Genomic DNA, 72,089 nt, shown 5'->3' with positions numbered 1-72,089 from the left:
GTAAGAATTTAAAGAGAAAAAAAAAACACAGGACATCAATCGATATGGCGATTCCTTGAATAAACTTCAATATCTACTTTGGGTCTCAGCATTATTGAAACTACTAAAATAACTGAAACTTTGACTAAAAACCCAAAATAAAGATTCATAGATTTCTTTAAAGCCTAGCACCAAAATGATAAGTATTAAACTCTAATTAAGGTAGGAAATTGAACTAATAGAGAAATTAAATCTAGCACTGCAATGTCCATGAATCACCCATTCAATCGATGAACTGTAAGTGTGAGAGGGAATTCTACTAATCGTTCTCGATCGAGGTTGAAAAAGAATCAATGAGGAGGTGCCAATAATAGGTAGTGAGACCCTGGTCAGCAAGCTTGAGAGGGAAATTACTGATAACTGCAATAGTATATATATATATATATATATATATATATATATATATATATAGAGAGAGAGAGAGAGAGAGAGAGAGAGAGAGAGAGAGAGAGAGAGAGAGAGAGAGTGTGAGAGATTGCAATAGATAAATTATGAGTAGTGAGAGGAAAGTGATGTCTATTGTTTTGGGGATTTAAATCTCACCAATGAAAGCTTTCTATTATTGACACTAATGAACAAGGCATCTATTATTGATTTCACTCGCAAATTACAGTTTAATAACGGACTTCATAATAGAAATATTTATGTTATTAAATCTGTAATAGAAATAAATATTCGTTAGTAATTCATACATTTAATAACGAAATCTATAATGGACATTCACTTTCATTAGTAAAGTAAATGTATTTCGCACTCCATTACAAATTTTGTTACTATCACTAATGGAATCAATTTCTTTAGTAATTTCCATTATTATTTTGGTAGTTTCTTGTAGTATAATACGAGAAGATATATGGGTGAGACTATACCTGTCATAATATTTCATTGTAGAACCTGCACCAAGGTATGGACGTATTGGAAAGTGACCAATCTGAATAGAAGATTTATGGATGTCAAAATTATAAGGTAAAGATTGTGAAATTTGATATTTGTTTTATTATATGCTCACTGAAGAAGTGTTGATATATTGATTTTTTTATATATATAATTATGTTACATAATAGTCATGATAAAGGTTGTGGATTCTTTACTTGGCTTGATTGTGAATCACCTAAATAGACCGAGGAATTAATAATTGAATTCTACAATGCGAAAAAATTATTGGAGAGTGAAAATTTGCAATTAAGAAAATTTCAAGTTCTTGGAGTGATATTGAAAGAACTGAACTCTTTGAAGAATGAGTTAGCGAAGATGAAAGGGAATAAAAAGAAAGAGGAGAACAAAGTTATATTCAAGATTTCAAGGAATGTATTATTATGTGGTAAAATAGTATTATTGTGGATCTTATTATGTATTGTATTTACTGGAGTTTGAGTGAGATTAAGGGAAATGATATACACAGGTTGGGTTATTTTATATTTTGTATTATCACCCGTGTATATTCATAGAATGATTAAGTTATATTGTATTCAAAAGATGGTTATGTAAAAATATTTTAAATGGTTATATAACATACTAGTTTATGTGAGAAAAAAATAGTGCATAGATATTTATATTGCATGTCTTTCCATTGCGATTAAATATGGATATGTAAAAGAATTATATGAAAAGTTTATCATTTCACATGTTGCAATTACATATGGATGTCTGTTGTATTTATAGCAGTAAATAAAAATGGCATAACAATTAAAATAAAGATTAAAGTCATTATCTATCATTATACTGTGATCATATTAGTAGAGATCATGTTCAAAAAATTACATTTTGTCTAAGTAAACAGTCACAATAACCAAAATTCTATATTACTGTAATCTTCAAAATATATACATGGCATACCATGTAATCCAATATCACTGGGCAAAATAGAGTTCCTATAGGAATTTGACCAAGGATTTCAACACATGTTCCAAACGAAACTTTAATGCTCACACAAAATGACCAAAAAATTATATCAAAACTCACAAAAGCACAAAAAGTACATATATTGTTCATTAAAAAAAAAATCTTCAATGCAACAGTAGTTTTATTCCATGTTTGTCTTCCCCTTTTTTCTTCAATTTTCCAATATGATACTTCCTTTATTCTTCAAGTTGTCTTTTTATAACACTTGGATTATCTCTCCAATTAAGTCCTGCTGCTTTGAAGTTTAAATCAACAGGAGAAAGTCTAATAGAAACTTTATTAAACAAGTTAATTTTTTTACCATATACAGATTGTCTGCCTTTAATATTATGGTCTATATTCCCGGTTTATATAATGATTTTTATAGAATCAAGTCTAGATTATGGAAAAAAAATGGCAACTTTAATACCATAATTTAAAATAAAAAATAATTGAATTGACAACTTTAAAAAACTTGCCTTGTATGACATAGAACCTAATGAAAACACCAATTCCTCTTGATACCATGTCCTTGGGTTTTCTAAAGGATTTTCCACCATAGTCTTGGGCAGTTTTTTTATTCACAGACTTCAATAAACACATATGAAATATTGAATTACTAATCATTTTTTCAAAATTTAATATCTACTAACAAATCTATAAAAAAAATAGATAACTAATGAATACCTTTGTAATACCCGGCTAGACTCCGGTATCGGAATTCCTACCGTCCAGTGGAATCTCGGATGTCGGAAGCCTCTAGTAGGGTAGACATATGTTTTCATAAAATGTTTTAATGTATTTCATGGTTTTAAGTAAAAAGGAAATGAGTTTTTGCATGAAAAAAACCTTGGAGGAAAACTCAGGTTCGGCCGCCGAACATGCATGTGCTTCGGGTGTGCCTTAGGCCCCCGAAAGCATAAGTGAGGGAAACCAGGTGCGGCCGCCGAACCTTATGTTCGGCCGCCGAACATGGCATGCATGCGGAGGCACTTTCGGCTCCCGAACGTGGCCTGGCCAGCCACCTATAAAGGGGTCCCTTAGCCGAAAACGGGCGAGCTTTTCTCTCCATTTTCGGCCAAGGTGAGCTTTCCGCCGTCCCTCACCGATCTTGAGTTCTTTCCTTCCAATCTTTCACGATTTTCATTAGTTTTATCTTTGTTTTGAAGATTTTAAGCTTTTGAGTAAGTTTTGGAGCTTGGAGGTTCAAGGAACTCTCACTCTCCCATTTTCCGAGCTAGGGTCGTTCTCCTCTCGATCTTCAAGAGGTAAGGGCCGATCTTGAGCTTATGGCATGTTTTAAGTAAGTTTTAAGTAGATCTATGGGGTATAATGCATGTTTAGCTCATTGTAATACCCGGCTAGACTCCGGTATCGGAATTCCTACCGTCCGGTGGAATCTCGGATGTCGGAAGCCTCTAGTAGGGTAGAATCATGTTTTCATAAAATGTTTTAAGGTATTTCATGGTTTTAAGTATGAAAATTTAATGAGTTTTTGCATTAAAAGTCTTTGGAGGAAAACCCAGGTTCGGCCGCCGAAAGTCAAGTTCGGGCGTCGAACATGCATGCGTTTTGGAGGCACGTTAGGCCCCCGAAAGCATGAGTGAGGGAAGTTCAGGTTCGGCCGCCGAACATGGCATGCATGCGGAAGCACTTTTGGCCCCCGAACGTGGCCTGGCAGCCACTATAAAAGGGTCACTTAGCCGAAATGGGCGAGCTTTCTCCCATTTTCGGCCATAGCTAGCTTCCGATCTCCCTCTCCCCAGATCTTGTGTTCTTTCTCCAAATCTCCTCCATTTTTCTTGAGTTTTCACCTCTCATTGCAAGTTTTGAGCATTTAAGTCAAGTTTTAGAGCTTTGGGAACTCAGGAGCTCTTTTGCTTGGATCTCCGAGTTTAGGTCGTCTCTCTCTCGATCTTCAAGAGGTAAGAGCCGATCTTAAGCTCAATATATGTTTTAAGTAAGTTTTAAGTTGTTTTATGGGGTAGAATGCATGTTTAGCTCATAGTTAGGTTTATGGGTTTTATATGTGTTTTTGAGCAATGTATGTTGGTTTGTGTTGTTGTTGTGTGTTGTAGTTGGGGTTTAAGTTAGTTTGAGACCCCTAGGAACCATTGTATGTATTTTTGCATGATTTGGTTGAGTTATATGCATGTTGGAAGAGTTAGGAGGCAAATGTGCATAAAGGAGCCAAGTTTCTGCCCTTTGGCAGAAACCAGGTTCGGCAGCCGAAGGAGCTTTCGGCCGCCGAACATGGCTGGGGAGGTAGGCCTTTCGGCTGCCGAAGGTGCCGCCGAACATGCATGAGTTTCGCCTCTGTCTGGGAGTTTCGGCCGCCGAAGGTGCCGCCGAACCTGCCTGACTTTCGGCTCTGGAGGGACTTTCGGCCGCCGAACCTGCCGCCGAAAGTGCCCTGTCCAGCCATTTCTTGCATGTTTTTATGTAGTTGTTTTATGATATTTTAGGGGGTTTTTGGGGAGTATATTAGAGTTATGTTTATGTATGTTTGGTCCCTCATTGGAGTCCACCTGTGTAGGTTTGGACCCGAGGAACCGAGGACCCCAGCAGTGAGCCAGCTGCTACAGAGTTTGTCAGAGCTAGCCAGAGGTGAGTGGAATAAACCTTAAGTTTTAAAATAAATGAAATATGAATTTTGAGCATGATCCATGCATCATGAATGCCATGAGATATAGTAGGTTGTTTGCATTAGTATTCACGAATATGTTGCATTGCATTTATGATGTTGATGTGGATTGGTTATTGGATGATCCTTTAGTCCTCATATGATATGATGATGTTATGGCATGAGATGGTATGGAAGTCCAGGTTGTACCCATTCTACGTCCCTGGCACATTGGTATGTTATGATATGTTATGTAAGAGAAAGACCGGTTGTACCCATTCTACGTCCCGGCACAGTTGGACTATGTAGAGGACTATTGGTGACAATACCATCCGAGATGTGATTTGTTGTGATGTGTTGCATTTCATGATAGCATGAAATTTTAATATATGATTTCATTATTCTGCTCACTGGGCTTTGTAGCTCACCCCTCTCCCCTAACCCCAGATGTGCAGGTACAGGGTAGACCAGGAGGTTAGCCAGAGTTTTGAAGTATGTTTATGTAATAATTAGATTGTGGACATGACAATTGTACTATGATGTAATGTAAGAGATTTCAGTATGTTATGTAATGAGGTATATTGAGGTTATAGATGTGCTTGACCCTATGAGTATTGTAATCCCTTGTTGATGCATGATCTTAGATATTTGATGATACAGATGTTAGCCAACTCATCTCATGTTGTATCGCCCGTTGGGGCATTGATGAGATCCCACAGAGGGATCATGTTTATGATTATGACTATGTTCAGGTTGAGTTGGATGTTTGAAAGAAAGTTTTTAAATTTTTATGTATTTTCTTGATCATGTATGGGATTAAACAGGTTTCCAGGATGTATGTTTGGCTTGCTACGGGTCCCGGCGGCCTTAAGTCGACCCGGATCCTAGCGCCGGTAGCGGTCCGATTTTCGGGTCGTTACACTCATGGTTAGGTTTATGGGTCTAATGTGTGTTCTTGAGCAATGTTGGTATGTTGATGTGTTGTAGATGGGGTTTAAGGTAGTTTGAAGCCCCTAGGAACTTGTATGTTTGAGTATGTATGTTGTAGATTAGGAGAAATGCATGTATGGATGGTTTTGGGAGGCAAAAATGCATGAGGAACCAAGTTTCTGCCCTTTGGCAGAAACCAGGTTCGGCAGCCGAAGGACTTTCGGCCGCCGAACCTGCCTGGGAGGCCAGCCTTTCGGCTGCCGAAGCCTGCCCCCGAAAGAGGACTTTCGTCTCTGTCTGGGAGTTTCGGCCGTCGAAAGTGCCGCCGAACATGCATGAGTTTCGTCTCTGTCTGGGAGTTTCGGCCGCCGAAGGTGCCGCCGAACCTGCCTGACTTTCGGCTCTGGAGGGACTTTCGGCCGCCGAACCTGCCGCCGAAAGTGCCTTGTTCAGCCTTCCTTTGAATGTTTTTCTATGGTTATTTCATGATGTTTTAGGGGGTTTTTGGGGAGTAGTTTAGAGTTATGTTCTTGTATGTTTGGTCCCTCATTTGAGTCCACTTGTGTAGGTTTGGACCCGAGGAACCAAGGACCCCAGCAGTGAGTCAGTTGCCCCAGTGTCTGGTCAGAGCTATCCAGAGGTGAGTGGAATAACTCTTATGCTTTAAAATAAATAAACCAGTCTTAGCATGATTCACGCATCATGAATGCCATGAGATATATTAGGTTGTTGCATTAGAATTCACGAATATGTTGCATTGCATCCTCTACTGTTGTTGTTGTGGATGAATGTTGGATGATCCATAGCCCTCGATCTATGATGTGACGATGTGATATGTACGGTACGGAATGTAAGACCAGTGGGACCCATTCTACGTTCGCTGGCACTATGTAAGAGAAAGACCAGGACCCATTCTATGTTCTGGCACAGTTGGACTGTTATGTTATGACATGTAAGGGAAAGACCAGGACCCATTCTATGTTCTGGCACAGTTGGAACATGTAGAGGGCTATTGGTGACAACTTCATCCTTGATGTGATTAGCTGTGATGTGATGCATTCCATGTTATCATATGTTTTAAATGTTTTATTATTATGCTCACTGGGCTCTAGTAGCTCACCCCTCTCCCTAATCCCCCAGGTGTGCAGGTACAGGGTAGACCAGGAGGTCAGCAAGAGTATTGAAGTCGTGTCTATGTAATAGATAGTGTGGACATGATAAATTGTGAAATAAATGTAAAGTTACGAATAGTAATGTATGTAATGATACTGAGGATTAGAGATTGTGCTTGACCCAATGTGTAAGGTATCCCTTTTTATACATGATCTTAGATGTTTTATGATGTTTATGTAAACCAACTCAACATATGTTATATCACCCATTGGGGCATTGATGAGATCCCAAAGAGGGGTCAATGCTTATGATTATGTCTATGTTCAGTGCATGCACAGGTTGAGTTCGGTGTATGAGAAAATGTATGAAAGAAAAGTTTTAATTTTTATGTATATTCTTGATCATGTATGGGATTAAACAGGTTTACAGGTTATACGTCAAGCTTGCTACGGGTCCCGGCGGCCTTAAGCCCACCTGGATCCTAGCGCCGGTAGCGGTCCGATTTTCGGGTCGTTACAACCTTTTTTACAATTATTGTGTTTGGTTGTAGCATGCTAGTTTATCTTGTTGTAGTTGCTCTTTGGATTGTGATCTGGTGACAGGCTGAGAATAAGCTTGTTGTTTTCCTCCTTGTTGGTAACTTATCCGGTCTTGTTCCTGTGCAATTATTTTCATTTGGATGAACACTTTGATTTTCATCCATTGGTGGCGATTCATAACAGGAATTGTATTTTGCCTTCAACACTTTTTTGTGCAATACATCTCCTTTTTATATGTCCAATTTTCTTACAAATACTGCAAGTGACCACATGATCATTTCTACTTAGCTTTTCACTTTTTGGTAGCTTTTTTGGCTCATTCTTGTTCTTCACTCTCTTTCTCTTTGGCCTTCTTGACAGTCTCTTATGCTCAAGAGGTTTAATAGTTTGATATACATCTTGCTTCCAAAATTTTTTCCCCTAACTAGCTGAATTGAATGCTGGTAACTCTTCAAATAGGTGTCCTTATGGTACCAATTAGAAATATGACTTAAAGGATCTTGTTTGTCATGATAGAAAGTATAAATAGCATGAGGACATGGAATACTTGTTAAATCCCATATCATGCATGTACAAACCTGCTTGTCTAGAAACACAGTGTGCCTATCATCTCCTTGGCTAATTTCATATCCATAATCTCCATTAAACACCACAGTATATTGATTACTCTTCTTCAAGTGTTCTTGATACTTCTTCATGCTCTCTGGACTCTAACATTGATCCATTTCTTTACATCTTTTCTATTTTCAGCAATCCTATTCATCACTTATATCCTAATTTTCTCTAGCATAGAGATTATAAGCTTGTCTCTTGCATCTCTTATCCAAGGATTGAATGTCTCAAAGATATTATTATCCACCATATCACTTTTACACGTACTGTTGAAGTAGGCTATAACCCAACACTGTGGTGGATAATGTAACAAGTCTTCAACAACATGCTTCCCATGTTGAGACAATTTATTAAGATTGTCTTTGAACTCCTTTTCATAAGTTATTATCCACCAATATCCTTGCACAATATCTATACTCTGCTTGAGGGATAACCTCCTAAATAGCTGGAATAAGACCCTGAAATAAAGCCATTAGTTAATTTAATAAACATTTATAAACACTAATTTTAATAATAAATAACAATTAAAATATCACCTTTTGAATGTCAAATGCAATAGTAAGTCCACTCCTATCCTTTAGATCCAGTAGCAATACTAGCCATTGCAGAAACCACCTCCAAGTGACTTTGTCCTTAGATGGATAGACAGCCCAAGCTATTGGATACATATGATTGTTAGTATCCTTACTCACAATAAATAGAAATCAGCCTTTGCAAATTCCCTTTAAGAAGCAACCGTCCATGCCTATTATAGGCCTACATCTATTCAACCAACCTCTTTTATAAGTATCCAAATAAATAAACATTCTCTCAAATGCATGCTTCCCCTCCCTTAACTTATCTTGACTCAATTCTACTTTACACACAGAATCAGGATTAGACCTTTCAATTTCAGCAGTATAAGCAAGAATAGTAGCATACTCTGCTTTAAAACTCACATCCATTTCCTTTATCAATAGTTTTTTTAACTCTCTTACATTTAGACATTATAATATGAACCCTTAACTCTTCCTTGGCATAGTGTTTGAACTCTCTAATCTTGATGTCAGGCTTTTGATACATCCTCTTCTTGAAATAATTGGCTAAGAAAGCTGAACTAACCCTAGGATTCTTGAAAACTCTATAACTTCTATGAGCAGGTTTCAATGTCTTAATGACAATGGATGAGCTCCTGTTCTCCTACTAGCAAAAACTTTAAATGGACACTTATCTTGGCATCTAGTTCTAACCCTATTGGGTTTATTTTTTACAAACTTAATTCACTCCCCTTACTATGGGATATTTAATTATAGCCTCCCTAAACTCGATAGCATCTCTAAATTCCATTCAAAGACTAAAATTTGGGGTCTCAGCATCTATATTAAACCTTACTCTTCTACTTTTCCTCCTCACAACCCCTTGTTTCTCATCCCCACTTGAGTCATTAAATGACTCATATGAGCCAAGGTCATCACTTGATAAATACTCACTAATATTACTTTTGCTATCATCATTTGAATTACTCAAGTCATTATCAACCTCATCATCTACTATTTCTTCACCCAATGAAATATCACTATCATCATTCGTTGAATGTCTTCCCTCACTGCCTTGCCCAACTGGCCCACCCTCACTAGTTTTTGCATTTTCATATTCGTCATTGAATAATGACTCATTTTCTCCTAATCCACCAAAATCCAAATCAATACCTTCATTAACTATAGTATCATGGAATAAGAACTCATTAAAATCAACATTATGCACAAAACTACCTTAAGTACCTATCCTTTTATCATTTAAACCTTTATCAATTACATTATCAAACCCACTATTTCTATCCTTAGCAAATTCCTGCTTCTTGTTAGCATTGCTACTACTAGGTCTTAGGTCTAAGCAACTTACTATGTTTGGCAATGTAGGAAATGATTAAGTTATTATAGGGATGTCTACTTTATGCTCAACATAAACATATAGTTCTTTAATTTTACCATAATACGGATACAATATGCTTAAAGATCTATCATCATTCAATGAAAATAATCCATTTTTCAATAACTTAAATGGTTTCGCTACCCAATTTTTTTGTACATTTTGATATTTCAATATATTTTGAAATATATTTTTTATATCTCAGTAACTCAAAATGTCAAGATCAAAATTGTCATGTATGTATATATCACACCCTCATACTTGAGTTGTCCTTTACTTTCAATGAATTTTCCTTCGTAATGAATAACAACATCCACATGAGTTTCCATCTACAAGTGATTTTTGTATTAAAAATATAAAAACAAAAAACCCATAATTAGCTGCTACTAAATTAATAACAAAAGTACTTCATTCTGATGTGTAAGTGCATCAACAATTACTAAAACAATTTAGCATATTAGGAACCATAAAAGCATTAATTTTTTATATAAAAAAAAAGTTCCTCAATTTCCTAGGACAACCTAATATTGAACATGCAATAACTATATATATTTCTACCATCACATATCTATTTCATACAATAAACAATGCAAGTCAATAACATACATACCAACTAAACAAAATTAAGAAATCACATATCAATATCACTGTAGGCAATTTGATATCAGTCACTATTTGCTCTCGAAAGTCATTTCTCTCTTCAGATTAACAAAAAGAGATTCAAATGAAACTTTTTCGGATTTTATGTAATCATTGCTTTGGATAGTTATTAGAATATTAGAATGAAAGATTTGATTGATTTTTTAAGGATTAGTGGGTCACTAATATTGTAGTAGAGAGAAAATTTTCGCTTGTTTAATGAAAATGTAATCGCGTTAGTATGGATTTCAAAATACTGTTTTTAAATTTATAAAAATGTAAACAAATTAAAAAATTTGACGAAAAAATTAAATCAACAATGCATTAATTTTCGGTGGCTTTTTACCTTTATTTATATATTCATATCAATGTGTGACGATACCACAATTTAAAAATAAAAACTTAAAACATCAAAAAAAATATGTAAAATATTAATAATAATCTCTCTATTCACCTCTTTTAGATGTGTGAGAAGAAATATGTTATACATACTTTAGGAGAAATAATATTACGAATATTTTATGTGGCATTTCAATTTTTTGAATTTGTTATATAGCGTGAAATGCCACATAAAGTATTTACTATTTTTGGTTATATAAATTCTTTTTTTTTTTTTTGAAATGGGTTATATAAATTCTTTAACATTTAAAAATATATATATAAAAAATAGGAATATAACTTACATTCAATTCAAACCCAGCTAAGGCTTATTGAATTATGAGGTCAAACTTAAAGATTTAATTTTAAAAATTTTTAAAAAATTACCTTAGTCATATTGATTTGATGCAATCAAGATTTAAAAAAAAAAAATCTTATAGTATTTTTTTAATGAAATTCACAAATAATTATGTTTTTATTATTAACAGTATATTTATATATACTATTAAAGCCAAAACAAATATCTCATTATTGCAAATTTGAACGGTGAATAAATGGTGAGATACGGTACTTATAAAAAATTATAATAATTAGATATAAATTAATTATATTATTGATAATTTATAAAAGATAAAAATAATTTCACTTTATTATTGATTATACTCTTGTTTCTAAATTTTTATAAAATTATAAAATTAACGGATACTAATATAATTTAAATAAATATCTCATATTTTTTTATTTTATCGATTTTTTTATTATTATTTCATAATTATTATTCACTTTTTTATTATAATAATATATGGTTGACTATTATAATTCTATTTAATTTTACATTATTTTTAAATTAATTTATTTTTAATTATTATTTTTTTAAATAAATATTTAAAATATTTTTAATATTTAATAAAATTTAATATTTTTAAGAGAATATAATTGAAATAAATATAAAATAAATATATATTTAAAAAATAAATTTTTATAAAAGGTGAATAAACTGTTATAATTAAATTATGGTCATTTTTATTTTTTTTATTCATTTAAATATATTTTTAGTAATATTATTATCAGCATTTCTAAATTTACCTTTCAATATAAATTATTAATTAATTATTTATGATTTATTATTATAGACTCAACTTTTAATAATATTTATTATAGAAAAATTTCTTTTTATTATGATTATAACATACAGATTTATAAAAAAATTATGAAAATAATATAATATTTTAATACATAATTTAGTATCGAAATTTAATTTTTTTTTGAAAAAATATTTTAATCTATTAAAAATTATTTTTATATAATTTTAATTATATAAATAGATTAATAATTACGTGAGATAAATAAAAAGAATTTATCATTTAATAGTATAAATAATATATTATAATAAATAAATTGAAAATTTTAAGTGAAGTCTTGAACTTAAAATTTTAAAAATGTAAATTTTTAAATTGAAAAATTATATAAAAAATAAGAGATTAAATAGTAAAATTTTTTTTATAAATGGATTAAAGAATTTGAAATTATAAAATATAATGATGGTTTAATTAAATAATTTTGAAATAAAAATGTGTTGATAAATTTTTTAAATATGTAGAGATTTAATGATAATTTTTTTATATTTTAAAAAAAATTATTTATATACCTTTAAAAGATTTTAAAAATTTCATGAGCTCGTAGTACCTCTTAATCCATGAGTGGCTTCATCTCTGATTACATTTACTTAGTTTTATCAATATAAAAAAAATTAAAATATAATTAACATAATTTAAAATACAATCAATTAATTATTTTTAAAAAATTATTAATAATATTATTAATTTCTATTTAATTGTTTTATAATTTTTAGAAATCTAAATATTTAATAAAATATTATTTTAATTCAGATATTAAAATGGTTAATAAAATAGGCTGTGACCAAATCGACAGACCCCAGCAAATAGTACTTCAAATTTAATTCGTGAATTTTTATTTTAATATATGTGTGTATGTCAAAGGTGACATAGGCATGACGCAAGCCACAACTACCCTCACTCCGAACTATTTCCATCACTAATTTCGTTTGGATAAATTATTACTTCATTTATTTTTTTTATTAAAATTAATTTTAAAATTTAATCAAAATATTTTTTTATATTTTACAAAATAAAATTTCAGTCATATTTATGAGATATATTTTTACATAAAAATTTTTTTACATGCATTTATGTATATAAATTGATTTATAGATTAAATTAATAATTTTAAATTTATATATGGATTTTATTATATTTTTAACTTTAAATTATATACCAGAATTATGTTAAACGGATATATATATTAAAATAATGTTCTATAAAGATATAATTTTAATTATAGTTAAAAAGATTAAATATTTTTAAAATATAAATTTTAAAAATTAAGTAATATAAATAGTTAAAATTATATAAATTTATTAATTTTTAATAAAGATATTAAAAGTTTTAAATTTTAAAATATATAAAATTTAATTAAATGATTAATTTTACCGTAATAGAAGGAGGTAGTAATAATATACTCATTTGATTAAAAAAGTAGTAAAATTAGTTAAAATTTCATAAGCTAAAAATTTATTAGTTTCCTTAAATCGACATATAATGTAAATAAATAAATAATATTAATAGTCTTCTCAAATTAAATTGCGAAAGACAAGACATGATGCAAAATTTAGAATAAATTAATAAAAACACTTCAAAAATATTGTATAATATTATAACTTCCAAACATTTAATAAATATTAGTTTCCTTAAATCGACATATAATGTAAATATTCTCAAATTAAATTGCGAAAGACAAGACATGATGCAAAATTTAGAATAAATTAATAAAAACACTTCAAAAATATTGTATAATATTATAACTTCCAAACATTTAATAAATATTAGTTTCCTTAAATCGACATATAATGTAAATATTCTCAAATTAAATTGCGAAAGACAAGACATGATGCAAAATTTAGAATAAATTAATAAAAACACTTCAAAAATATTGTATAATATTATAACTTCCAAACATTTAATAAAAAAACCATAATATACAATCTAAAAAGTATAATAAAAATATTATAATTTCAGAACTAATAATTAAAATAATTTATGATAAAAAAGAAAAGTAATAAATAAGGAAAGTATTGAAAATGTCCCACCCACCCATCCACCAACCACGGCTTACACTGACATGTTATCATTCAGACACGCCCAAGACAGCTTTCTCTTTTATCTTCAAATCCTATTTATTATAGATTTAAAATACTTACTTTTTTTAATATTCGATCAATTAGTTTAAAATCGAAATAAATTAAATAAATTAAAAATTAAAATTTTAATATTTATAAAAATTAAATTAAATTAATTTTTAATTAAAAATTAAATTAAATCAAATTAATTTAATTGAATTTGATTAAATTAGTTTAAAATCGAAATAAATTAAATAAATTAAAAATTAAAATTTTAATATTTATAAAAATTAAATTAAATCAATTTTTAATTAAAAGTTAAATTAAATCAAATTAATTTAATTGAATTCGATTAAATTTCATCGCCTTAAAGTTTTAATAAATTTTTACTTTTTATATTTTATTTTTCATAATTTAAAATTAAATTAAAATATTTTAATTTTAATATAATATAATTTTTATATTATTATCAGATTTAATTTAATTTTTAAAATTTTTTTATTAAAATCAAATCAAATTAAAATAATTAAAATTTTTAAAATTAAAAATTAAATTAAATTTAAATAAATAAAAAATTAAATTAAAATTTTAAATTAATTTAATTCAATTAATTTATATATACGAAAATACTTATTTATATCATAAATTCAAAATGAAAAGGACAATTATTTTCCGGCTTGCCCCTTTTCTATATATACCCTTCCATAGTGCTTTCTAGTCGAGTCCCCTCAAAACTTTCCTTTGCATTTCTCTCTCCCAATTCCAACAGCAAAAATGGGTAGCCTTGAAAATGAGAGAACTGTGATAGGATGGGCAGCTAGATCCATAAGTCAGGCAAAGAGAGTGTAAGACCTGCAGGTGTGTGAGAAGGAAGTGTATGAAAAGACCCTAAGATTTTAGACATGAGCTTGTTTAGAAGAAATAGAGTTTCTAGGTCCCGAAACCAAAATGAACTCATGAATGATTTAAACATTAATATAAATAATAATACAATATTAGCTAGAGAAAGTACATGGGATAATCAACAATTAACCAATTGGAAACCACCAGAAACCCCTATAAATGAAATATATAAAAAAGGAATATTTGATTTTAAATCGTTAATGGCAATTAAAACTAAAGAAAAAGTTATACCTTTATACTCAGAAAATCAATCCATGAGTCTACTAAGTAAAAAGACAATTATGAAATATATTAAACATGGTTATAGATTTATGCATATAGGATTAGTACAAATAGCAATTAAATCATTAACAGTAGAAGGATTAGATACCAGTATGCATGTTGCATTAAGAGATGCTAGACATTTAAATTATAAAGATTCATTATTAGGATTATTTGAAACCAGTTTAACAAATGGACCAATTTATTCAAACTGTTTTCCAAATTTTACAATCTCATTAACAGATCCTAATATAATGAAGATTCTTACCCTAGATATTTTGACCCACAATTATAATATGTTGCAAGGATCTCACATATATGAAGTATTTTATAGACTAAATTATAAAATAATGAATACAGGATTATGTCCAAATGCTATTAACCATAATAAAATAACAGGAGAAACAGTATTTTGGGAAATAGATCAAAGTAAAGCGAATATAAGCATACCAAGAACATTACAATGGAAAGATGTTACGTTACCAGACAGTTGGAAATATCCAACAAAAACAATACCTAATAAACCTATTAAGGAAAATAAAGAAATAGATTATATCATACAAAATGAAGATGGATCATTAGAATTAAAATATAAAAGATCAAACTCTTTTAGACAAAATACGGCTAGTATTTACCAACCATCTAGACATTCAATAGGAACGTCACAAAGAAAACAAAATATAGAAATCACAGAAACTAGTATATCTGAAGACTCAACCATTCCTTCCTACCAAGGACCCTTTCAGGGACAAACATCTCATACTAAACCAGTAGAAGAAACTTTTGATCATACAACTAAACCTCAATATACCACAAAAGGTATAAAAATACAAGAAGGAATAATCAGAGAAGGACAATTCAGCCAACCTTATGAAGACAGTTATTATTCAATTAATACTCTAACATATAATTTTACCTTAGATAAATATCTAATTCAACACGATTATATGTCAGATCAAAACCGGGGGAAAAGAGACACATTTCTCGCCCAATATACACGCAAACAACAAAGTCAAATTAAACGACAATTTTTTACGTTCTGTGAACAAGTGAAAGAAACAATACCATTTTTTACATACTTAAAATACTATCACAAAAACAAATTAAATGTGTTAAAAATCAAATTACACAAATGGCATAAGGTACATGAAGATACAGGAGAAGTAGTAGTTGACCAATATAATGAATTAGAAAAACCCCCTTTAGAAAAAGCCTTTTTTAAAAAAGACCATGCTTATGAGGCAATACAACCTATAATTCATACACAAGATATACGTAATAGTGACATAAGAAATATCAATTTACAAAACAATTGGAATAATATAGCTATACATATTATAGGAAAACAATTAGATAGAATGGAAGAAAAGATAGACAGAAATTATGAGGCTATAACAAATATAGAACATATAGAAACACCTCAGACACCATCACCTACAATACCCAAACCAAATACAACTTATTTATCACAAAGATATAGGGATGCAAAACCATATAATATAGATCCTGCTAGAAAACAAACGAATAAACCTTTCACAAAAATAATACCACCATCCAAAAATCCAATCGAAATAATAAATATGACACCTAAAACAGAACTAAATAGTATATCAGAAACACTACAAAAAATAATTAATGAACAAAAATCCGTCAAAACTACTGCCTCAAGAGGAATTAAAATACAAGAACCCGTACAAACTTCAAAACAAGAAAGTACAAGTACTAGTAAAGATAAAGGGAAAATAACAATATTGACAGAATATAATGATACTTCTTCCTCAGAAGAAGATACAATAGACAATCCTTTAACAATATCAAATGATGAGTCAGAACAAGAAAGTATGATTCCATTAAATACTATAGGAAAACAATACCATCACCAACCAGATGACTTAATTACAATCGATAAAAAATAGAAACAATATAATGCTAAAAACATATACGAATGGAATATAGATGACAAATCTGAAACAGAAATCATTAAAATAACCAAAGAAATGGTAATAGTAGGCAATATATATCAACAAAGAGTAGGAATTACAGAAAAACAAGCTGCTGAAAACATCATTTTAGGCTTTACAGGAGAACTTAGAACATGGTGGGATAAACTTTTAAGTAATGAAATAAAAGACAATATTTTAAATGCCCGACGAATAGATAGTACCACAGGAGAACCAGCTACTGATCCAGCTACTGGACAACCATTACCTTTTATAATAGCATATCTTATTTATAATATAATAACTCATTTTATAGGAGATTTAGATTTATATACAGAAAGAAATAGTGAAATTTTACAAAATCTTAGATGCAGAAAATTAGAAAATTTTAGATGGTATAAAGATAATTTTTTAAAAAGAGTATATGCATTAGCAGATCCAAATGCTTATCATTGGAAAGAAAAATTTTTAACCGGATTACCAAGATTGTTTTCAACAAAGGTTAAAGAAACCATTGAACAAAAATATGGACATATTTCTTATGATGATTTGACTTATGGAGACCTAATCACGTGTGTAAATTTAACAGGAATAAGATTATGTAGGGATATCAAACTACAAAATAAATTAAAAATGGAAACTAGACAATCTAGAAAAGAATTAGGCAATTGGTGTGAACAATTTGGTTTTGGAACAATAAAGAAACATAAACATAAAAAATACAAACCCTTTAAAACAGAGAAAATTTATAAGAAATACAATTATAGAAAAAGGCAGTATAATAATAAACAAATATATAAAAAACCCTTTAAAAGAAAATATTTTAAGAAAAATAATTATAAGAAGAATAATTTTAAAAAACTAAACAAAAAAGATAACATAACATGCTATTTATGTAACCAAAGAGGACATTATGCTAGGGAATGCCTTGCTAGAAAAAAGATACATGAACTAGGTTTAGAATTAAAAATCGATAACATGGATCAATTATTAGAAAAAATAGATCAAATAAACCTATCCTCTTCAGACTTAGATGAGGATTACAATAGTGATAATTCTTCACAAACCATAAAAGATTCAGACAGTGATCATGATTGCAAAGGAGAAATCTGTAATTGTAATAATAAAATAAATATGTTAACTGACTATACTAAAATTTTAGAACAATTAGAACAAGTAGAAGACCCTAGTATAAAAAGAAAATTTTTTAAAAAACTAAATAAAATTATAAATGAAGAAATAAAAATAGGCACAACCATACCAACAACCTTTGAAGATATAGAACAAATGTTTACAAAGAAACCTATAAAAACAGTATCATCCATGGATTTACAATTTGAAATAAGACAATTAAAAGCAGAAGTAAAACAATTAAAAACCGAAGTAAGACAATTACACCATAAATGTGAACAAATTCAATACACAAAAAACAAAGAAAAAATAGAAGATATAGAAGAAACTGAAACTGAAACTGAAGAAGAACAACAATTAAAATTCAATGACATCACAAGGATAAAATTCCAAAAGTGGTATGTTAAAATTAATCTTACAATCAAAGATTTTAAATTGAAATCAATTGCAATGTTAGACTCAGGAGCTGACATGAACTGTATAGACATAGGTATTATACCAAGTAAATATTTTCACAAAACAAAACAAACATTATCAGCGGCAAATTCAACAAAAGTAAACATAGAGTATAAAATACCTAAGGCTCACATATGTAATAACAATATTTGTTTCAACACAAGTTTTATGTTAATAAAAAATCTTAATACCCAAGTTATCTTAGGAAATCCTTTTTTACAAATGCTTTACCCTTTCAAGGTAACTGAATTAGGCATAGAAACAAACATTTTAGGACAAAATATAATGTTTGAATTTATAACACCTATAAATTATCATGACATAAGTTCATTCCAAAAAGAAAATATTAGTAAAATTAATAATTTAGAAAAACAAATACAATATTTAAAGAAAGATTTACATTTAATAAAGATAGAAGAACAATTAGAAAAGCCCACAATACAAAAACAAATAAAAGAAATTCAAGAAAAATTTGAACAAGATTTATGTTCAGATCTACCATCAGCTTTTTGGGACAGAAAACAGCACATAGTCACATTACCATACGAACCAAGTTTTAAAGAACAAAACATCCCTACAAAAGCAAGACCAATTCAAATGAACCAAGAAATGTTAGAATTCTGTAAAAAAGAAATACAAGAACTATTAAACAAAAAATTAATTAGACCTAGTAAATCACCATGGTCTTGTGCGGCCTTTTATGTAATGAAAAATGCAGAACTGGAAAGAGGAGCACCAAGATTAGTTATTAATTATAAACCTTTAAATACAGCATTACAATGGATTAGATACCCTATACCAAATAAACAAGATTTATTAAATAGATTATATAATGCACAAATTTTTTCAAAGTTCGAAATGAAATCAGGATTTTGGCAAATACAAATAGCTGAACAAGATAAATATAAAACTGCTTTCACAGTACCATTTGGACAATATGAATGGAATATCATGCCATTTGGATTAAAAAATGCACCAAGTGAATTTCAAAAAATAATGAATGATATATTTAATCCATATGAATTTATAATCACATATATTGACGATGTTTTAGTCTTTAGTCAAAATATAGACCAACATGTTAAACATTTAAATATTTTTTACAAAGCTGTAAAACGAAATGGTTTAGTATTATCAAAACCAAAGATGAAATTATTTCAAATAAAAGTTAGATTTTTAGGTCATGAAATATACCAAAATACCATAATACCCATTCAAAGAAGTATAGAATTTGCAAACAAATTCCCAGATGAAATTAAAGACAAAAATCAATTACAAAGATTTTTGGGATCTTTAAATTATGTTGCTGATTTTCTACCAAATTTAAGAATCATATGTAAGCCTTTATATCATAGATTAAAAAAGAATCCTAAACCATGGACAGATGAACATACAAAAATAATAAAAGAAATAAAAAGACATGTAAAAACATTACCTTGTTTAAATATTTGTAACCCACAAATCCCCAAGATTGTTGAAACAGATGCCTCTGACCAAGGATATGGAGGAATTCTTAAGCAAACTATAGATCATAAAGAGTATATTATAAGATACTATTCTGGTATATGGAATCCTACACAAGAAAAATATTCTACCATTAAAAAAGAAATTCTAGCAATAGTATTATGTGTAACAAAATTCCAAAGTGATCTTTTAAACCAGAAATTCACTATCCGAGTAGATTGTAAGGCTGCAAAAGACGTGTTAACCAAAGATGTAAAAAATTTAGCAGCTAAACATATTTTTGCTAGATGGCAGGCGTTTCTTTCTATTTTTGATTTTGATATTGAGCATATAAAAGGTACTGACAATTCTCTTGCTGATTTTTTAACTCGTGAATTTTTGCAGGGCAAAAATGACTGACAAAGGGAAAGAAGTTGAAAAGAGAATTTCTTTACGATCACCCATAATTAAACCATGTAATATAAGTTTATTACCTTCAGGACAACATCGTCCTAGACCAATCTATACTAGTACTTCATCCATCATAACCCGACCCATGAATCCCATATCCAGTGCATTAATTTCTTCAAATTTAAGACCCAGTTTTGCTTCTACCAATCGATTCAGCCCATTACAACCAACACTTATACCACCATCTACTTTCAAACAAGCAGTTACTGGATCACCTACCATGGAACCATCATGTTCCAATCCATCATTAACCCAAGAACCAGTTCAAACAGAATACAGTTATAATTCCATAGATGAATACATCTTGACCATTGAACCTGAATATTGGGCTCAAAATCCCAATTTAAATGTTTATCAATTATGTAGTACGATTTTCCCAAGAAATCATTACTACATACCAGATAATTTCCAAAAATCTCAACAATTTTATGAAACAATTCTCATCAATACTTGTTCTATCTTTATTCATAATAATTATGATCCACAAAATCCCAACAAATTACGGTATTGTAAAGTGAGAATTTTGAAAGTATGGACTTTAACAGATTGGGGTCTTGAACCTCACAAAATGAGAGAAATGATTATGACCATTGGACAAATAAAACAGAATATCAAGTATAATTATTATGATTATCAGATTGCTTGGGAAAGAACCTTTTTCAAGCAAAATGAACAATTGTCTGTATCATTCTTTTTCTTCTTTGATGACAATTTTTCTTATCCTTTACCATATTGGTTCTACCAATGGTGGAACAAATTTGGTTTTTCTGAAACCAATGTCCCAAACCAGATCATTACTGCAAAAGACCAATTCTTTGAAAGACAACAGTTACCCGAAAATGTCACCATAGCCCCATCCTGGCTAGTATATAGTCACCATTTCCATATCCCATGGATACTCATGGTAGAATACCAGATCAAAGACCAAACCATAGGTATTTTTCAAGTACCTACCCTAGTCCGAAAATTCAAAACAAAATGGTGGAATAAGACCAATTTACTTGGTTGCAACCATAAAGCCATTGACCAATTCTTTCAAGACCATCCACAATTTTGCAAGAAACCCAGTATTTCTATTATCACCAAACACGAAACTTTCTTAGCTCGCAAACAGCAAATCATGTCTAAAATGGCTGCCTGTACATCTGAAGAAGAGTATGACCACTTAATAAATGAATTAAATGATATTCGAAGCTCAGCAGCATCTCCATCACCCATCAGTCTGGATAATGACAATGACGATTTTTTCACCCAAGCAGACATCTAATTCACTAGAAAACGCCAAAACAAGGAAGCAAGCAATGACATCATAAAGCATTACCAGACAAAGTGGCCGACCAAGACAACCTTCTGACGCAAGCCGTGACGTCATCAGGCACTGGCAGACAAAGTAAAAAGCAAATGGCAGACAAAGAGATAATGGAGGGACCCACTCACCAATAATACAACATCCACAGGAGACGGACCGCTCAACCAAATTCAATAACAATTTGAAGTCCGCACCTATATAAGGAGACCCCTGGCTCAGTTCAAGACACACCAAAATTTCCATCACAGAAATTTGCTCTCAAATTCTCTCATGTATTTTAAGATAGTTGTATTCTCAATTTGTAAGGACACTGTTGTTTACTACAACACAGTGGTAGCAGTTTATTTTTAAAAATTTTGTACAAAGTAAGTTGTATTTTATTTTCAATCTTTAATACAAAGTACTTTATACAACTGTTACAATATAAGACCGTGTTGACGGCAACTATTTCTCTCTCTCTTCGCTCTCCACTCTGAGTTAATTCTGGGACTCCAGATTAACATTGCAGGAACCCTGACCAAAATAAAAGCAATCATAAGTATGCTCTGTGCTTGCAGTTCAAACTGATCTGGCACATCAGAAATTATGTTTATCATTTTATTTGATATTATTGAATTAGAACACGGATATATTCTTAAATATTACATATCAACCAGAACTGATTATGTTATTGCTTACTGTTTTTATGAATATGTCATAGAACTATGAGGTTTATTAAATCCGCTTTAGAAAATTTAAGTCTAGTTGATTTGACAAATAAAAGAGAAGTAGAAACATTTAAAAGAAATATAATTGAACAAGGAAGATTTATTAGTGATTACCATACTGTCAACCATAATGAATATTGTGATTGTAGAGAAATAGAACGGACATTAGAATTATTTAATTCTATGCTTATGTATCTTGACATACTATTAAGTAATAATAATTTTTAAACATGAATTTTACCATGTATTCATTTTTATACGTATCTGGAATGATGTATGTATGGACCATTGTATGTATACTTTATGAATTTTGTTTTAATTACTGGTATTATACGTTTTGATTATTATTAGTAATTTAATTTAAGGAATTTAATTTATAAATCATAAAATATTTAAATCATACACCTGGGATCGTAAAATGGTATAAATATATATATTAATTAATTAATTAATTTATCTATTATTTTTACTAATTATTTAATTCAGTGCTATTGTATATATATTTAATAACAGATAAATAAATTTATAATTAATATTATTTAATTATAATATTATTATAATAATATATTATAAAATTTAATATAATTATAATATTTTAATAATTAAAAAATAAAAAACATATATTTAGACTAATTATTTAATTCAGTGCTATTGTATATATATTTAATAACAGATAAATAAATTTATAATTAATATTATTTAATTATAATATTATTATAATAATATATTATAAAATTTAATATAATTATAATATTTTAATAATTAAAAAATAAAAAACATATATTTAGCGCCACTTCGAGCGGGGCCATATCATTCCTAAAAATAAAAAAATATAATGACATAGCGCCGCTTAGAGTTGAGTCAGAGATTTAATTTTTTTTTATATTTTTTTAATTATTAATATATTATAATAATATATTTATATTATATTAATTTAATAATTATTAAAAATGTCACCATATCTTATTAATTTAATACTAAATTATTATGAAATAAAAATATTTTATTTTTTAAAACTTTATAAAAAAAATCATATTTAAATATTCTTCAATTTACCAAAATTTTTAAAATTTTGATTTAATTTTATAACAAAATGCTTATCCTTGAAAGTTATCATATACATTGGACAGAGCGGCCTGGGACCCGAACGTGAAACTCGTGGTTTTTCCTTTTTTGTCGGTAGTAGCATTGATTAATATATCGACGAAATACTATAATAATTTAAGAAATGTTACCTCACTTGTCTAATACCGTGAATTTTGTTCAAAAAATATAATAATTAATTAAATATAAAAATATATGTATCGATTATTAACTAATTTTAAAATTTATTAATAATTTATAAATTATAATAATTGATATTAATTTACTAATAAATTTAAAATTTATTAATAAATCACTTACATATTTTTATCTATTAATAAGTTAAAAAGAAAATTGAATTTATAATTAGCCAGTAAATTTATTAATAAATTTTAAATCTATCAATAATTATTAAAAAATATATTTTTTATAAAAATATCTATCGATAATTATTATAAAAAAAATTATTTTTTATAAAAAAAATTTAATAACAAATTTATAAATCTACTATTAAATTCATTAATAACCTCCGTTCATAAATATAATACTACATTTTCCTTTAATTATTGATTCATTTTTTTCTTTAATTTTCTTTTTCTTTCTCATTTTTTCAATTTCCTTTTTACTTTCTTTCATTTAATTTATATAGTATATTTTTCCTCCCATTTTTTTATTATTTTCATCTCATTTCTTATCTTTTTTTCTCTCATTTTCATCCCTCTTATATTATTTTCTTCATTTTTTTTTATAATTTTCCTTTCATTTCCTTTTTTTTTATATATATTGATGAGATTGATATTAATTCATGCCTTTCTTTTTTTTTTTTTTTTTATAATATTTAAATTTATTAAATCGGTCCCCACTTCAACTTACAACTCAATACTCTTATCCAACCTTGACAGAATTGGACCATAATAAGTTCTTATCACCTGAGACCATCGCATGATTTCAATATTTGTAAGAACCGACAAGAACGAGTTGGCAATGCTCCAATGTGAAATCGTTTGCAAAGAAAAAAACAAAAATCGATGTTATTGATCACATTGACTTAAAAAAATATAAATATAAAATATAAAAATAATAACATTAATAAAAAATTTGAAATTTTATTAAAATAAATTTAATTAAATCTTTATATTTTTACATAATAATTAAATAAGTTTAAATTTCTTTAATTAATTAAATTTTTATATTTATTAAAAATTAAATAAATTTAAAATATTTTTAATATTTTAAAAATCTATTAATTAATTATTTTATTAATTTTAACTGTTAAAATATTTTATTATTTAAATTTCTATAATTTGATTTCTTAAATTTAAATAAAATTTACTTATTAATTTTTTCATATTAAAAATATTTTAATTTTTTATGTTTTTTAATAGTTAAAATTAATAAATTAATTAATATATCAAAAAAATTTTAATATTTTTTAAAAATTAAAAAGTTTAATTAATAAATTTTTTTATAATATAAAAATTAAATAAAATATATTAATATTTATTAATGATATTTTTTCTTTTAAATAGAAATTAAAAATTAAAGAATAAAATCTGAAATCTCTCATATTTATTTAAATACAATTACAATTAGATTAAACTTGTAAATACATGTTAAAAAAAAATTATTATTAATGAAATAAAGTTATATATTATTATTTTTATCACAAACTAAATTATAAAAATTTTCTTAAAAAATAATATTAAATTATAGTATATTTTTTGTAATTATTTTTTTTAATTTAATTAATTATTATCAATGCAGTCAAGATGTTTAATAATTTGTAACCGAAAAACATAGTTGGTACTTTTTCAAATTTAATTGTTGTATTGGTAATAAAAGTAATTTATTATTAACATTTTTACTTTGCCGACAACATCACTGTGGTTGACAATTTCCAATGGTTAAACGGATATATATATTAAAATAATGTTCTATAAAGATATAATTTTAATTATAGTTAAAAAGATTAAATATTTTTAAAATATAAATTTTAAAAATTAAGTAATATAAATAGTTAAAATTATATAAATTTATTAATTTTTAATAAAGATATTAAAAGTTTTAAATTTTAAAATATATAAAATTTAATTAAATGATTAATTTTACCGTAATAGAAGGAGGTAGTAATAATATACTCATTTGATTAAAAAAGTAGTAAAATTAGTTAAAATTTCATAAGCTAAAAATTTATTAGTTTCCTTAAATCGACATATAATGTAAATAAATAAATAATATTAATAGTCTTCTCAAATTAAATTGCGAAAGACAAGACATGATGCAAAATTTAGAATAAATTAATAAAAACACTTCAAAAATATTGTATAATATTATAACTTCCAAACATTTAATAAATATTAGTTTCCTTAAATCGACATATAATGTAAATATTCTCAAATTAAATTGCGAAAGACAAGACATGATGCAAAATTTAGAATAAATTAATAAAAACACTTCAAAAATATTGTATAATATTATAACTTCCAAACATTTAATAAATATTAGTTTCCTTAAATCGACATATAATGTAAATATTCTCAAATTAAATTGCGAAAGACAAGACATGATGCAAAATTTAGAATAAATTAATAAAAACACTTCAAAAATATTGTATAATATTATAACTTCCAAACATTTAATAAAAAAACCATAATATACAATCTAAAAAGTATAATAAAAATATTATAATTTCAGAACTAATAATTAAAATAATTTATGATAAAAAAGAAAAGTAATAAATAAGGAAAGTATTGAAAATGTCCCACCCACCCATCCACCAACCACGGCTTACACTGACATGTTATCATTCAGACACGCCCAAGACAGCTTTCTCTTTTATCTTCAAATCCTATTTATTATAGATTTAAAATACTTACTTTTTTTAATATTCGATCAATTAGTTTAAAATCGAAATAAATTAAATAAATTAAAATTAAAATTTTAATATTTATAAAAATTAAATTAAATTAATTTTTAATTAAAAATTAAATTAAATCAAATTAATTTAATTGAATTTGATTAAATTAGTTTAAAATCGAAATAAATTAAATAAATTAAAAATTAAAATTTTAATATTTATAAAAATTAAATTAAATCAATTTTTAATTAAAAGTTAAATTAAATCAAATTAATTTAATTGAATTCGATTAAATTTCATCGCCTTAAAGTTTTAATAAATTTTTACTTTTTATATTTTATTTTTTATAATTTAAAATTAAATTAAAATATTTTAATTTTAATATAATATAATTTTTATATTATTATCAGATTTAATTTAATTTTTTAAATTTTTTTATTAAAATCAAATCAAATTAAAATAATTAAAATTTTTAAAATTAAAAATTAAATTAAATTTAAATAAATAAAAAATTAAATTAAAATTTTAAATTAATTTAATTCAATTAATTTATATATACGAAAATACTTATTTATATCATAAATTCAAAATGAAAAGGACAATTATTTTCCGGCTTGCCCCTTTTCTATATATACCCTTCCATAGTGCTTTCTAGTCGAGTCCCCTCAAAACTTTCCTTTGCATTTCTCTCTCCCAATTCCAACAGCAAAAATGGGTAGCCTTGAAAATGAGAGAACTGTGATAGGATGGGCAGCAAAAGACCCATCTGGGATCCTCTCCCCTTATTCCTACACTCTCAGGTAATTCTTGAATCGCGATCATCTATATTCTCATTTCTTGTTGCATTTGTGCTAATGGGTTCCTTTCTTCTGTGCAGAAACACAGGCCCAGAGGATGTTTTGTTGAATATCATCTACTGCGGAATCTGTCACAGTGATCTTCATCAAGTGAAGAATGATCTTGGCATGTCACGTTATCCCATGGTTCCTGGGTATTAACCTTAATAAAATCCCCTCTTTTGAGCTTCTCCCTCCCTCTCTCTCTCTCTCTCTCTCTCTCTCTCTCTCCTGAGTATGGGTTTTGATGATCTTCTTTACAGGCATGAGGTAGTTGGAGAGGTGGTGGAGGTGGGATCAGAGGTGACCAAGTTCAAAGTAGGAGATGTGGTCGGAGTTGGAGTTCTTGTTGGAAGTTGCCGGAATTGTAATCCATGTAAATCAGATATTGAGCAGTACTGCAACAAGAAAATCTGGTCATATAACGATGTCTACACCGACGGCAAACCCACACAAGGCGGCTTTGCCCAGTCCATGGTGGTCGATCAAAAGTAATTGTCCATTAAAGAGACGATTGATTTCCAAAAATTGTTCTTTTTTTTGTAATTGAATTCATTGGTCACTGCTGTTCTTTCAGGTTTGTGGTGAAAATACCAGATGGGATGTCACCAGAACAAGCAGCGCCACTATTGTGCGCAGGATTGACAGTGTATAGCCCAATTAGCCACTTTGGTTTGAAGAAGAGTGGGCTAAGAGGAGGCATATTGGGACTTGGGGGAGTAGGACACATGGGTGTGAAGATAGCAAAGGCAATGGGACACCATGTGACTGTGATAAGTTCGTCAGACAAAAAGAGGGAGGAGGCTTTGGAACATCTTGGTGCTGATGACTACTTGGTTAGCTCTGATACAACTAGGATGCAAGAATTTGCTGATACCCTTGATTATATAATTGATACTGTGCCTGTATTTCATCCTCTTGAGCCTTATATCTCTCTGTTGAAACTTGATGGAAAGCTTATCTTGTTGGGTGTTATCAATACCCCCTTGCAGTTTCTCACTCCTATGGTCATGCTTGGTGAGTCTCTCTCTCTCTCTCTCTATCTCTCTCTCTCTCCAGTTATAGGCCATTGATTCCTAAGTTTAGACAAAATTGGGAGATGTATTCTTTTAGAAGTTGTTCTTGTTGGTAATTGAATGCTTGCTGTCTTTTCCTCTGCCCTTGAAATTTCCAACGCAAACGTTTAAAGCCTACTTGTTATTGACTCGAGGTGATGGTTATCTACTTGTTTTTAACTATTAGGAGGAAAAAAAAAGTGAAAAGTCTGCTTATCGGTGAAATTTTTGTGCAGGTAGAAAAACAATCACAGGGAGCTTCATAGGAAGCATGAAAGAAACAGAGGAGATGCTTGAATTCTGCAAGGAAAAGGGAGTGACCTCCATGATTGAAGTAGTGAAAATGGATTATGTTAACAAAGCAATGGAAAGACTGGAGAAAAACGACGTCAGATACAGGTTTGTTGTGGATGTTGCTGGTAGCAAGATGGATCCCTGAGAAAAATAGCAATCACAAACTACGAAACTAAAGCTACAACTGTATGAATGGTGTTCAGATGCTCTGTTTTTTTTTTTTTTTTCCTTCCTTTTACTTTCTTGGTGGGTTGAAATGGCGAGAATCAAAGCTAGCCTGTAATAAAAGAAGAAAGAAAAAGCTGAGATGCTGTGTCTATGATGAGGATGTTTTAGTTTTCTTAATTCAATGCATTGTGGTTGTGTTGATTTGTGGCCCTCACTTTGTCTCCTTTTCAAGATACTGAAGTGGCAGAAACTTAGGGTTTACTTTGAAATTTTGTCAAAGATTTGCCCATGTTAAAATGAGATTATGTTAGGCCAAGTTTATTTCATAGAAAATATATTTTTAGAAAAATATTTTTTTAAATATTTTTTAGCATTTGATACTTTTAGAAAAATTTGTAAAGGGAGAATAAAAATTAAATCATTTTAATGTAAATGATTTTTTCTTTATAAAAGAAGTCATTTTTTTTACTTAAAAATTTTATTAATATTTTTATATATATAAAATTTTTAATATATTTTATTTCTTAAATTAAAATTAAAAAATAAAAAAGTTATTTTATTAAAAATTATTTTTTATCAAAAACAATTTCTAAATTGTCAACAAATAAAAAAGGTTTTTTTTTTTCGTGGAGTGGGCTATACAAGGAGAGTGATTTTTTTTTTTTACCATTTTTGCAAACAAATTCATGCCAAATTGAGAGTAAAGTTGCCTACGTGAAAAATGAAAAAAAAAACTTAAAAATAAAGAATTTTATAACTTAATCTTTAAAATATATACTGAAATATTTTTGATGTTTCAAAATATCTCTACTAATTTTATTTCTCAAGTGTTTTATTATTTAAAAAAAATTATTATTTAATATTCATAATACAAAAAAATTTACCAGTGATTTTAAAAAATATATTAAAAAATTTTCTTAATATTTTAAAAAATTTACTAGTTAATTCATTTATTAATTTTTATATTTATTATTTTACTATTTAGTTTTCATAATTTTAAAAAACTTATTAGTTGATCTTTTAAATTTTTAAAAAACTTATTAATTAATCCTTCTGTAATAGAGTATTTTAGACTTTTTTATAATACTTAACAGTTAAAACTAACAAAAATACTAATCAGTAGACTTTTTAAAACATCAGAAGGGTTTTAATATATTTTTTAAAATTAAAAAACTAACTAATAAATTTTTCTATACTATAGGGACTAAATAGTAATTTTTTCTACTATTTAATTCATGTAATTTGAAAAAACTGATTAATTGGTCCATTAAATTTATAAACAAATCTACTAATTAATCCCTTTATATTAATATCATTTTAAAAATTTTGTTTTATTAGTAGAATTTTTAAAATATTAAAAATATTTTAATGTATTTTTTAAAATAAAAAATTAATTTGTAAATTTTCTATTATCAACTAAATAGTAATTTAAAAAAAAAATCTTAATTGGAATTGCTCAGAGGATTATTGTTTTATCAAATTATCTAGGTATGGTTTGCAAGTACATTTCTCTCTCATATCACCTAAATTAGTTTTATGTTTTTTTGATTAATTTATTATTCTAAATGAGTTAATAACGAATGCCATCTTTGAATGGAAGGATTATTTTGCAATAAACATTTTTGTAAAATTACATATAATTTCAATTTCAATTTCTTTTAAAAATATAGAAAAATGCTCTACTCCTAAAAAAAATTTCAACAATTGAGTAAATAAAAAACATCTAATCGCATCATTTTTCCTCTCCTTACTCTTGGAATTTCTCTATAGTAGTCCGGCACATACAGAGCGATAAAGTACCCATGGAATTTCTCTGTAATATAATATTTCTCTAAGCGTTTAGTATGTGGTACAAATGTTTTTATTATTGCAGCACACTGTACAAAACAATAATTTTTTTTTCATTTCAAACATTAGAATATTTATAAAAGTTAATTAAATTAAATTTTTGTGAATTATTTTTATTAAAAATATAAATATACCTGATAATAACATTTTATTAGGTGTTACTTCCATACTAAAAAAATAATCAATTTTTAATCTACGGACAATTGATTTAGTTGTAGCTGTGTAATGCTCTTAGCAATAAATACATTGAATTATTGTGGAGTATTTATACTATTGTGCTTGCTATTTTTATGTTGAACGATGAAATTTGTGAATAATTCAGTTGTTGTCTATTCTTCTCCAGAAATGAGGTTATATATACATATATTTACAACACAAAATCAGGAGAGAAAAAGAAAGCAATCCTATTATAAGGAGATAAGATAAACCTGTGCAAGAAATAATATTATCAGATCTGTTAGTTGTGCAAATCCCTATGATTACGTAATCTACTCCTAATTAGACAATTCATTCCAACACTCCTCTCAAGTTGGAGCATGGATATCTATCATGCCCAACTTGTCAATCATATCATGGAATATCTTTAATGACATTGCTTTTGTGAGTTTATCAGCTAACTGGTCTTCTGACTTGACAAATGAGAACTGTATAATCTTCTGGTCTAGCTTTTCCTTGATGAAATGCTGATCAACTTCAACATGTTTGGTGCGATCGTGTTGTACGGGATTCTGTGCAATCTCAATTGCAGCCTTTGTCCATTTTGGATCTGCTAAGGCATCCTGAGTAGAAATATTGGTGTCCAGGACATTCTGAGTTGATTCTTTGGTCAATAGTGTTATCATGTGCAACTCTTCAGATGTTGGTGATTCTTCAGCAGACGTTGGTATTTGTAATTTTCCAAAAGGAACTAATAAATTTTCATCACATCTTTCAGGGAGACCTTACTGACTGTTATGCTGAAAACTTTCACTTACTTCCGCTAGTTCTAAGAAATCTGTCATGTTTTCTTGTCACACATTCTCTTCACTAAAGCTCTCCCCCTGAAGAGAAGGAGGTGTGACTCCTCCAGAATAGTATGGTTCTGATTCACGAAAGGACACATCCAAGGTCACATGTAACTGCCCTAGATGTCTAACGTTAGCTGTAGGTTATGATTTGTCCTCCATATTTAATTGGACCTCTGTTGTGGCTGCCATCATAGGCGTTCCTGCAACCTTCTTCCTTGGTTTTTTTGTGAAGTCCTACCATTCAGGATAGCCTATGATTTCATAGCATCTTTGTTTTGAATGTCCATTCTCGCCACAATAACTACAGACAAAATTATTAGACTTGGCACTTTGAGTTTTTGTTGAGCCAGATGATGGTCCTTGCTGAGTTCGTTTGGTTACCATAACAGAGCTTTCAGGGATAGGTCAAGAACCTCCCATCGTCTGTCTTTGTTGGTATTCTCTTTGTACATATGTATAAGTGCTTTCTAGATTAAGTTTGGGATCCTTCCGAAGGATTTCTCTATAAACGTGATCAAACTCAGGATCAAGCCCACTTAAAAAAAATATGGACTCAAAGCCTAGCCATTGCGAATGCAATTGGACCATCCCTTCGACGGTTTCTTCCTGAGAGGTTATCTTGTGATCTATTTCCTGGAAAATTGCAACAAGTTCATTATAATATATAGATAATGGTCCACCATTCTGTGTGGTGGAGAAGGATTTCCGATTCAATTCAAAAAGACAAGTCTCATCTAATTCGTCATAGAAGGTCTTTGCTATAGCTTTCCAAATTTCCTTGGCCGTGGAAAGCAGAATGAACCGCTGCATCAGCAATGGATCCATTGAATCAATAAGCCAACTTTTCACTTTGTAATTTTCGATGACCCATATTGCGTAACTAGGATCTTCGGGTGGTGGCTTCTTCACTTCTCCAGTGAGATATCCGGCCTTATTACTAGAGCCAATGCGCATTTCCATTATTTGTGACCATAATGGGTAGTTGATTTTATTAAGTATAACACTGGTGGAGAATACAGAACTGTCTTGGTTGATGATAATCGGTGGTGTTTGGTTGTTTCGTAGAGCTGAGACAATGGGGTTGGTCTCAGCCATTTAGGTCCAAAATAGTGTTTGAATAATGACTTAGTGGAAAGAAAAAAATAGGAACGCAGATGGTGGCTGAGTAATAATGGTGTTGGGGAATACAAAATATGATGTTGCAGATGGTAAGTTATGGTGGTGGTTTCAAGATATGAAATTCGGGGAATATAAAATACGATGTTGCAGATGATAAGCTATGGTGGTGATTTCAAGATATGAAATTCGAGAAGTAAGAATATAAAATATGATGTTGCATATGATAAACTATAGTGGTGGTTTCAAGATATGAAATTCGGAAAGCAATTCTTTCAGGATCAGAATTGCTCTGATACCATATTGAACGATAGAATCTGTGAATGATTCAATTGTTGTGTATTCTTTTCCAGAAAGAATATTATATATAGATACATTTACAATATAAAATCAGGAGGGAGAAAGGAAGCAATCCTATTCTAAGGAAATAATATAAACCTGTAACGACTCAAAAATCGGACCGCTACCGGCGCTAGGATCCAGATCGGCTTAAGGCCGCCGGGACCCGTAGCAAGCCAAACATACATCCTGTAAACCTGTTTAATCCCATACATGATCGACATATACATAAAAATTTAAACTTTCTTATTCATTTACCAAAATCAACCTGTGCATACATAATTCATAAACATAACATTAACCCCACAATGGAGTCCTCGACAATACTCTAATGGGGTAACATAACATATACTAAGTTTGGTTTACATAAACATCATTAAAATCATGTACTCAAAAGGGATTAATAACATACTAGGGTCAAGCATAATTCTATCCTCAATAACACCATTACATTACAAAACAGTTTAATACTATTCATTACATTACTGTACGAAACATTACAATTCAATATTTATCATGTCCACCACTAGCTATTACATGACCATGACTTTACTCTAGCTGACCTCCTGGTCTATCCCGTACCTGCAACCCTGGGGGATTAGGGAAATGGGGTGAGCTACTAGAGCCCAGTGAGCAGAACAATAAAACATTTAAAACATATGCTATAATGGAATGCATCACATCACAGACAAATCACATCAAGTATGGTTTTGTCACCAATAGTCCTCAACATATCCAATAGTGCCAGGGGCGTAGAATGGGCCTCGACCTGGTCTTTCTCTTAACATAACATACATAACATAACATTCCTATAATGCTAGGGGCGTAGAATGGGCCTCGACCTGGTCTTTCTCTTAACATAGTGCCAGGGGCGTAGAATGGGCCTCGACCTAGACTTCCATACCATACCATACCATATCATATCATATCTCATCATATCATACAAGGACTAAAGGATCATCCAACACCCATCCACATCATCATCATATTATGCAATGCAACATATTTGTGAATTCTAATGCAAACAACCTAATATATCTCATGGCATTCGTGATGCATGAACATGCTCTAAAACTGATTTATTCACTTTGAAACATAAAGAGTTATTCTACTCACCTCAGGCTAGCTCTGAAGAGACTCGGAAGCAGCTAACTCACTGCTGGGGTCCTCGGTTCCTCGGGTCCGAACCTACACAGGTGGACTCAAATGAGGGACCAAACATACATAAACATGACTCTAAAATACTCCCCAAAAATCCCCTAAAACACCTTAAAACAATCACATAAATCATGCAAAGGAAGGCTGAACAGGGCACTTTCGGCGGCAGGTTCGGCGGCCGAAAGTCCCTCCAGAGCCGAAAGTCATGCACCTTCGGCGGCACTTTCGGGGGCCGAAGGTTCATTCTAGAGACAAAACTCATGCATGTTCGGCGACACCTTCGGCGGCCGAAAGTCCCCTCCAGAGCCGAAAGTCCTCTTTCGAGGGCAGGGTTCGGCAGCCGATACATGTTACCACAGGCAGGTTCAGCGGCCGAAAGGGCCTTCGGCTGCCGAACCTGGGTCCTCCCAAAGTGGCAGAACCCAGCCTTTTACATGCACAAAAGCCTCCCAAACTACACAACTCAACCACAACACTTCCAAAACATGCATACATACATACATAAGCTCCTAGGGGCTTCAAACTATCCTAAACCCAACTACAACACATCAAGCATGCATCTACAATATACATTGCTCAAAAACTCAACATAAACCCATAAACTCAATAATAACCTAAACATGCATTTCTACCCCACAAACTTTCATAAAACTCGTTTAAAACATAAAAGGGGCTAAGGATCTACTCTTACCTCTTGAAGAACAAGAGGGAAGACGATCTAACTCGGAGATGGGAGAAATCTAGCTCTTTGAACCTCCAAGCTCCAAAACTTGCTCAAATATCTTCAAACCGAGATAAAACTTGTTAATACATGAAAGATTGAAGGAAAAACATAAAAAATGACCATGGGAGGGCATGGACTCACCTTTGGCCGAAAATGGGGAGAAAGCTCGCCCATTTTGGCTATGGAGCCCTTTTATAGGGGCTGCCAGACCACCTTTCGGCAGCCTAAAGTGCCTCCAAAACTCATGCAAGTTCGGCGGCCGAACATGAGGTTCGGCGGCCGAACCTTTGCCTCTTTCGGAAGCCTAACTTGCCCCCCTAAACCATCCAATGTTCGGTGGCCGAACTTGAGGTTCGGCGGCCGAACCTGGAAATGCCTCCATAGTCTATTTCATTCAAAAACTCAATTTCCTTCTTACTTAAAATCCTCAAATACATTAAAACATTTTATAAAAACATGATTTTACCCTTCTAGAGGTCTCCGACATCCGAGGTCCCACCGGACGGTAGGGATTCCGATACCGGAGTCTAGCCGGGTATTACATTCTTCCCCCCTTAAGAATATTCGTCCCCGAATGTTCACCAAACAAACATAGCATGGCATAAAAACATAATTACACAACAAAAACACATAACACTCACCTTAAAAGAGATGAGGATATTGCTGGAGCATGGACTCCTGTGTCTCCCAGGTACACTCCTCGATGTTATGGTGATTCCAAAGGACTTTCACCATCGGGATTTCCTTGTTCCTTAACTTTCTAATCTGAGTGTCAAGAATCCGTACTGGCTGCTCAACATAAGTGAGATCCTCTTGGACTTCCACATCAGGCTCACTAAGAACCTTACCTGGATCTGACACAAACTTTTGTAGCATAGAAACATGGAAAACTGGATGGATTTTCTCCATTGAAGTAGGTAAGTCCAGCTTGTATGATACATTCCCAATCTTTTGCAAGATCTCGAAGGGTCCGATGTACCGTGGAGCTAGCTTATCTTTCTTCCCGAACCGAATCACCCATTTCATTGGAGACACCTTGAGCAATACCAAATCCCCCTCCTGAAACTCTACTAGCCTTCTGCGGATATCTGCATAACTCTTTTGCCTGCTTGCAGCAGTCTTGATCCTTTCTTTGATTATGGGCACCACCCTGCTGGTGATCTCTACTAGTTCAGGCCCTGCCAAGGCCCTTTCTCCAACTTCTTCCCAGCAGACAGGTGACCTGCACTTCCTTCCATACAAAGCTTCATATGGAGCCATCCCTATGCTAGCATGATAGCTGTTATTGTAGGCAAACTCCACCAGAGGTAGATGCTGCCTCCAAGAACCGCCAAAATCTAGCACGCACATTCTGAGCATATCCTCTATTGTCTGAATGGTCCTCTCTGACTGTCCGTCCGTCTGTGGATGGAAAGCAGTGCTAAAATCCAACCTGGTACCCATAGCGTTCTGCAGACTTCGCCAAAACTTGGAGGTGAACTGGGATCCTCTATCAGACACTATTGAAACAGGAACCCCATGCAGCCTGACAACCTCATCTACATACACCTGCGCCAACTTGTCCACAGAATAGCCACTCCTGACAGGGATGAAGTGAGCAGATTTGGTCAGTCTGTCCACAATCACCCATATAGAGTCCAATCTGTTGGACGTTGCCGGTAACCCCACCACGAAGTCCATAGCAATATTCTCCCATTTCCACTCTGGAATCGGCAGTGGGTTAAGCATTCTAGCCGGCTTCTGATGTTTCAGCTTCACCCTCTGACATATTTCGCAGGCTGACACAAACTGTGCCACTTCTCTCTTCATAGCTGGCCACCAATAAACTCTCTTTAGATCTTGATACATTTTGGTGGCTCCAGGGTGAACACTGTATCTGGCATTATGAGCTTCCCTCATAATGTCTCCCTTCTGTCCCACGTCATCTGGTACACACAATCTATTCCCATAGCAGAGGATTCCTTTGCTGTCAAATCTGAACTCTTCATTCTTGCCTGACTGGACAGTCCTGGCAATCTTTACTAACTCTGGGTCCTCGTGCTGTTTCTGAGCCACCTGCTCCAGAAACACAGGTGCTACTCTCATCTGGGCTATCAAAGCACCTGTACCAGACAACTCCAACTGTAGACCTTCATTAATGAGCTCGAAGAACTGCCTCACCACTGGTCTTCTCTCTGCTGAAATATGGGACAAACTGCCAAGTGATTTCCGGCTTAAGGCGTCTGCCATAACATTCGCCTTACCCGGATGGTACTGAATCTTGCAATCATAGTCACTGAGCAGTTCTACCCATCTTTTCTGCCTCAAATTCAGCTCTCTCTGACTCAGGATGTACTGCAGGCTCTTATGATCTGTGAAGATCTCACATTTTACCCCATAAAGGTAGTGCCTCCACATCTTGAGTGCAAAGATTACAACTGCCATCTCTAGGTCATGTGTAGGATAATTCAACTCGTGCTTCTTCAGCTGCCTAGAAGCATAAGCAATCACCCTTTCATTCTGCATTAGCACACAATCCAGTCCCACACGGGACGCATCGCAATAGACCGTGAAGTCCTCATTACTAGTTGGCAGAGCTAACACCGGTGCTGAAGTCAACCTCTTCTTTAGCTCCTCAAAGCTCTCCTCACACTGGTCGGTCCACACAAACCTTTGGTTCTTCTTAGTCAGTCTGGTCATAGGAGCTGCAATTTTTGAGAAGTCCTGTACGAACCTCCTGTAGTAACTTGCCAAACCCAAGAAGCTTTTGATCTCTGTCACTATAGTGGGTCTAGGCCAGTTAGCTACAGCTTCCACTTTCTTGGGGTCCACCTCTATTCCATTTTCTGACACAACATGCCCCAAGAATGAAATGCTCCTCAGCCAGAATTCACACTTGGAGAACTTGGCATACAAGCCATGTTCCCTCAAGGTCTGCAGAACTAACCTCAGATGATGGGCATGCTCCTCTGCATTCCTGGAGTACACTAAGATATCATCTATGAAGACAATAACAAAGTGATCCAGGTATTGACTGAAAACGCTGTTCATGAGATCCATGAATGCTGCAGGGGCATTGGTTAACCCGAACGACATCACAAGGAACTCATAGTGCCCATATCTGGTCCTGAATGCTGTCTTCTGCACATCCTCTTCTCTTATCCTCAGCTGATGGTACCCGGATCTCAGATTTATTTTGGAGAAACAACCCGCTCCTGCTAGCTGGTCGAATAGATCGTCGATCCTCGACAACGGGTACTTATTCTTGGTAGTGACCTTGTTCAACTGCCTGTAGTCAATACAAAGTCTGAGGGATCCATCCTTCTTTCTCACAAACAACACTGGAGCACCCCAAGGTGAGGTACTCGGTCGGATGAAGCCTCTATCTACCAACTCTTGCAACTGCTCCTTAAGCTCCTTCAATTCTGCTGGTGCCATCCTGTAGGGAGGGATAGAGATCGGTCTGGTTCCAGACATTAACTCAATTTCAAACTCTATCTCCCTAGCAGGTGGTAAACCTGGCAGCTCGTCTGGGAAAACATCTAAGAACTCACTGACCACGGGCACTGAGGCGGGCTCCCTCACATGACTATCCAGCTCTCTCACATGAGCCAGAAAACCTTGACAACCCCTCCTGAGCAACCTACGAGCCTGAAGGGCTGATATCAAACCTCTAGGTGTACTCCCCCTGTCTCCTCTGAAGACAACCTCTGACCCATCCTGACATCTGAACTTGAATACCTTGTCTCTGCAGTCCAAGGTAGCACCATGGGTAGATAGCCAATCCATCCCTAGAATGACATCAAAATCTATCAAATCTAGAACCACAAGGTCGGCTGAAAGGCATCTTCCCTCAACAAAAATTGGACTAAACTGGCAGACTGACTCTGCCACTGATGGGTCGCACTTGGGTCCACTGACCCATAGGGGACACTCTAACCCAGAGACCATTAATCCCAACCTCTCGACGGCCCTCGGAGCAATAAAAGAATGCGATGCACCAGGGTCCATTAAGGCATAAACATCAGAACAACCAATGATGAGATTACTTGACACCACTGTGTTTGATGCATTTGCCTCCTGCTGAGTCATAGTGAAGATCCGTGCTGGAGCTGATGGACCTTCACCCCTGAAGCCCGCTGAAGAAGAGGCTGCCCCTCTCCCTCTGCCTCTGCCACTGGCCTGAGTTGCGGCTGGAGCTACTGGTTGAGCCACACTACCAGAGGCTGTCTGCTGAGACTGTGCCATAAAAGCTGCTCTAGGACACTGTAATACCCGGCTAGATTCAGACATCGAAATTCCTACCGTCCGGGGGAGTTCGAGGATGTCAGAGGTCTCTGGAAGGGTAAGAGAAAGTTTTCTAAAATATTTTCAAGTGTTTTAAAGGTTTAGCGTAGAAAAGGATTGAGTTTTGAAGAGATATGGCCAAGGAGGCATTTTGCCATGTTCGGCCCCCTAAGGTTAAGTTCGGCCGCCTAAAGTTCCCTAGTTTCGGCCCCCGAAGGTTAAGTTCGGCCGCCGAAGGTTGCATAGTTTTGCATGCGATTCGGCAGCCGAACCTGAGGCGGTTGCTCATCTATAAGGGCACCGAGTGGCAGAAAAAGGAGGAGGTTTCTTCTCTCCTTCTGACCTAGGTGAGGTCTTGATCTCCTTAAAGTATTTTCATGGTTTTTCTTCAAATCTTTCACGGTTTTAATGAGTTTTACCCTTGTTTTGAAGAGTTGTGAGCTTGAAACAAGGTTTTGGAGTTTGAAGCTTTTGAAGCTTGGTTTCTCCATATCTTTGAGTTTGGATCATCTCAGCCTTTGTTCTTCAAGAGGTAAGTGTTGATCCATGGTTCTTATGATGTTTTTATGAGTGTTGTAAAGGGAAAAGGGAGCTAGGCATGAGTTTGCATGAGATGTGCATCATAGGGTTTATGACTCCTTTATGTTTGATGTGTGTCTTGTGAGCTTGTTTGTTGGAGTTTAAAGTTATTTGAAGCTCCCTTAGGCTTGTTGAAGTGTTTATGCATGTTTTAGAAGGGTTAAATGCATGTGTTGAGGTCTGAACAGGTGATGGAGGGACTGGCAGGCGTCCTTGTGCACGAAACTGAGTTCTGGCTAAACTCAGGTTCGGCCCCCGAAAGTCCAAGTTAGGCCGCCGAACATGCCTGACTTTCGTCTCTGGAGGAGACATTCGGCCGCCGAAGGTGCTGCCGAAGGTGCCCTGTCCAGCCTTCCTTTGCTTGTTTTGCATGCATGTTTTGTGATGTTTTAGAGGGTTTTTGGAGAGATGTTCATAGTTATGTTAGAGTATGTTTGGTACCTCATTTACGTCCATCTGTGTAGGATTGGACCGAGGAACCGAGGAGGCTCCAGAGTTAGAGTTGGCCCAGAGTTAGCCAGCATTGGCTAGAGGTGAGTGGAACTAAACTACATATTTTCTCTTGAGAAATGACACGATTCTAGCATGATCCATGCATCATAAACTGCCATGTTAGGTATTAGGTTGTATTGCATTAGACTTCACGACGATGATGCATTGCATATACGTTGTTGTTTATGTGGATGAATGTTGGATGATCCTTAGCCCTTGACAGAGAGCAGATACAGAGTTATTGTAACAGCCCGCTTACCGGACCATCACCGGCACTAGGATTCAGATCGGCTTAAGGCCGCCGGGACCCGTAGTAAGCCTACTGTCAACTCTGTGTACCTGATAAATCCCATACATGATCATACTTAAGCTTAAAACTGTTACTTACTTTGCTTGACTATTTTTTTTCTTTCTGTATAACTTCCACTAAGCCTGGACTATGCATGCTCTGTCTGTATGCACTCGAAGAGTGATACCTGCTATGGTACCATACAGCGACTACAGAGATAGAAAGACTACCATGCACCAAGCTTAGCTCATCATCATCACAACATTATCTCAATCATATATAACATAAAAGGACCATGTGCAAAGGGATAACAAGCACTAGGGCCAAGCACAATTGTATAACTCACTATATAACTTACTATTACATCATTGCTATACATTACATAAACTCTGTACTGTACATCATTATCATGTCCACTATTCTATACTATTACATATGCCTTTTACCCTTGCTATCTCTTTCTCTTTCTCTTCTCTGAGGCCCTGAAAAATGGGGTTAGGGAGAGGGATGAGCTGCTAAAGCCCAGTGAGCGGAATCTATAAAAAATCACATTTAAAACATGCTATCATATGATGCATCACTGCACAAACATTTCACATCTCGGATTGGACATGATCCCAAAACTCCCTCTGTCAGTGCCCGGCCCCCAAAGGAGCTCACACAGGTCTTTCACTAACTACTCATGGTGCCCGACCCTATAAGGGCTCTCACAGGACTCATCCAAGGTAAATGCCCGGCCCCAAAGGAGCTCACACAGGACATACAATAATGACAGACTTATGGGCTATTGAGATCGCCTCGGTCCAATCCACATATACAAGTAATAATGCAATGCATCAACTTGGTGAATACTAATGCAAAGCATCCTACATAAACATGGCATTAATGATGCATGAATCATGCTAAAACAGTTCTTAACTTTTAAAATAAAGTTCTGTTCCACTCACCTCTGTCAACTGCTGAGCAGTCTCTGTAACTCTAACTCTGTGGGCCTCCTTGGTCTCTCGGGTCCGTACCTACACAGGTGGACTCAAATGAGGACCAAACTTACTTAAACATAACTCCTACTATCTCCCCAAAACCCCTCTAAAACATCATAGGCATGCATGGAAAAATGGGCAAAAGAAGGCTGGACTGGGCACTTTCGGCGGCTGGTTCGGCGGCCGAAACCTCCCTCCAGAGACGAAACTCATGCATGTTCAGCGGCACCTTCGGCGGCCGAAAGTCTTATCCAGAGACGAAACTCATGCACTTTCGGCGGCCGAACTCCCTCTTTCGGCGGCCGAAAGCCCCTTTCTCACCCAAAAGCCTAGCTTTCGGGGGCAAGGTTTGGCAGCCGAAACTGCCTCCACAAGGGGTTCGGCGGCCGAACCTGGATTCTCCAGAAAGGCAGAATCCGAGCACAACTCATGCTCTCAGCCTCCAACCTCCTATCAAACACCCATAACATGCATACCAACACTTCTCAACTAACATATAACATATCTCATGCATATAGAGGCCTAAAAACTAGTTCAAGCCCCAAAAACAACAACAAAACTCATATGAGCAACATATGCTCAAACTCATGCTTATACCCCAAAACATGCCATAAAACTCTCCAAAACTTCTTAAAACTTGCTTTAAACATAAGGGGAGGTGAGGATCCATGCTTACCTCTTGAAGAACTAGAGGATTGATGATCCAAGCTTGGAGATGGGGAAAAACTCAATCAAACTCTCCAAGTGCTCAACTTTGCTTCCTTTTGCTCAAATCTCTAAAACAAAGCTCAAATCAAGTTAAAACATGCAAGATTTGAGGAAAACATGAGAAATCACACCAAGGAGAGCTTGAACCTACCTTTGACCCAAAAAACAGAGTGTTTAACACTCAAGTCTCGGGCAAAGGGGCTTTTGTAGTGGCCAACCGACTCTTCCTTCGGCGGCCTAACGTGCATGCGAAACCATGCAACTTTCGGCGGCCGAACTTCACCTTCGGCGGCCGAACCTGGCTTTTGTCCCCTTGGCCTTTTCATTTCAAAACTCAATTTTCTTAACTCAAAACATGCAAACATGATAAAAACACTTAAAAACATCTTAAAAACCTTTCTTATACCCTTAGGGCAAGCTCCGACATCCTCGAATCCCGACTTCCAATGGAAAATCCGCCGGAACGTAGGAATTCTGATACCGGGGTCTAGCCGGGTATTACATTCTCCCCCCCTTAAGAACATTCGTCCCCGAATGTTCCTCTCTACTCAAAACAGAGGAAAAACATAACATAAAGCACATAACGAACAAAACAAAGCTCACACTAACCTCAAAAGAGATGGGGGTACTGTTGGAGCATAGACTCCCGTGTTTCCCAGGTGCACTCTTCTATGTTATGGTGGTTCCAGAGGACTTTTACCATCGGGATCTCCTTGTTCCTTAGCTTTCTGATCTGGGTGTCAATGATCCGCACTGGTTGTTCTACATACGTGAGATCACCTAGGACCTCCACATCTGGTTCGCTGAGAACCTTACTCGGATCTGACACAAACTTCCTTAGCATCGAAACATGGAAGACTGGATGGATTCTTTCCATAGACATAGGCAAATCAAGCTTATACGACACATTTCCGACCTTCTGCAAAATCTCAAAAGGTCCAATGTACCGCGGAGCCAGCTTACCTTTCCTCCCAAAACGAACCACCCCTTTCATTGGAGACACCTTCAACAAGACCAGATCCCCCTCCTCAAACTCTATGTGCTTTCTGCGAACGTCTGCATAGCTCTTCTGCCGACTAACAGCAGTCTTGAGCCTCTCTCTAATGATAGGCACCACCCTGTTCGTGATCTCTACTAACTCAGGCCCTGCTAGGGACCTTTCTCCAACCTCTTCCCAACAAACTGGTGACCTGCACTTCCTCCCATACAGAGCTTCATATGGGGCCATCCCTATGCTAGCATGATGACTATTGTTGTAGGCAAACTCCACTAAGGGTAGATGCTGCCTCCAAGATCCGCCAAAATCTAGCACACACATTCGAAGCATATCTTCTATGGTCTGGATGGTCCTCTCTGACTGTCCGTCAGTCTGTGGATGGAAAGCAGTGCTGAAGTCTAATCTTGTGCCCATAGCCTCTTGCAGACTTCGCCAAAACCTGGAGGTAAACTGGGGTCCTCTGTCAGACACTATGGAAACAGGAGCCCCATGTAACCTCACAACTTCCTCAACATATACCTGCGCTAGCTTGTCCACAGAGTAGCCACTCCTGACAGGAATGAAGTGAGCAGATTTAGTCAGTCTATCCACAATCACCCATATGGAGTCTAGTCTGTTGGACGTCGCCGGTAACCCCACTACAAAATCCATGGCTATATTCTCCCATTTCCATTCTGGAATCGGCAGTGGGTTAAGCATTCCAGCCGGCTTCTGATGCTCTAGCTTCACCCTTTGACATATCTCGCAGGCTGACACAAACTGTGCCACTTCTCTCTTCATTGCTGGCCACCAATACACTCTCTTCAGATCTTGATACATCTTGGTGGCTCCAGGGTGAATGCTATATCTCGCATTATGAGCTTCTCTCATAATGTCTCCTTTCAAACTGATGTCGTCTGGTACACATAGTCTATGCCCGTAGCGGAGAATCCCTTGGTTGTCGAATCTGAACTCTTCGCTCTTGCCTGACTGAACAGTCCTGGCAATCTTGATCAACTCTGGATCCTCATGTTGTTTCTGAGCCACCTGCTCCAGAAACACGGGTGTCACTTTCATCTGTGCAATCAAAGCACCTGTACCAGTTAACTCTAACTGTAGCCCTTCCTCAACTAACCTGTAGAAGTCCTTCACCACCGGCCTCCTTTCTGCTGTAATGTGGGATAAACTGCTTAATGATTTCCGGCTCAAGGCATCGGCTACAACATTTGCCTTTCCCGGATGATACTGGATCTTGCAATCATAATCACTAAGCAATTCCACCCACCGTCTCTGCCTCAAATTTAACTCCCTCTGACTCAGGATGTGCTGTAGGCTCTTATGATCTGTAAAGATCTCACATTTCACCCCATAGAGGTAATGCCTCCACATCTTGAGTGCAAAGATAACAGCTGCCATCTCAAGATCGTGTGTTGGATAGTTCAGCTCGTGCTTCTTCAGCTGTCTAGAAGCATAAGCTATTACTCTGTCATTCTGCATTAACACACAACCTAATCCCACTCGGGACGCGTCACAGAACACTGTGAAGTCTTCATCACTAGTAGGCAGAGCTAACACCGGTGCTGAAGTTAATCTTTTCTTTAACTCTTCAAAGCTCTCTTCACATTGGTCAGACCATGTGAATCTCTGGTTCTTTCTGGTTAATCTGGTCATAGGAGCCGCTATCTTAGAGAAGTCCTGAACGAACCTCCTGTAGTAGCCTGCCAAACCCAAGAAACTCTTGACCTCTGTCACTGTGGTGGGTCTAGGCCAATTGGCTACAGCTTCTATCTTCTTGGGGTCCACTGCTATACCTTGATCTGACACTACATGCCCCAAGAATGAAATGCTCCTTAGCCAGAACTCACACTTGGAGAACTTGGCATATAAACCATGCTCTCTCAAGGTCTGTAGGACTATCCTCAGATGATGGGCATGCTCCTCTGCATTCCTGGAATACACTAAGATATCATCTATGAAGACAATAACAAAGTGATCCAGGTACTCTCTGAAAACTCGGTTCATGAGATCCATGAATGCTGCAGGGGCGTTAGTCAACCCGAACGGCATCACTAAGAACTCATAATGCCCATATCTGGTCCTGAAAGCTGTCTTAGGTACATCCTCTTCCCTGATTCTCAGCTGATGATAGCCCGATCTCAGATCTATCTTAGAAAAACAACCTGCTCCTGCTAGCTGGTCGAATAGATCATCGATCCTGGGTAGAGGATACTTATTCTTGGTAGTGACTTTGTTCAACTGCCTGTAGTCGATACAAAGTCTAAGGGATCCATCCTTTTTCTTGACAAACAACACTGGAGCACCCCAGGGTGAGGTACTTGGACGGATGAAACCCTTATCTACCAACTCCTGTAGCTGCTCTTTCAACTCTTTCAGCTCTGCTGGTGCCATCCTGTAGGGAGGAATAGAGATCGGTCTGGTACCAGGCACTAACTCTATCTCGAACTCTATTTCCCTATCAGGTGGTAGTCCTGGAAGCTCATCAGGAAACACATCTGGGAACTCTCTGACTATGGGCACGGAACTGGGGTCCCTAACCTGACTGTCTAGCTCTCTCACATGTGCTAGATATCCCTGACATCCCCTCCTGAGCAACCTACGAGCCTGTAGGGCTGATATCAGACCTCTAGGCGTGCCCCTCCTGTCTCCTCTGAAGACAAACTCAGATCCATCCTCATCTCTGAACTTAACTACCTTGTCTCTGCAGTCCAAGGTAGCACCATATGCAGATAGCCAATCCATCCCTAGAATGACGTCAAAATCTGTCAACTCTAGAACCACAAGGTCAGCTGGAAGGCATCTACCATCTATAAATACTGGACTATGTCGACAGACTGTCTCTGCCAACGATGGATCACACTTAGGGCCACTGACCCATAGGGGACACTCTAACCCAGACGTCATCAAACCCACACTCTCTATGGCTCTGGGAGCAACAAAGGAATGCGAAGCACCAGGGTCTAACAAAGCATACACCTCAGAACACCCAATGAGGAGATTACCTGACACCACGGTGTTAGAAGTGTTTGCCTCCTGCTGTGTCATCGTGAAAATCCGCGCCGGAGCTGACGGACCTCCACCTCGGGGACCCGCAGATGAAGAGGCTGACCCTCTCCCTCTGCCTCTGCCCTGTGTCATAACTGAAACTGGTGGCTGTGGCATGCTAGCTGGAGCTGTCTGATGGGATGGTGCCGTGAAAGATGCCTGAGGGCACTCACGAGCCATGTGTCCCTCCTGGCCGCACCTGTAACATCCTGTAATCCCCAAACGACAAACTCCTCTGTGCGCCTTACCGCACCGACCACACACTGGAACCTCTGAGCCTGAACTCATGCCACTGCCTAATCCCAGACCTGCTTTAATCTTATTCCAGAACTTATTCTTCCTCGACTTCTGCGTGGAACCACTCCACTTCTTACCACTGGAAGTTGCTGCACCCTGTGAAGAGGGATCTGACTTACCCCTACCTGGGGTCTTAGAACCAGAAGACTGTGCCGGCTGCTGTTTCACTGTACCCTGTATAATGGCACTAGCCTCCATCCTCCGTGCTAAATCCACCACGGTGTGGAAACTCTCCCTCTCGGCTGCATGGATCAAAGAGGAATACCTGGAATGCAGTTTCATAGCATACCTCCTAGCCTTTTTCTGTTCCGTATCATAGGCCTGTCCTGCATACCGCAGCAACTCCAGAAACCTGTCAGTAAACTCATCAATACTCATATCCTCCGTCTGCTTGAGCTGCTCAAACTCTATCATCTTTAGCTCTTTCGAACTATCTGGGAATGCCCATCCGGCAAACTCATTAGCAAACTCCTCCCAAGACATGTTATCCAACCTAGGGTCCACATAGACGCCAAACCATTCCTTCGCCTTCTTACATTTTAAAGTGAACCCTGCCATCTGAATGGCTCTGGTATCATCTGCCCCTAGCTCATCTGCTATCATCTTGACTGCTTTAATGTACTCAAACGGATCATCTCCTGATTGGTACTTAGGAGCATCTAACTTTAGGTAATCAGTCATCTTTACCTTGCTCCTCACAGATGGGCCAGGTTGAGGTGTTTGGATAACTGGGGCTTCTGGTTGTACCACTGGTGGTGGTGGTGGGGGAGGTGCAGAACTTTCTGGTGTAGAGTATGCTGGACTGGGGTAAAATGGTGAGGGTGGATACATGGGATATGGTGGATATGGGGGGTAATACGGTGGATAAGGCATATATGTGGGATATGGGTGAAAACTAGGATAATCCGATGTACCTCCCATCGAATATCCTGGGCCCTGTGGGTAGGGCTGATAGTGGGGTGGATAACCATACCCCGAGGCCTGACCGCCTCCCTGTGATGATCCCACATCCTCCTCTGTAGTGCCAACACCTAACCCTCCATCCCTTCTTGGATCCACATCCATCTCTTCCCTTGTATCACTAGATCTTCTTCTCTGTTCTGTCTCCCTCCTGCTTTCATCAAAAGACCTTCTAGGGTCCCTTGATGATCTTTCTCTGCCTGCCCTTTGGGACATAGCTCTTGGCAAAGCAGGGGGACGCCCTTCCATACCCTCATTCTCGGGCGGTGCTCCAGTCAATCTAGCTGATCGACGGGTTCCTCTCATCTTAGCTTCTGAAAACATAACATGAACTTTAGCATCATAGGATCCATGTAACAACATGAGCCCTCAACTCATAACATAGCATAGCATAGCATGAAATGCACAGGCATAAAATCATGGCATTACACATCAAGACAGGACTCAACATCCTATCCTAGTGGACATGATCTTCCTATTGTGCTTGCCCTCTAAAACAACCTCTTTCCGATGTGAGATATCTCTAATCCCTGAGCATCTTAGCTCAGCACACCGTACTCTAGAGGCCCTATGCTCTGATACCAATCTGTAACAGCCCGCTTACCGGACCATCACCGGCACTAGGATCCAGATCGGCTTAAGGCCGCCGGGACCCGTAGTAAGCCTACTGTCAACTCTGTGTACCTGATAAATCCCATACATGATCATACTTAAGCTTAAAACTGTTACTTACTTTGCTTGACTATTTTTTTTCTTTCTGTATAACTTCCACTAAGCCTGGACTATGCATGCTCTGTCTGTATGCACTCGAAGAGTGATACCTGCTATGGTACCATACAGCGACTACAGAGATAGAAAGACTACCATGCACCAAGCTTAGCTCATCATCATCACAACATTATCTCAATCATATATAACATAAAAGGACCATGTGCAAAGGGATAACAAGCACTAGGGCCAAGCACAATTGTATAACTCACTATATAACTTACTATTACATCATTGCTATACATTACATAAACTCTGTACTGTACATCATTATCATGTCCACTATTCTATACTATTACATATGCCTTTTACCCTTGCTATCTCTTTCTCTTTCTCTTCTCTGAGGCCCTGAAAAATGGGGTTAGGGAGAGGGATGAGCTGCTAAAGCCCAGTGAGCGGAATCTATAAAAAATCACATTTAAAACATGCTATCATATGATGCATCACTGCACAAACATTTCACATCTCGGATTGGACATGATCCCAAAACTCCCTCTGTCAGTGCCTGGCCCCCAAAGGAGCTCACACAGGTCTTTCACTAACTACTCATGGTGCCCGACCCTATAAGGGCTCTCACAGGACTCATCCAAGGTAAATGCCCGGCCCCAAAGGAGCTCACACAGGACATACAATAATGACAGACTTATGGGCTATTGAGATCGCCTCGGTCCAATCCACATATACAAGTAATAATGCAATGCATCAACTTGGTGAATACTAATGCAAAGCATCCTACATAAACATGGCATTAATGATGCATGAATCATGCTAAAACAGTTCTTAACTTTTAAAATAAAGTTCTATTCCACTCACCTCTGTCAACTGCTGAGCAGTCTCTGTAACTCTAACTCTGTGGGCCTCCTTGGTCTCTCGGGTCCGTACCTACACAGGTGGACTCAAATGAGGACCAAACTTACTTAAACATAACTCCTACTATCTCCCCAAAACCCCTCTAAAACATCATAGGCATGCATGGAAAAATGGGCAAAAGAAGGCTGGACTGGGCACTTTCGGCGGCTGGTTCGGCGGCCGAAACCTCCCTCCAGAGACGAAACTCATGCATGTTCGGCGGCACCTTCGGCGGCCGAAAGTCTCATCCAGAGACGAAACTCATGCACTTTCGGCGGCCGAACTCCCTCTTTCGGCGGCCGAAAGCCCCTTTCTCACCCAAAAGCCTAGCTTTCGGGGGCAAGGTTTGGCAGCCGAAACTGCCTCCACAAGGGGTTCGGCGGCCGAACCTTGCTTCGGCGGCCGAACCTGGATTCTCCAGAAAGGCAGAATCCGAGCACAACTCATGCTCTCAGCCTCCAACCTCCTATCAAACACCCATAACATGCATACCAACACTTCTCAACTAACATATAACATATCTCATGCATATAGAGGCCTAAAAACTAGTTCAAGCCCCAAAAACAACAACAAAACTCATATGAGCAACATATGCTCAAACTCATGCTTATACCCCAAAACATGCCATAAAACTCTCCAAAACTTCTTAAAACTTGCTTTAAACATAAGGGGAGGTGAGGATCCATGCTTACCTCTTGAAGAACTAGAGGATTGATGATCCAAGCTTGGAGATGGGGAAAAACTCAATCAAACTCTCCAAGTGCTCAACTTTGCTTCCTTTTGCTCAAATCTCTAAAACAAAGCTCAAATCAAGTTAAAACATGCAAGATTTGAGGAAAACATGAGAAATCACACCAAGGAGAGCTTGAACCTACCTTTGACCCAAAAAACAGAGTGTTTAACACTCAAGTCTCGGGCAAAGGGGCTTTTGTAGTGGCCAACCGACTCTTCCTTCGGCGGCCTAACGTGCATGCGAAACCATGCAACTTTCGGCGGCCGAACTTCACCTTCGGCGGCCGAACTTCACCTTCGGCGGCCGAACCTGGCTTTTGTCCCCTTGGCCTTTTCATTTCAAAACTCAATTTTCTTAACTCAAAACATGCAAACATGATAAAAACACTTAAAAACATCTTAAAAACCTTTCTTATACCCTTAGGGCAAGCTCCGACATCCTCGAATCCCGACTTCCAACGGAAAATCCGCCGGAACGTAGGAATTCCGATACCGGGGTCTAGCCGGGTATTACAGTTATGGCATGAGATAGCCATACCAGGTCGCCCCTGGATAGTCCAGGTCGCTCCTGGTACTATGAGTGAGACAGCTGGGCTGTCAAATCAGAGTTAAGTGTAGACCAGGTGAGACCTCGTCTCCTTGGCACAGTTGGTCATGTTATGATATCAGAGCGATAAGTGTAGACCAGGTGATGACATAGTCTCCTTGGCACAGTTGGCATTATTATAACATGTAGTTAAGGGTTATTGGTGACAAATTCATCCTTGAGATGATATGTTTGTGATGTGATGCATTTCATGAGAGCATGTAATGAATGAACTGTTTTTACTGTTCCTCCTCACTGGGCTGTAGTAGCTCATCCCACTCCCTTAACCCCAGTTTTGCAGGTTCTGAGATAGCTATGGGAAGTTAAAGTCAGCAAGAGTACAGAGGGAAGATATGCATGAATGTATGGTTGTAATAAAGTAGTGGACATGATGTAACTCAAAGATTAGTGGTAATGTAATGTGTATAGATATGTACTGTCGTATACTGGATAGACTTGTGCTTTTCCTAGTATCATTGCTATAGTGTGATGTATGATTAATCCCTTGTACATGAATCCTGTTTTACGTTTCTTGATGAGAAATGTGTGAGTTAGGCTTAATGTATGGCTTTGATGTGATACCAGTGGATTGTGTTACAGAGTAAAAGGGTTTCAATCCCTTGATCCACAGCAGATAGTAGTCCCTGGTATAGGCCCTGAGGGCCATTTCAGATTGATATATCTGAGTAGCAGTAGTTAAGCCTACAGAGTTTTACAGGATTGTTGAGTATCTTTGTATCATGTATGGGATTTATCAGGTACACAGAGAGTATAGTCGGCTTGCTACGGGTCCCGGCGGCCTTAAGCCGATCTGGATCCTAGTGCCAGTGATGGTTCGGGCCGTTACAGAGGGGTACCGGTTTCCGGGTCGTTACAGACACTCCCGAGCCATGTGTCCCTCCTGCCTACATCTGAAGCAGGCTGTCGTCCCAGTCAGACATACACCCTTGTGCGGCTTCCCATACTTCCTACATACTGCATTATCTGCAGCTGAGCTCGAGCCACTTCCCAATCCCAGACCTGACTTGATCTTGCTCCAGAACTTGTTCTTCTTTGGCTTTTTGGTGGTACTGCTCCACCTCTTACTACCTGAACTCAGAGAAGAAGGGTCTAACTTGCCCCCACAAGGGGTCTTGGAACCAGAAGGCTGTGCCACTGACTGTTTAACTTTTCCCTCGATTATTGCACTAGCCTCCATCCTCCGAGCCATATCCACAATGGCATGGAAACTCTCCCTCTCTGTTGACTGAATCAAGGAGGAATACCTAGAATGGAGCCTCATGATATACCTCCTTGACTTCTTCTGGTCTGTGTCCAGATTCTAGCCAGCAAACGGCAACAGCTCCAAGAATCGATCTGTGTACTCATCTACACTCATCTCATCCGTCTGCCTCAACTGCTCAAATTCAATCATCTTCAACTCCCTTGAACTGTTAGGGAAAGCCCATCCTGCAAACTCATTTACAAACTCCTCCCATGATAGGCTGTCCAATCTCGGGTTCATATAGTTCTTGAACCACTCACGGGCCTTCTTGCATTTTAGCGTGAATCCAGCCATCTGAATGGCTCTACTGTCATCAGCTCCTATCTCATCTGTAATCATCTTGACCCTCTCAAGGTACACAAATGGGTCATTACCTGTTTCAAACTGGGGAGCACCCAGCTTCATGTAATCGATCATCTTGACCTTGCTCCCTCCAGATGAGCTAGGCTTAGGTACTTGGGTTACTGGGACAGTAGGTTCTGCTGGTGGTGGAGGAGGAGCAACATTCTCCGGAGTAGAGTTTGCTGTACCTGGGTAGAATGATGGGGGATGGTACATAGGGTACTGCGAGTATGGTGGGTAGAAAGGTGGGTATGGCATGTGTGAGTGGTAAGGGTTAAAGCTGGGGTAATCCGATGTACCTCCCATCGAATACCCGAGATTCTGAGAAAAGGGTGGGTACTGGGGTGGCTGAACAAATCCCGAGGCCTGAGTGCCTCCTTGGGACTCTCCCATGCCCTCTTCCGACATACTCACTCCAAGACTGCCATCCCTCCTCTGATCCACATCCATATCATCCCCCACATCCTCTGACATTCCTCCTTGAACTGTTTCCCTTACTGATCTGCTCCTGTTCATATCCAAAGACCTTCTAGGGTCTCTCACTGCTCTTTCCCTGCTAGACCTGCTAGACATTGCCCTTGGCAATGCAGGGGGACGGGCACTCATGCCCTCATCCTCCGGTGGTACTCCAGTCAATCGTGTAGATCGACGAGTTCCTATCATCTTGCTTACTGAAAACAACACCCAACACATAAAACATTAGCATCAAATGGTTCATGTGTAAACACATGAACCCGCATCACATGCATCACATACATAGCATATCATTAATGCACACGCATAATATCATGGCATTTCACATCATCAATCAAGACAGGACTCTATATCCTATCCTAGTGGACATGATCTTCCTATTGTGCTTGACCTTCTATAACCTCTATGAGCCCGACACTTTCTAGGTCCGACCATATGAACCTAGGGCTCTGATACCAATCTGTAACGACACGAAAATCGGACCGCTACCGGCGCTAGGATCCAGATCGGCTTAAGGCCGCCGGGACCCGTAGCAAGCCAAACATACATCCTGTAAACCTGTTTAATCCCATACATGATCGACATATACATAAAAATTTAAACTTTCTCATTCATTTACCAAACTTAACCTGTGCATACATAATTCATAAACATAACATCAACCCCACAATGGAGTCCTCGACAATACTCCAATGGGGTAACATAACATATATTAAGTTTGGTTTACATAAACATCATTAAAATCATGTACTCAAAAGGGATTAATAACATACTAGGGTCAAGCACAATTCTATCCTCAATAACACCATTACATTACAAAACTGTTTAATACTATTCATTACATTACTGTACTAAACATTACAATTCAATATTTATCATGTCCACCACTAGCTATTACATGACCATGACTTTACTTTAGCTGACCTCCTGGTCTATCCCGTACCTGCAACCCTAGGGGATTAGGGAAATGGGGTGAGCTACTAGAGCCCAGTGAGCAGAACAATAAAACATTTAAAACATATGCTATAATGGAATGCATCACATCACAGACAAATCACATCAAGGATGATTTTGTCACCAATAGTCCTCAACATATCCAATAGTGCCAGGGGCGTAGAATGGGCCTCGACCTGGTCTTTCTCTTAACATAATATACATAACATAACATTCCTATAATGCTAAGGGCGAAGAATGGGCCTCGACCTGGTCTTTCTCTTAACATAGTGCCAGGGGCGTAGAATGGGCCTCGACCTGGACTTCTATACCATACCATACCATATCATATCATATCTCATCATATCATACGAGGACTAAAGGATCATCCAACACCCATCCGCATCATCATCATATTATGCAATGCAACATATTCGTGAATTCTAATGCAAACAACCTAATATATCTCATGGCATTCGTGATGCATGAACATGCTCTAAAACTGATTTATTCACTTTGAAACATAAAAGGTTATTCTACTCACCTCAGGCTAGCTCTGAAGAGACTCGGAAGCAGCTAACTCACTGCTGAGGTCCTCGGGTCCGAACCTACACAGGTGGACTCAAATGAGGGACCAAACATACATGAACATGACTCTAAAATACTCCCCAAAAACTCCCTAAAATACCTTAAAACAATCACATAAATCATGCAAAGGAAGGCTGAACAGGGCACTTTCGGCGGCAGGTTCAGCGGCCGAAAGTCCCTCCAGAGTCGAAAGTCATGCACCTTCGGCGGCACTTTCGGCGGCCGAAGGTTCCTTCCAGAGATGAAACTCATGCATGTTCGGCGGCACCTTCGGCGGCCGAAAGTCCCTTCCAGAGCCGAAAGTCCTCTTTCGGGGGCAGGGTTCGGCAGCCGATACATGCTACCACAGGCAGGTTCGGCGGCCGAAAGGGCCTTCGGCTGCCGAACCTGGGTCCTCTCAAAGTGGCAGAACCCAGCCTTTTACATGCACAAAAGCCTCCCAAACTACACAACTCAACCACAACACTTCCAAAACATGTATACATACATACATAAGCTCCTAGGGGCTTCAAACTATCCTAAACCCCAACTACAACACATCAAGCATGCATCTACAATATACATTGCTAAAAAACTCAACATAAACCCATAAACTCAATAATAACCTAAACATGCATTTCTACCCCACAAACTTTCATAAAACTCGTTTAAAACATAAAAGGGGCTAAGGATCTACTCTTACCTCTTGAAGAACGAGAGGGAAGACGATCCAACTCGGAGATGGGAGAGATCTAGCTCTTTGAACCTCCAAGCTCTAAAACTTGCTCAAATATCTTCAAACCGAGATAAAACTTGTTAATACATGAAAGATTGAAGGAAAAACATCAAAAACGACCATGGGAGGGCATGGACTCACCGTTGGCCGAAATGGGGAGAAAGCTCGCCCATTTCGGCCATGGAGCCCTTTTATAGGGGCTGCGAGACCACCTTTCGGCAGTATAAAGTGCCTCCAAAACTCATGCAAGTTCAGTGGCCGAACCTTTGCCTCTTTCGGAAGCCTAACTTGTCCCCCTAAACCATCCAATGTTCAGCGGCCGAACTTGAGGTTCGGCGGCCGAACCTGGAAATGCCTCCATAGTCTATTTCATTCAAAAACTCAATTTCCTTCTTACTTAAAATCCTCAAATACATTAAAACATTTTATAAAGACATGATTTTACCCTTCTAGATGTAATACCCGGCTCGAGTCCGGCATCGGAATTCCTGTAGTCCGGTGGAATCTCGGGTGTCGGAACCCTCGAGAAGGGTAATACATATGTTTTTTAAGGTATTTTCACTGGTTTTCATGTTTTGAAGGGTTAAAAGACTTGAGTTTTGACAGAAAAGCAACAAGGGAGAAATGCAAAAGTTCGGCCGCCGAAGGTCACTTTCGGCCGCCGAACATTGCATGGTTGCGGCTTCACGTTCGGCTGCCGAAGGTGGTCTGGCCAGCCACCTATAAAAGGGCCAAGGGTCGGTGGAAGGAGGTTATTTCTCCTCCACTTGCAGCCAGAGGTGAGTTTCAGCCTCTCCTACGTTGACTTTCATGTTTTCCATGATTTTCATCAAATCTTTCAAGAGTTTTAAGCGTTTTGGTGATTTATGAAGGTTTTGAGCAAAAGAAGTAAGTTTTGAAGCTTGGAGCTTTGGAAGAGCTTTTCTTCATATCTCCACGTTAGGATCCTTCATCCTCAAGTTTTTTAAGAGGTAAGTGAAGATCCTGAGCTTCTTTGATGATTTTGAAAGGTTTTATGAAGTTTGTATGGGTAGTATGCATGTTTAGGTTTAGGTGAGGTTTTTGGTGATTTGTGGTGTTCTAGCATGATTAAGTGTTATGTGCTATGTTTGTTTGGGGTTTTAGGGTAGTTTTAGACCCCTTTGTGCATATATATGTGTATATGCTAGTTGGGAGTAGTTGCTATGCATGTTTGTAGGTTTTTGAGCAAAGTTTGCATGAAACAGAGCAGGGTTCTGCCCTTCGGGCAAAACCAGGTTCGACCGCCGAAGGAAGGTTCGGCCGCCGAACCCTTTGTGGAGGCAGTTTCGGCTGCCAAAGGTTGCCCCCGAAAGCTAGGCTTTCGGTTTAGAAAGGGACTTTCGGCCGCCGAAAGAGGGAGTTCGGCCGCCGAAAGTGTGTGAGTTTCGTCTCTGGACGAGACCTTCGGCCGCCGAAGGTGCCGCCGAACATGCATGAGTTTCGTCTCTGGAGTGGGGTTTCGGCCGCCGAACCTGCCGCCGAAAGTGCCCTGTCCAGTTTCCTTTTGCATGTTTTATGTGATGGTTTGAGGATTGTTTAGAGGGGTTTTGGGGAGTTTCTTAGAGATGCTCTTGAGTGAGTTTAGTCCCTCATTTGAGTCCACCTGTGTAGGTACGGACCAGAGGAATCAGGGACATCAGCAGTGAGTCCAGAGTCAGAACCTGCAGAGTCAGTTCAGAGAGAACTACAGGTGAGTGGAATTTAACTTAATGTTTTAATATGAGAACTGAATATTTTATCATGCTTCATGCATCATGAATATGCTATAGGGTGAGTGCATTAGTGTACACAAAGATGATGCATTGCATTTATCCTTGTACTTGGCACTGCTCCTTGTACATTGCTTATGTGAGACGGCACGGACTTCGTGAGGATTCATTAGCCCTCAGAGGAAGACCTGGAACAGCCCTACGGGGACCAGGCACACACAGAAAGACCTGGAACAGCCCTACGGGGACCAGGCACATGGTACTTAGGTACCCCAGATGAGATAGAGGGAGTTTTGATCCGTCCGGCCGAGGTGATGTGATTCTGTGTTGCATTCCATGAGAGCATGTTTTATCACCTGTATTTGCCTATTCTACTCACTGGGCTATCGTAGCTCATCCCTCTCCCCTAACTTCAGTTGTGCAGGTTCAGAGGTCAGAGAGAACTCAGCAGGGTACAGGAAGAGTACAGAGTTTTGTAATAGCTAGTGTGGACATGTAAATGTATAGAGATAATGTATATGTATAGTGTATAGAATGGTGCTTGATTTATAAGACTTGTAATCCCTTTGTGGAGTCACATGATCAGTTTATGTATGCTTCTTTATTGTTGTATGTTTATGAGCAAAACCAGGCTTAACATTATGAGATTGATCCGCCTAGAGCCATGAGGAGCTCTAGTAGGGATTGGTAGAGCACAGAGAGAGTGCGTGCACAGGTTAAGCCTTGGAATGAAGAAAAGTTTTATGTTTTTACAGCAAATGTATGATCATGTATGGGATTTTACAGGTAGACAGACAGGATAGCAGGCTTACTACGGGTCCCGGCGACCTTACGTCGATCTGGATCCTAGTGCCGGTGGCAGTTCGGTTTCCGGGCTGTTACAGATTGGTATCAGAGCCCTAGGTTCACATGGTCGGACCTATAGAGAGAGAGTTGGGCTCATAGAGAGGTTTAGCAGGTCAAGCACCATAGGAAAACATGTCCACTAGGATAGGATGTCAGTCCTGTCTATATGCTGATGTGCAATGCCATGAATTATGCATGTGCATTTTTTTGATGTGTTGCTTATGTTTTATGTGTTTGTTGTTTCCCAGAGAGTGAAGATGCGAGGAACTCGTCGATCCGCGAGATTGACTGGAGTCCCACCCGTAAGTGAGGGTACAGCTGCTCGTCCACCTGCCTTGCCAAGGGCAAGATCGTACAGGTCAAGCAGGGAAGGAACGTCACGAGACCCTAGAAGGTCTTCTGACGAGAGCAGGAGAGGAGTAAGCAGAGGGGGAAGGTCAGTAGAAGAAAGAGGTGTGAGGGAAGAGGATCAGAGTAGAGATGCAAGCATGGGTGTAAGAAGGTCAGAAGAAGGTATGGGGGAGTCCCAGGGAGGCGTGCAGGCCTCGGGGTTTGGCTATTCACCCTTTCCACAGGGCCCAGAGTATCCGATGGGAGGCATGTCGGATTACTCCAGTTTTGCCCCATATCCACCCTACATGCCATATATGCCCTATCCTTCTTTTTATCCACCATATCACATGTATCCACCCCCACCTGTTCATTCAAGTCCAGTACAGCCTGAAGTGAGGGAACCAGTTCCTCCACCACCACCTCCTGAACCAGTAGCCCCTGTTGTGGAAGCACAGCAACCCAGTTCTTCAGGGGGAAGTAAGGTGAAGATGACCGAGTACTTAAAGTTGGATGCTCCGAAATTCAATACAGGAGATGATCCCTTTGAGTATCTCAGTGCAGTCAGAATGATAACAAGTGAGTTGGGAGCAGATGATGGTAGAGCCATTGAGATGGCAGGGTTCACGTTAAAGTGTAAGAAAGCTAGAGAATGGTTCAAGAATTATGTGGACCCGAGACTTGAGAGTATGACATGGGAAGAGTTCGCCAACGAATTTGCTGGATGGGCTTTTCCTGACAGTTCCAGGGAACTAAAGGTTGTGGAGTTTGAGCAGTTGCGACAGACGGAGGAGATGAGCGTTGATGAGTATACAGATAAGTTCCTGGAATTGTTGCCATATGTCGGTCAGGCATATGATACAGATCAGAAGAAGGCAAAGAGATATGCCACAAGGCTTCATCCCAGGTATTTCTCTTTGATTCTTCATGCGGAGAAGGAAAGTTTCCACTCTATTGTGGATGCTGCTAGAAAGATGGAGGCCAGTGCCATAAGTCAAGGTGTAGTCAAGGCACAGTCTTCTGGTGTTAAACCAGGTTCCTCCTCACAGAGTACAGCAAGTGCAAGTAAGAAGAGATGGGAGAAATTCAGAGGAAAGAGAGGCAAGTTCTGGAATAGGCTTAAGTCGGGTCTGGGAATGAGTAGTGGCTCCAGTTCTGGCGCAGATTTTCCAGTGTGCAAGAGGTGTGGCAAACAGCATAGAGGAGCTTGTCAGTTGGGATCCACAGCCTGCTATAGATGTGGGCAGGAGGGACATTATGCACGGGAATGTCCTCAGGCGACTTTGGTTGCACCATCCCAGCAGATGAGTACGGGCAGTGTAGTACAGCCAGTAGCTTCAGCCATACCACCAAGCAGTGGCAGAGGAAGAGGAAGAGGGGCAGCCTCTTCATCAGGGATGGGTTCCCGAGGTGCAGGTCCGTCAGCCCCAGTACGGATTTTCACCCTGACTCAGCAGGAGGCAGACACGTCGAACACGGTGGTGTCAGGTAATCTCATCATTGGGTGTTCAGAGGTGTATGCTTTAATGGACCCCGGTGCTTCTCACTCTTTCATTTCTTCTAGAGCTGCAGAGAGGTTGGGTCTGATAGTGTCTGAGTTAGAGTGTCCTCTATGGGTCAGTGGACCCAAATGTGATCCATCTTTGGCAGAGTCAGTTTGTCGGTTCAGTCCAGTGTGCATAGAGGGTAGATACCTTCCAGCTGACCTGGTGGTTCTAGAGTTGACAGATTTTGATGTCATTCTAGGGATGGATTGGTTATCTACGTATGATGCTACCCTGAACTGTAGAGACAAAGTAGTCAGTGTCAGAGACCAGGATGGGTCAGAGTGTGTCTTCAGAGGAGACAGGAGAGGGACACCTAGGGGTTTGATATCAGCCCTCCAGGCTCGTAGAATGTTAAGGAAGGGGTGTCAGGGGTTCCTAGCTTATGTGAGAGAGCTAGACAGTCAGGTTAGGGAACCATCCTCAGTACCAGTTGTCAGAGACTTCCTAGATTTGTTTCCTGAAGAGCTTCCAGGACTACCACCAGATAGGGAAATAGAGTTCGAGATTGAGTTGATGCCCAATGCTAGACCGATCTCTATTCCTCCCTATAGGATGGCACCAGCAGAGTTGCGAGAGTTGAAAGAGCAGTTACAGGATTTGGTAGCTAAGGGTTTCATCCGCCCGAGTACCTCACCCTGGGGTGCTCCAGTATTATTTGTCAGAAAGAAGGATGGACCTCTTAGACTTTGTGTCGACTACAGACAGTTGAACAAAGTCACGATCAAAAACAAGTATCCTTTACCCAGGATCGATGATCTATTCGACCAGCTGGCAGGAGCAGGTTGTTTTTCTAAAATAGATCTGAGATCCGGATACCACCAGTTGAAGATCAGGGAAGGAGATGTGTCCAAGACTGCTTTCAGAACCAGATATGGGCATTATGAGTTCCTTGTGATGCCGTTCGGGTTGACTAACGCCCCTGCAGCATTCATGGATCTCATGAACAGGGTTTTCAGGGAGTACTTGGATCGTTTTGTGATCGTCTTTATTGATGATATCTTGGTGTACTCCAAGAATGCAGAGGACCATGCCCAGCATCTTCGGATAGTGCTGCAAACCTTGAGAGAGCATGGCTTGTATGCTAAGTTCTCCAAGTGCGAGTTCTGGCTAAGGAGCATTTCCTTTTTGGGACATGTTGTATCAGAGGACGGTATATCAGTAGATCCCAAAAAGGTAGAGGCAGTAGCCAACTGGCCTACACCCACTACGGTGACCGAGATCAAGAGTTTTCTGGGTTTGGCAGGCTACTATCGGAGGTTTGTTCAGGACTTCTCGAAGATAGCTGCTCCTATGACCAGACTGACTAGAAAGAATCAGAAGTTTGTGTGGTCAGAGGAATGTGAAGAAAGTTTTGAAGAGTTGAAGAGACGATTAACTTCAGCACCGGTGTTAGCTCTACCGATTAGTGATAAAGATTTCACAGTGTTCTGTGATGCATCCCGAGTGGGATTAGGTTGTGTGTTGATGCAGAATGATAGAGTGATAGCTTATGCTTCTAGACAGCTGAAGAAGCACGAGCTGAATTACCCGACACACGATCTTGAAATGGCAGCTGTTATCTTTGCACTTAAGATGTGGAGGCATTACCTCTATGGGGTAAAATGTGAGATCTATACGGATCATAAGAGCCTGCAGCACATCTTAAGTCAGAGAGAGTTAAACTTGAGGCAGAGACGGTGGGTAGAATTGCTCAGTGATTATGATTGCAAGATCCAGTATCATCCAGGCAAGGCGAATGTTGTAGCTGATGCCTTAAGCCGAAAGTCACTTGGCAGTTTATCCCACATTGCAGTAGAGAGAAGACCGGTGGTGAAGGATTTCTATAAGCTCGTGGAAGACGGGTTACAGTTGCAGTTATCTGGTACCGGTGTTTTGTTCGCACAGATGAAAGTGACACCAGTGTTTCTAGAGCAAGTGGCTCTGAAACAGCACGAAGATCCCGAGTTAGTGAGGATTGCCAGAACTGTTCAGTCGGGCAACAGTGCAGAGTTCAGATTTGATAGTGAGGGGATTCTTCGGCACGGTAAGAGGTTATGTGTACCAGATGATAGCAGTTTGAAGGCAGACATTATGAGGGAAGCTCATAATGCGCGGTATAGTATTCACCCGGGAGCCACCAAGATGTATCAAGATCTGAGAAGGGTGTATTGGTGGCCAGCAATGAAGAGAGAAGTGGCACAGTTCGTGTCAGCCTGCGAGACATGTCAAAGGGTGAAGCTAGAGAACCAGAAGCCGGCTGGAATGCTTAACCCACTGCCGATTCCAGAATGGAAATGGGAAAACATAGCTATGGATTTTGTAGTGGGCTTACCGGCGACGTCTAACAGACTAGACTCCATATGGGTGATTGTGGATAGACTCACTAAATCTGCTCACTTCATTCCAGTTAGGAGTACCTACTCTGTGGACAAGTTGGCGCAGGTGTATGTAGACGAGATAGTAAGGTTGCATGGAGTTCCAGTGTCGATAGTATCAGATCGAGGACCTCAGTTCACCTCCAGGTTTTGGCGGAGTCTGCAAAATGAAATGGGCACAAGGTTGGATTTCAGCACTGCTTTCCATCCACAGACAGACGGTCAGTCAGAGAGGACCATCCAGACCATTGAAGATATGCTGAGAATGTGTGTGTTAGACTTTGGCGGTTCTTGGAGGCAGCATTTACCTCTGGTGGAGTTTGCCTACAATAACAGCCATCATGCTAGCATAGGGATGGCCCCTTATGAAGCTTTGTATGGGAGGAAGTGCCGAACACCTGTTTGCTGGGAAGAGGTAGGAGAGAAAACTCTTGCAGGGCCAGAGTTAGTTGAGATAACCAGCAAGTTAGTGCCTATCATCAGAGAGCGGATCAGAACAGCTGTAAGCAGACAGAAAAGTTATGCAGACATCCGTAGGAAGCAGATAGAGTTCCAGGAGGGGGATATGGTATTGCTTAAGGTGTCTCCGATGAAGGGAGTGGTTCGGTTTGGAAAGAAGGGTAAACTGGCCCCACGGTACATTGGTCCCTTTGAGATCTTGCAGAAGATCGGGCCTGTATCGTATAAGCTAGATTTACCGGCTTCTATGGAACGAATTCACCCGGTATTCCATGTTTCTATGTTGAGAAAGTTTGTGTCAGATCCAGAGAAGGTTCTTAGTGAACCTGAGGTGGAAATCTTACGTGATCTCACCTATGTGGAGCAACCAGTGCGGATCCTAGACACCCAGATCAGAAAGCTGAGAAACAAGGAGATACCAATGGTGAAAGTTTTGTGGAACCACCACAACCTAGAAGAATGCACGTGGGAGACTCGGGAGTCCATGCTCCAGCAATACCCGTATCTGTTTTAAGGTTAGGTTTTCCCCTTTTCTATGTGTTTATGTTGTGTTAGGGACATTCGGGGACGAATGTTCTTAAGGGGGGGAGAATGTAATACCCGGCTCGAGTCCGGCATCGGAATTCCTGTAGTCCGGTGGAATCTCGGGTGTCGGAACCCTCGAGAAGGGTAATACATATGTTTTTTAAGGTATTTTCACTGGTTTTCATGTTTTGAAGGGTTAAAAGACTTGAGTTTTGACAGAAAAGCAACAAGGGAGAAATGCAAAAGTTCAGCCGCCGAAGGTCACTTTCGGCCGCCGAACATTGCATGGTTGCGGCTTCACGTTCGGCTGCCGAAGGTGGTCTGGCCAGCCACCTATAAAAGGGCCAAGGGTCGGTGGAAGGAGGTTATTTCTCCTCCACTTGCAGCCAGAGGTGAGTTTCAGCCTCTCCTACGTTGACTTTCATGTTTTCCATGATTTTCATCAAATCTTTCAAGAGTTTTAAGCGTTTTGGTGATTTATGAAGGTTTTGAGCAAAAGAAGTAAGTTTTGAAGCTTGGAGCTTTGGAAGAGCTTTTCTTCATATCTCCACGTTAGGATCCTTCATCCTCAAGTTTTTTAAGAGGTAAGTGAAGATCCTGAGCTTCTTTGATGATTTTGAAAGGTTTTATGAAGTTTGTATGGGTAGTATGCATGTTTAGGTTTAGGTGAGGTTTTTGGTGATTTGTGGTGTTCTAGCATGATTAAGTGTTATGTGCTATGTTTGTTTGGGGTTTTAGGGTAGTTTTAGACCCCTTTGTGCATATATATGTGTATATGCTAGTTGGGAGTAGTTGCTATGCATGTTTGTAGGTTTTTGAGCAAAGTTTGCATGAAACAGAGCAGGGTTCTGCCCTTCGGGCAAAACCAGGTTCGGCCGCCGAAGGAAGGTTCGGCCGCCGAACCCTTTGTGGAGGCAGTTTCGGCTGCCAAAGGTTGCCCCCGAAAGCTAGGCTTTCGGTTTAGAAAGGGACTTTCGGCCGCCGAAAGAGGGAGTTCGGCCGCCGAAAGTGTGTGAGTTTCGTCTCTGGACGAGACCTTCGGCCGCCGAAGGTGCCGCCGAACATGCATGAGTTTCGTCTCTGGAGTGGGGTTTCGGCCGCCGAACCTGCCGCCGAAAGTGCCCTGTCCAGTTTCCTTTTGCATGTTTTATGTGATGGTTTGAGGATTGTTTAGAGGGGTTTTGGGGAGTTTCTTAGAGATGCTCTTGAGTGAGTTTAGTCCCTCATTTGAGTCCACCTGTGTAGGTACGGACCAGAGGAATCAGGGACATCAGCAGTGAGTCCAGAGTCAGAACCTGCAGAGTCAGTTCAGAGAGAACTACAGGTGAGTGGAATTTAACTTAATGTTTTAATATGAGAACTGAATATTTTATCATGCTTCATGCATCATGAATATGCTATAGGGTGAGTGCATTAGTGTACACAAAGATGATGCATTGCATTTATCCTTGTACTTGGCACTGCTCCTTGTACATTGCTTATGTGAGACGGCACGGACTTCGTGAGGATTCATTAGCCCTCAGAGGAAGACCTGGAACAGCCCTACGGGGACCAGGCACACACAGAAAGACCTGGAACAGCCCTACGGGGACCAGGCACATGGTACTTAGGTACCCCAGATGAGATAGAGGGAGTTTTGATCCGTCCGGCCGAGGTGATGTGATTCTGTGTTGCATTCCATGAGAGCATGTTTTATCACCTGTATTTGCCTATTCTACTCACTGGGCTATCGTAGCTCATCCCTCTCCCCTAACTTCAGTTGTGCAGGTTCAGAGGTCAGAGAGAACTCAGCAGGGTACAGGAAGAGTACAGAGTTTTGTAATAGCTAGTGTGGACATGTAAATGTATAGAGATAATGTATATGTATAGTGTATAGAATGGTGCTTGATTTATAAGACTTGTAATCCCTTTGTGGAGTCACATGATCAGTTTATGTATGCTTCTTTATTGTTGTATGTTTATGAGCAAAACCAGGCTTAACATTATGAGATTGATCCGCCTAGAGCCATGAGGAGCTCTAGTAGGGATTGGTAGAGCACAGAGAGAGTGCGTGCACAGGTTAAGCCTTGGAATGAAGAAAAGTTTTATGTTTTTACAGCAAATGTATGATCATGTATGGGATTTTACAGGTAGACAGACAGGATAGCAGGCTTACTACGGGTCCCGGCGACCTTACGTCGATCTGGATCCTAGTGCCGGTGGCAGTTCGGTTTCCGGGCTGTTACACTAGAGGTCTTCGACATCCAAGGTCCCACCGGACGGTAGGGATTCCGATACCGGAGTCTAGCCGGGTATTACAAAACCTGTACAGAAAATAATATATATCAGATCTGTTAATTGTACAAATTTCTATGATTACGTAATCTACTCCTAATTTATTCCAACATTTTAAATATATCTTTTCAAATTCAAACACTTTTTTTTTCACACTATTTTTTAATAAGAGATTATTTTTTAATAAGATAATCTCTTAGTAGTTGTGATTGTAAAATTTCACTTTCAAAACTTACTACTTTGATTAATATTTATATTAGTTACAAAAATATTAAATTGTTATAAAAGTTTGCCAATATTACCCGTCATAACATGCAATCTTATATTACAGACCAAAACAAAAATTACCAAAAAAGATAAGTTGCATTATAATAATAATGCGAGGTAGTAGTAGAGTTATCTATAAATTAAGCTAAAATATCTTAAACGTGAGCTCTGAAAATAATGATATAAAAGAAAAATTATTATTGAATTTTAATAATAAATTTACTAATTATTTATTTAATTTTAAATAATATATTAAAATGTTTTTAAAATTCTAAAATATTTACTGATTAATCTTTCCTATTAATTTTAAACGAATTTAAAATGTCGTAATTCATTTAATAAAGAAATGACGTGATAATTTTGAGAGGAAAATTTTCACTCCTTTTTTTTAGCGTTAAAAGGTACTACCATTTATTATACATGACTGATTGGAGGAACAGATGTCAACATCCTAGCTTTCCAAGTCTTTCCTCTACGAAATTCATTTACAAGGTAGGCTTCCTCTCATTTCATTTTACAATAATAATAATCCCTCTAAACACGCTATGAGAGACTCTTAGGCAAGTGTTATCGGGCCATTTAAAAAGCCATGCGTATGGTAGATGGTTGTTGTTTAGTTTGTTATGGTGCAAAATATATAGGAGTTAGCAGGTCTTCTGAGATTGACTTTGAGACCTTTGAAAACACTCACAATGCCGCAAGCTTGACACTTTATTCTCTTAATATTAGCAACATGTCTTACAACTAATTTATTAGTTAAAATTAAATATTATTATTTTTTATATATTTTAAATATTTAAATATATTATATAAAAAATATTATTTATTTTTAGTGTTAATTTAATTAAATTTCAAATAAAGATAAAATTCATAAAATTATATTGCTGCGAAAAAATTATAATATGATTGTAATTGTGAGATTTTTATTACATTTAAGTAATGTTTTTCAATATTCATGGTCGATGTTCTTATCATGATTTGTCAATGATTAAAACTGTTGAGACTGATATATGATCTTTTCTTATAGAGGAAGCAACTGGTCTCATAGATTGAAATATGTAAAATATTTAGAACTAATATGTAGATATTTATTTTATAAATAAATGCACTAAACTAACCTGTCTGAGAAATCCATATGGAAAATAATATGTGTTTATAGATTACTCAAGTGATAGTTATATAAGTGATTCTTTGACTTGAAATTAATAAATAATCTTATATATGGACTTTTATGTTTTGATTTATCTTACACTTTATGAATAACAAATGAGGATGAATTTGATATATTAGGATCTATATGAAGGTGTTTATTTAATTGAGATAACATTCATCACCCTATATTAAATTAGGAATGTTACATCTATTCTCTTATAGCATTGATCATGAAATCCTTATGCAAGGTGAAATAAAATTAATAAATAGATTTGAAATTTTATTTAAAGAAGTCAAAGGCTAATAAATGAGAACTAATATGATTTAATATTGCAAATACGTTTCATGCATTAAATATTAAATTGGGACATTTGTGACGAAGGGATATTAATTATACTGAAAAATTATGCAATGAAAGATTAACTCAAACCACTTTTGACATTTCAAATATTTGGATAGTATTGACATGCTATTAAACTGACCTTCAAATTAATTAATTAGTTAATTATATTTGTTAACAATACATTTAAAACGTAATGAGTTATAATGAATTGCATGAAAAAATAAAACGAGAAGTTAAATTAAATAAGACTTAATTGCATATAAATCTATATTGAGATAAAATTGTGATTTTAAAGAATTACGATTTTGATCTAATTAATTAGGTAAAGACTTAATTAAAATTATTTAAGATTTATATGTCTTATTTATTAAAGTCTTGAATCATAGTTTTAATTAATTTATTTATTTAGTTAAATAAATATTATCATGCTGAAATTCTATCGTTTTAGTATAAAGGGGCATCTTATGAGAGTATGAGCCTCATTGATAGAAACCTTTTGAGAACCTCCATAATTTGTAGAAAATATAGAGAGTTAGCACTCAAAATCTCTCCCCTTCTCAATCCCTTAGTCGGTTGAGTTTCAATCGAATTGAACACAGTGAAAGAAATAGAAAAATAAAATTTTTTACCAATATGGATCACGTTTAAACAAAAAAAAATAATATTTTAAAAAATAAACATCTTTTATTTTTCTTGCAGCAAAATATAAAATCGCTCATTTTGGTTGGATTGTCGCAAACCACAAACTATCCAAGTGTCCGGTCTCTAACGATATCCGCACAGAATGATAATTGAAAAATCTTAGAACCGTTCTAGGGGTAAGAGTTTAAGAAGGTGAGAGATTTTGAGTGCTAGCTCTCTACCTTTCCTACAAATTCTGGAGGCTCTCAAAAGGGCTTCTATCAGTCATCACACATGCTCTCATAAAATATCCTTTTATACTAAAACTCTAGGGTTTCAGCATAATAATTTTATTTATTTATTTAACTAATTAAATAAATAAATTACATCTGTGGTCCAGAACTTTGAAAAACAAGCCATATAAATCTTAGACAATTTTAATTAAGTTCTTAATTAATTATATCAAAATTATAATTTTTTCAAATTATAATTTTATACCAATATCAATTTATATGCAATCAAATCCTACTTAATTCAACTTTTCGTTTTATTTTCTCATATAATTTTTTATGTGTGTGACCAATTAGGTTCTAAATATGTTGACAACAAATATAATTAACTAATTAATTAATTTGAAGGTCAAGAACATTGTCTAGCAACATATCAAGAATATTGTCTAGCAATATGTAGACTATCCAAAAATTCAAAAGGTCAAAAGTGGTTTGACTTAACCTTTCAGTACATGGTTTGTCAGTGTAATTAATATCCTTTCATCACAAATATCCCTATTTAACATTTGATACATGGAATGTGTTTGTAATATTAAATCATATTAGTTCTCATATATTAGCCATTAATCTATTGAATAAAATTTCAAATCTCATTTGCTAATTTTATTCTACATTGCTCAAAGATTTCATGATCAATTCTAGTAGAGAGCAAATGGGGCATTCCCTAATTTAACCTAGGGTGATGAATCCTATCTCAATTACATAAATACCTTCATATGGTTCCTAATATATCAAATTCATCCCTATTAGTTACTCATGAACCAAATAACATATAAGATGAATCAAAATATAAAAGTCCCTATATAAGATTATTTATTAATTTCAAGTCAAAGGATCACTTACACAACTATCACTTGAGTAATCCATAGACACATATTATTTTCCATATGGATTTCTTAGGCGGGTCAGTTCAGTGCACTTATTCATAAAATAAGAACCTACATATTAGTTCTAGATATCTTTCATATCTTAATTTATGAGATCAGTTACTTATTCTAAAAGGAAAGAACATAATATATACTAGTCTCAATAGCTCTAATCATTGTCCAATCATGATAAAAACATTGACCATGAATATTTGGAGATATTACTTAAATGCAATAGGAATCTCACAATTATAACCACATTATAATTTTCTTTGCCCAGTAATATAATCTCATGAATTTTATCTTTAGTCGAGATAATTAAATTAATACTAAAAATAAATAATAGTCTTTCTATAACGTATTTAAATACTTATAATACATGAATAATAATATCTAACTACAACCAACAGATTGACTGTAGGGCATATTATTAACAATCTCCCACTTGCACTAAAGCCAATCACCCATATGACTTATCATATAAGTATATATGCAATAATTATGTTTCTATTGGAATAATATCTTAGTAAGAGAATCTTTAAGATTCTCATTAGTGAAACTCGTTATATCTCTATATCTTTCCTTTCAATAACCTCTCTAATTATTTGAAATCGCCTAAGTACATACTTAGATCTTTAATGAGACGTGAGTTTCTTTGCTCATGCAATGACTCCATTGTTATTACAGTTCAATATAACTGGATCAACAATGCTAGGAACCACACCAAGTTCAGAAATAAATTTCTCCTTTGCTGCCTAGTACACAGAAGTGTACTTGTTTTTTTATTATAGAATCTACAGTGATCTCTAGTTTAGAACTTTTTCAACTTACTGCTTCATCATTTAGAGTAAAATTATAACCAGATTGAGATTTATTATCATCAAAATCTAATTGAAAATTCGCATCTGAATATCCATGAACTTTGAGTTCATCAATCCCTTTAAGTGACATAGTTAGGAATCCTTCTTGGATATCTCCATACTAAATTATTTTAGTATTTTGTCAATATATGTAGATTTGGATAAGCCAAACAACATTTTAGATCTACCTCTATAGATTTTAGTGGCTTCTCCCAAATTTTTTATAAAGAAATTCTTAGACAACGAAGTCTTTACAAATTCTAGTGATGGAATATCATTTCCTATTAATAATATGGCATCTACATATAAAATAAAAAATACAACTTCACTTCCATTAACCTTCTTGTATACACAAAGTTCATCCATAATTTTGACAAAATCAAGCTGTTTAACTATTTCGTCAAAACAAATGTTCCAACTCTGCGAAGTTTGCTTAAGTCCATAAATAGAGCTTTGCAATTTGTATACCTTATTAGAAAATTTCTTCGATTCAAAACTTTCAGGTTGTATCATGTACACATCCTCAAGAAGATTCCCATTCAGAAATATTGTTTTAACATCCATTTACTAAATTTCATAATCATGGTATGCTGCTATGGCAAGTAAAATCCTTATGGATTTAAGTATAGTTGCTCATGAAAAAATTTCATCAAAGTCAACACCTTATCTTTATCAGTAACCTTTAGCAACTAGCTTGGCTTTGTACATTTGTACATTTCTTTCCATATCAATTTTGTTAGTGTACATGGAATCCATTTCAGATTTCATTACTTCAAGCCAATTTAAAGAATCAATGTCAGATATTGCTTGTTCATAACTGTCAGACTCATCAGGTATGAGTGAAATATTGTTATGAATCTCCATAAGAAGGTCCAGCCTTATTGGAGTACGACTTGTCCTAACAGATCTTTGTAGTAGTGCTTTAACTTTTGTTTCCACAGTAAACGTTGCAGTCTTTGGTTTTGGTTCCATTTGGATGTCTGTATGTGGTTCTTGAACTTCTTCAAGTTCTATCTGACTTCCACTGCTTCTTTAAAAAAAATATTTTTCTAGAAAGATAGCATGTTTTGAGACAAACATCTTTTCTCAGTGGAATGATAAAAGTAATATCCAATAGTTTTCTATTGAATATCACACAAACTTATATTTATTTGACTTAGCTCCCAACTTATCAAATATCAGATGCTTCATATAAGCATCACATCCCCAAATCTTAATGTGTAACGATCCGAAAATCGGACCGCTACCGGTGCTAGGATCCAGGTCGGCTTAAGGCCGCCGGGACCCGTAGCAAGCCTGACATACAACTTGTAAACCTGATTAATCCCATATATGATCAAGAATATACATAAAAATTTGAACTTTTCTTTTACCAAGCTCAACCTGAGCATGCTCATAAACATATACATAGTCATAACACAAACCCCACACTGGAGCTCTCATCAAATGCTCCAATGGGGCATCTCATCATACACAAGCTTGGTGGAACACATACATCATAAAGCATAGATCATGTATACAAAAGGGATCTCCATACACATAGGGTCAAGCACAAACTCTAATCCTCAATATCATTTTTACATAACATAACATAACTATTCATAACTTTACATCATTTTACAATGTATCATGTCCACAGTCTATCTATTACATACACATGACTTCATCCATCTTGACTTCACTGTCTAGCCCGTACCTGCAACCCTGGGGGATTAAGGAAAGGGGTGAGCTACTAGAGCCCAGTGAGCAGAATACTAAAAACATTTAAATCATATGCCATAATGGAATGCAACACATCACAGACAAATCACATCACGGATGGTATTGTCACCAATAGTCCTCTACATTCCAAAGTGCCGGGACGTAGAATGGGTCAACCGGTCTTTCTCTTAGACATATCATAACATAACATTTCTAAAGTGCTGGGACGTAGAATGGGTCAACCGGTCTTTCTCTTACATAGTGCCGGGACGTAGAATGGGTCAACCGGTCTTTCTCTTACATAGTGCCGGGACGTAGAATGGGTCAACCGGACTTCCAAACCATATCATGCCGTATCATCATCATATCATATCATATGAGGACTAAAGGGTCATCCAATAACCAATCCACATCAACATCATAGAATGCAATGCAACATATTCGTGAATTCTAATGCAAACAACCTAAATCATCACATGGCATTCATGATGCATGAACATGCTCAAAACTTTATAATTGATTTGCTTTAAAACGTAAAGGTTTATTCTACTCACCTCAGCTAGCTCTGACAATGACTAAAGCAGCTGACTCACTGCTGGGGTCCTCGGTTCCTCGGGTCCGAACCTACACAGGTGGACTCAAATGAGGGACCAAACAACTAGAACAAGACTCTCAAAACATCCCCCAAAAACCCCCTAAAACACCTCAAAACAATCATGCAAAACATGCAAAGGAAGGCTGGACAGGGCACTTTCGGCGGCAGGTTCGGCGGCCGAAAGTCCCTCCAGAGCCGAAAGTCAGGCAGGTTCGGCGGCACCTTTGGCGGCCGAAACTCCCAGACAGAGACGAAACTCATGCATGTTCGGCGGCACTTTCGGCGGCCGAAACTGCCCTCCAGAGACGAAAGTCCTCTTTCGGGGGCAGGCTTCGGCAGCCGAAGGCTGCTTCCACAAGTGGGTTCGGCGGCCGAACCTGATTTTCTCCAAAGTGGCAGAAACTCAGCTCCAACATGCACAAACGCCTCCCAAACCTTTCATACATGCATAACCTATTTTACAACACTCCCAAACATACACAATCAAACATACAAGTTCATAGG

At 36.6% G+C, this 72,089-nt stretch overlaps 3 protein-coding genes across 3 annotated transcripts; 1 reads left to right on the top strand and 2 right to left on the bottom strand.

Moving 5' to 3' along the window:
* Positions 1-27,058: 27,058 nt before the first annotated feature.
* On the top strand, positions 27,059-28,982 carry LOC110625253 (probable cinnamyl alcohol dehydrogenase 1). Its single transcript, XM_021770856.2, has 5 exons — positions 27,059-27,219; positions 27,297-27,410; positions 27,519-27,746; positions 27,833-28,272; positions 28,547-28,982. Exons 1-5 carry the CDS (start codon positions 27,131-27,133, stop codon positions 28,747-28,749), a joined length of 1,074 nt encoding a protein of 357 aa, XP_021626548.1. The 5' UTR covers positions 27,059-27,130; the 3' UTR covers positions 28,750-28,982.
* Positions 28,983-31,144: 2,162 nt separating this feature from the next.
* On the bottom strand, positions 31,145-32,722 carry LOC110624199. Its single transcript, XM_021769315.1, has 2 exons — positions 32,041-32,722; positions 31,145-31,527 (listed from the first exon to the last, which is right to left on the bottom strand). Exons 1-2 carry the CDS (start codon positions 32,720-32,722, stop codon positions 31,145-31,147), a joined length of 1,065 nt encoding a protein of 354 aa, XP_021625007.1.
* Positions 32,723-69,088: 36,366 nt separating this feature from the next.
* LOC110624198 lies at positions 69,089-69,853 on the bottom strand. Its single transcript, XM_021769314.1, has 3 exons — positions 69,611-69,853; positions 69,261-69,410; positions 69,089-69,184 (listed from the first exon to the last, which is right to left on the bottom strand). The coding sequence occupies exons 1-3, from the start codon at positions 69,851-69,853 to the stop codon at positions 69,089-69,091; spliced, it is 489 nt and encodes a 162-aa protein (XP_021625006.1).
* Positions 69,854-72,089: the final 2,236 nt, after the last annotated feature.

Source organism: Manihot esculenta, chromosome 10 (assembly GCF_001659605.2).
Source record: "Manihot esculenta cultivar AM560-2 chromosome 10, M.esculenta_v8, whole genome shotgun sequence".
Taxonomy (NCBI): domain Eukaryota; kingdom Viridiplantae; phylum Streptophyta; class Magnoliopsida; order Malpighiales; family Euphorbiaceae; genus Manihot; species Manihot esculenta.
The sequence above is the reverse complement of the archived record's forward strand: the minus strand, read 5'-3'. Positions and strand labels throughout refer to the sequence as shown.

Bases quoted from the DNA above. Each gene is read 5' to 3' on its own strand.
- LOC110625253 (XM_021770856.2), top strand. From the start codon at position 27,131: ATGGGTAGCCTTGAAAATGAGAGAACTGTGATAGGATGGGCAGCAAAA. The intron at 27,411-27,518 runs GTATTAACCTTA...TCTTCTTTACAG, and splicing joins CGTTATCCCATGGTTCCTGG to GCATGAGGTAGTTGGAGAGG. The intron at 27,747-27,832 runs GTAATTGTCCAT...CTGTTCTTTCAG, and splicing joins TCCATGGTGGTCGATCAAAA to GTTTGTGGTGAAAATACCAG.
- LOC110624199 (XM_021769315.1), bottom strand. From the start codon at position 32,722: ATGGCTGAGACCAACCCCATTGTCTCAGCTCTACGAAACAACCAAACA. The intron at 31,528-32,040 runs GTTCTTGACCTA...AAAATTTATTAG, and splicing joins ACAAAGACAGACGATGGGAG to TTCCTTTTGGAAAATTACAA.
- LOC110624198 (XM_021769314.1), bottom strand. From the start codon at position 69,853: ATGGATGTTAAAACAATATTTCTGAATGGGAATCTTCTTGAGGATGTG. The intron at 69,411-69,610 runs GTATTTTTTATT...AAAATAATTTAG, and splicing joins AGGTTAATGGAAGTGAAGTT to TATGGAGATATCCAAGAAGG. The intron at 69,185-69,260 runs GTAAGTTGAAAA...TCTGTGTACTAG, and splicing joins TTACTCTAAATGATGAAGCA to GCAGCAAAGGAGAAATTTAT.